A 72,089-nucleotide genomic window follows, 5' to 3' on the forward strand; every position below is an offset into this window, starting at 1 on the left:
AAGTCTAATATAGTAATGTATGGTACAATATAGTCGGCTATAAGATGTGTAACATAATATGGTATTGCATAATATAATAGTAACAAGTATGAAACTACTACTACTATAAATAATAATAACAATGATGATGATAATAATTTTAAAAAAGTCATTCTTAATATAATCTCTTCTGTCACACAATAATGAACCATGAAAGAAATCTGGGGTTTGCTAATAATAAGACGTTGTACTGTATTGTGAGAAATTGTGTTGTATTGTAACCGTACTTCCACTGGGGGGCGGCAGAGTGCCTTTGACATAAGTGCTATGCCGTTAATGACGACGACAAAGAAGAACGTAAACAGGAAGCTACAAAAGACGAACAGCTCTTTCAGTTGTTGTCGGTAAATTCTGTCATTTTTTACCTAAATAATCTTTCAGATCACAACCAAAACTCAAAATGGGGAAGCGACAGCATCAGAAAGACAAAATGTGAGTATCAGATTTATCCCGAAAAACTCACCGCAACGTATTGCGTGTTGTTTTTAGCTTAGCATGCTTGCTCCAGAGCTAGCTAAGCTAACCTACTGTAGCTTATTTCTAGCATTACTTTAGGTTTAACTTTTTTAAAGGTTGGATCGTTGTTTTTCTTATTGTTTTGTTATTATTTAACGTTATGTGTGTGTGTATTTTATCCTCGTCACAGGTACATCACATGTACAGAGTACACACACTTTTATGGAGGGAAGCGAGCAGGTAAGTTGTACATTTCTTTACTTGGTCAAAACAAACGTTAACAGTGTGAAGCTAAGAAGAACCCGTATAAGAGATTAAATGATCAGTCAATTAATCGTTTATTCGATCGACAGAAAATAAATCGGCCACTATTTTGATAATCAGTTAATCGTTTAAGTAATGTTTCAAGCACAGATGCACAAATGGTGATATTTCCATGTTTTCAAATAAGAGATTTTCTTGCTTTCCTTGGTCTGACATTAATTTATAGTAAATTTAATAATTTGGGGATTAGAAATGTTGATTGGATTATATGAAACCACTTTAGGCTCCAGGGTGTTGTAACAGGCTCAGTGTTTTCTAATTTTTTGTAGATTAATCAAGAAAATAATCGACATAAAACCCCTGCTGTCAAATTTTATATAATTGAAAGTACAAAATATTAACATGGAAATATACTTAAAATACCAAAAATAAAAGTAGTCATTGTGCAGGATGGCTCGTTTCAGAGTATCATATATTATATTTTTGGATTGTAATTACTGATGCATTAATGTGTTCATCACTTTAGTATTGCAGCTGGTAAACATTGGGCTAATTCTAAATATTTGTATATTGTTGCATAGCTTCATACATGACCATATATCATAATTTATTATTTTATATGTTGTTTTTATAATCTGAATTTACAAATTAAATTAATATAGTGCAGTGAAAAATACAATATTTAGTGAAATTGAAGTGAATCAGAAAATAAAAATCCTCAGGTAAAGCACCTCAAACTTACACTTAAGAACAGTACTCTGGTAAATGTATTTTGTCACTTTCCACAACTGGTTGACAGTTTATTAGGTAGCTACACCCAGCTGAAGCTAATCCAGTCATCAGCCCTACAAAAAGTCCTACTGTCATGAAGGTTACGATGTTTAGTTTGTGTTGAAGCTATTTTACAGATGCATTGATTCAACTTTGATGCAGATTTTTGTGTCTGGTGGTGCTGCTGAATTTTGTTGTGTTAACTAATATTGTTTTATATGAATAAAGACCAATATTTAACAGCACTACAAACGAGAAGCCTTCAAAATCACCATAGCAGTGAGTCAGCACCTGCACACGAGGTAGAATTTATTGCAGGATTGTTGATTTGGGGCTCCCAATGTTTTGGCTTGTGAGCCCTTAAAACAAAGTAATATCTACTCTTGACTCCTCATCAGCACCTGCATATGTTTGCCATTTGTGGCCAGTTCAAGAGAGGAATTATTTCCCTTTTCTAGTTACCCAAAGAGGTAAAATTATCTAGAAATGAATGATCAAAATTAGATGAAAGACTGAAAAGTCCGACATGGTTTTGTGTGGCCAAAGTGTTTTATTATTTTTTCTCTTCTGCTTTTCTGTACGTTAATAATCTACTCTGCTACAGTAGATGGACCTAATGCACTGGCACCTTGGTGAATATGACAACACTGAATTTAATAAAAGCTAGTTAAGCTACTTTAAAATCTATGAGTCCACCTGTCATTGTCTTGAAATTATTGTGTGCTTGTGAAAATGGACAATCCAACAGATGTATGGAGATGAAGACCATCTGATGTTTTTACTTTTCAGAAATCCCACAGGCAAACTTCAGACGGCTCCCGTTTGACCACTGCAGGTAAGAAGATACTTGTTAACCATCCCCAGCAGAGGTACAGTAGAGCCGCCTAGGCTGCATTCTGCTCACAATAAGTTTGTTATTAGACCAGCAATAAATCCTGGCCATGCTTCTCCACCAGTAATGGAGGATACGTGACAGCAGTATATTGCACAGATGGGAAAAATCTGTGTAATAAAATCTGTGGAAATCTGTCTGGTTGTGGATTTTTGCTGCGTATTTGTGAATTATAACCCATCTGTCTCGTTCTGACTTAATTGTTTTCTCTGAAACATTTCAGCTTGTCCCTTCAGCCGTTTGAGTATCCTGTGTGTACTGAGGAGGGAGTCGTCTTTGACCTGCTGTAAGTAGATAAAAAAGACAAAACTAGGTCTTATTGCTTGTTTTGGTCTGGTAGTAGAGGGATGTTAAGGATGACTTTAATGGTCCATCTGTTGTATTATTTGTACTGTCACCTCAACTCTAGTTCAATTTAAGATTTCTCTGCGACTGTCTGTGAGTGGAGTTCTTGATAATCCTACTTCAAGCCTTGTGTCTTTAGTGTTGGTGTCATATTTCACACAACAGGAAAGCAAACTGTTAGATAAGATGAATTAGATGAGGATGAGGGATGTTTGTGGTATTGTAGATAGTATATATCGTGATATCTGGTTGATTACGTCGTTTCTACTCTGTGTTTCAGGAGCATTGTCCCATGGATCAAGAAGTACGGCACAAATCCGATCTCTGGAGAGGTAAGCAAACAACAGACATCATACAGCATGTTTAACTACTGCCATCCTGATAAGGCAGTTGCTGTGTGGCTAACATGTTAACCTGTATAATTTTAGTTTAGTGACCATGTAAAAAACAACACATTAATCTCATACGGAGAGACGTGATGCCTCACACTGTACCACATTTAGCTGTTAGCTACTTTTTATCTGTAGTTCTTCGGCAAATTGACACAAACCCTTGTACTACTAGTGTAAGTGATAGAAACACAAGTTAAAAATGCAACAAATACTATATCCAATCATGGATCCGTACAGTACATACAAATTTCCGTCGTCATTTCACCCCTGTGCAAGGTAAAATGCTTATTCCCAGTCAGACCCCCTCCTACTTAATGTTACCCGGGTGAAGTGCTGAAACAATTATCGTCTGTTGAAAAGAAAAATAATCATCGACAGTTTGTTAATTGATGAAGTAAATTATCAAGAAAAAAATGTAAAACATTTACTGATTCCAGCTTCTCAAATGTGACGATTTTGTGGCTGCCTCGATTCTACATCGTTGTAAATTGATTATCGTTGGATTATCGATTGGATTTTGGCCAAGACATATGCAGACGTCACTCTTTCTACTTTTAGCAGCAGAGTCAGGGATGAGCAAGGATTATATGCTCTGATTGTGTCATTTATTTTTGTTATTTATTGACAAATATATGCAAAACTTCTACGGTAAGAAATATGGCCTGTGAACCACCCTTAAATTTTTACATTTTTCAACATAAGTGAAAAAATGTAGACAAAATTACTTACGATGTTCAAGAAGCTTGTTACAGTAGTTTAATTATGTTGCCTGAGAAGAGGGCAAATGCCAAGCTGACTAAAAACAACAGACGCTGAACTGAAATGACCTCGTAACCTTTTTTTCTTGAGTAGTTGTGGTTGTAAAATCAATTTATAAATGTCATATATAAGAGTAAAGACCACATTCATTTTTACTATAGTTGCAGTATAGCACAGTTTTGGACCCGGCTCTTCACTCTCTTGACTGTTCATTTTTTAAACTGCCCTGAACTCATGTCCCTCCTTACATTACTTTTGTAATTGATTCTAGGAGGAGATTTTCCCTGTATCCTCACGCTGACATCGACTGGAAATCCACATTTTAAAGCTGATCTTTAAAGATTCCTTTCCTAGGGTGCATGCCCCTCGACCACACCGGAGAGTTTACATTATTTAACCCTGTTTCCACTGAGCAGTCTAGTTCAGTTCAGGACACTTTTTTTCCGTTTCCATTGTGACAAGTTGTGGGTAATACTAACAGAACCGTCCCTTACCGTCCCCATTTTTTTGTCCCCCCTCTGTTGGGGTACCCAGCACACAGATCTGGTACTGAAAAGCAGAACTGTGAACACTGCAGTCTGTTGATTGGTCAGTAGAGAACGGTCACTTTTGTTCAGGGCTGAGTTGTGGCTGGTTTTTAAGGTCGTATAACCACTTCATACTGTGGCATGCTTTACAAACATTAGTAAACTATAATTATAAAATGAAGGGATGTTTGGTGCCTTTAGCAGCAGCTGTAGTCTGAGAATTAAATGACCGTATTACCACTTTTTTACCACAAGTATTTGTTATGAATTGTTCAGCTGAAGAACTTTTAGTTGTCTGTACAGTTAAGTTCAGCTTGAAATCCATTAGCTCTGGTTCACAGTTTAAACAATTCAAAAGAAGATGATCTCTCCGAGTTTTGTACAATGTCTTTGCCATTCTGTTTTTGTAAAAACATTTTTGTGACGACACACTAACATTTCAGTTTTCCTTCTTTGTCACAGAAACTAGAAGCCAAGTCCCTCATCAAACTTAACTTTGCCAAGAACAACGATGGTAAATATGCGTGTGTTCAACTTTAACTTTAAAGGGTTCATGTAGAAAGCTGATATTGTCATTACAGCTTAATTTCCCTGATTCTAATCACCAGAATCAGTCAGTAGTTTGGAATAAAAAGGTCAAAGCTGCTCTTATCTTACTGCCCTGCTGTGTCTGAGTGCATATTGGAAAAGAAAATTAGACTTAAAGAGTGTTAAAGGGTCATTTTTTGGGGGTGGATAAGAGCAAATTAAAGCAAGTGGAGGAGGAAGATGTGGGAGAGGTGATATAAATCAGTAGGAGCACAGTATATGAGGTACTTCTTCTTCTTCTTCTTCTGGAGGAGATGAGTTTTCAGGCCGTGGCAGCAGACTGAGAGCGACTCTGCCGCCCTGCTTGCTTCTGATTCTCTTTTTCTTATTTTGTTCCAGGAAAGTATCACTGCCCCGTTCTGTACAATGTCTTCACAAATAATTCTCACTTCGTTGCCAACAAGGTCACTGGCAACGTGTTCTCTTATGAGGTGGGTGAACTCACAGACTTTCTTTGCATTGATCCTCATAAAAATACTTTTGTAACACAGATCGATGGCTAAAATTACACACACACACAAACACACATACACAGATGTTATTGATTTTGATTTCAGTGGGATAAAGTGCAGATGCTCAGCCCACATGGTCTCACAAGATGCTGCCTTACATCACATCGAATTAGCTCTGTACAATAAATGTTCCAAACAAATTGAGGATTTCACACTGTGCAGGACAAGCTTTGGTTTTAAAGATGAATTTGACAAAGTGGGCCAGTAGTTAGCATTGTTGCCTCACAGCAAGAGGGGCTTGCATGTTCTCCCTGTGTCAGTGTGGGTTTTCTCCAGGTGCTCCAGCTTCCTCCCACAGTCCAAAGACATGCAGGTTAACTGGTGACTCTAAATTGACCATGAATGTGAAATTGAATGTGAGTGTGAATGGTTGTCTGTCTCTATGTGTCAGCCCTGTGATAGTCTGGTGACCCCCCCGCGACCCCTAACAGGATAAGCGGTTACAGAAAATGAATGATTGAATTTGACATAGTAGAATCTGCCTTTTTTTTATCTCCCCCTGGCAATCAAGCTTTCGGTAATGTGTGTGAGTGTGCGTTAGGGCTGTCACTAACGATTATTTTCATTGTCGACTAATCTGTCGATTATTTCTTCGATTAGTCGACTAATCATTTCATCGAAAAAATGTGTTAAAATGTTGAAAAATGTCGGCCTGTCTCGCCCAAACCCCAAAATTATGTCATCTAATGTCTTGTTTCGTACTCACGCCAAAGGGTTTTAGTTCACTGTCAGGGGAGAGTGTGTAAAGCTGCCAATATCTGAATGTAAGAAGTTGCAATAAGAGTATTTTGGGGTACTTTTATAGTACTTTTCTATGAAAAATGACTCAAACCGATTAGTCGATTACTAAAATAGTCACCGATTATTTTAATAGTCGATTAGTCATCAATTAGTCGACTAATCGTGGCAGACCTAGTGTGCGTGTGTGCGTCTATTTGTCAGCAGCTAATCTCGCAAACTACTGGACCAATCAGCGTAATGTTATTGTGCACATATATGACTGTATGCTCAAGAACCAATTTTTGTAAAAACTGTTTTACTGACTGTGTTATACACACTGCTGACTCCTCACTCCTCTTAACCAGCCATTGGGGGTCACAAGTCCTCGACAAATTCTCATAGCAAAAAGGTGTTTCTGACAGTCTGCTCGGCTATTGCTAGATTATATTTTTTTGTGTGCATGTTTGACTGAAAGCTCAAGCGCCTCTGGTGGTTGCGGTGAGGCACAATTGTTATAAAACCTGTATTGTTTACCGCTGACTCCTCTTAACTGGCCATTGGGGGTCGCAAGTCCTCGACAACATCTCATAGCAACAAGCCTTGCTGTCTGTTGCAGGCCTAATATTTTTGTGTACATGTTTGACTGAAAACTCAAGGACCTCTCGTGGGTACGGTGAGGCACTCCTTACTCCTCTTAACAGGCTGATAGGAGCCACAAGTGATCAACAAAATCAAGTAGCAAGCAAAAGGCTCTTCTGGCAGTCAGCCCGGCTAAAAACAAGCCTTACCGTCTGTTGCACGCCACATTTTAGCCTTCATTGTGGCTCTAACATCCAGTGTTGGAAATTAGCACCAGCCAGCAGCCAAATGCTGGTAAAATATGCTAGTGGCTGCAAGATTTGCTTCACTCACCAGCCAAAAAAAAACAATCTACTGAGTGGCTGGTCGATTTTGGAATCCACCAGCCGAAGTGGCAGCTAGACAAAAATAGTTAATTTCCACCCCTGCTAACATTTAGAGAAAAGTTTGGTCTCATTTTGAACAAGAGCCTCTGCAGATGAATTCCATTGCCAAATTAGTATGAACCACTAAATTTAGGCACATTATGAGATGAATAAATCCCCATGTTTTTTGTTATCTTCTGTAAGGGAGCCAGGAGGGACAATTGAGTGAGATTTAACTCATCTGTGTTCCACTACTGTCATGCATACATGCTGAACACACAGCCTGTCATATTGCTTTTGAACAACAAATAAATAAACTTGAGTTTCCCTTTCACCTAATTTAGCGATCTTGTTGTGTGCCAGGAGAGGCTTTTTGTTTTCTTAAATATATTTCTGTGTCCACTCAGGCTGTTGAGCAACTCAACATTAAGACCAAAAGTTTCAAAGATCTGCTGACCGACGAACCCTTCACCAGACGGGATATTATAACACTTCAGGTGGGTGGTTGCTTTGTTGTGGTTTTAAAAAGCATTTAACCCTAGGAAAAAAGTAACCTTTAATCTGATGATGAGTATTGTGTTTTGTTGTGTTTTGTAGGACCCCACAAACTTGGATAAATTTAATGTGTCCAACTTCTTCCATGTGAAGAACAACATGAAGGTGTTGGATCCAGGTGAGATATCGATCTTAAAGAAGGTTAAACTTAATTTAGTGTTGAGTTTTAGTTGAATATGAGAGTACTTTGGTTAAACTGTTTCCTTCCTCTTGCTCTTCTTTCTCCTGGCGCGGACCAGACGAGGAAAAGGCCAAGCTGGACCCGGCGTACCACCTGAAGACCACCAATTTGGAGACCAGGGAGACTTTAGCTGAGCTGTACAAAGACTACAAGGGGGATCAGCTCCTGGCTTCCACCATGAAGGAACCAGAGGCCAAGAAGACGGACAAATTAAACGCTGTAAGCAAAATCACTATGTTGCTGAAGTTACTGAAAACAAGACAAGGAAAGAGGAAATGGAAAGAGAAAGTTAAGCGGTGAAAATATCTACTGAAAACCACTTAAGACCATAAAGAAACTAGGCTTTAGTATCTTAAAAAACCTCCTGGTAATAGAGGTTGTGACATATCTGGATAAACAAAACCTAACAAGGTAATGGGAGCTTATCGTTCAACAGCCCCTGAAATTTAGCTGTTTATCGACTTGGATACAAAGCATTTAAATGAATGTGTAATTCATCCATGTCTGGCAGGAGATAGGAGCTTCCAGGCATGCTACAGTAAAGTCTTTATCAATCTGTCTCCTCGTAGCTTTAATCCCATGATTACTCCAAAAAACATCAGTTCTCTTTGACTGGAAGTTAAGTCGATGATGAATTAGGCTGAACTCTGACCTCATGGATAACAGCAATGAAAGGGAAATTTTCTAGATTATAATCATCTTTATTTTTGACAGAATAATCTCAACTTGAGGTGGCTTTTCCTGGAGCCTTCAGCCATGTCACATTGTCTGTTGTCCATTCAGGTGTCATGGAGATGAGTCTGTTGACATGACAATTTAGTAGCAGTTATGATTTAATCCATCATTTTTTTAGGACCAAAAGTTTAGCATCAAAGATCTTTTTTTTTTTGAAGATTTGTTTTATTGAAATATGCTGAATTTACAGTGTGAAAAAGGAATAGGAAAAATATACACAAGTGCACAGATACACGCAAATGTCCATGTTGAAACAAAGGTTAAAACATTATAATGATACATCAGTGTAAATGAATATACATGTAAAATAGTGATGATAACAAATATAACATTATTCATAATGAACCTGACCTATAATAGCAGAGAATATATGCATACACACAGCTGTGTCTCACGAGGTAAAACAGTCTTCCAGTAATCAGAATGACAGTGGTTTGATCCCTGACCTCTGCAGTCGATATGTCAAGGTGTCCTTGGGCAAGATACTGAACCTCCGCGTGTGTGATTTATCACTCCTGATGAGTAGGTGGCACCTTGCCTCAAGTGTATGAATGTGTGTGTGAATGTGTAAATGCTGACTTGTGTTGTAAAAAGCCTTGAGTGGTTTCTAAGATTAGAAAAACACTATGAAAAATGCAGTCAATTTACCATTTATGCACGTTCATACCAAGCATAGATTGTATGTAAGAGGTACGACGAGTCTCCACTTACCCCACTGTACAAAAATGAAGCCAAAATACGCTGGATATGGCTGCTGCAGTCTTGCGCTGGTGATGTCATTTGGAGCCAGAGTTTTCACAGTAGCAATCTCAGCGGTGTGGAGTTCCAGCTTATACACCTGTCAGACCAATCATGAGCGGCACCATTGATCGCCAACATACTGATTGACACAAGTAGCTGTTAATCAGTATGTCAGACCCCCAGAAAAACGCACACTTGAACATACATCAGTGTGACAAGAACTACCTAAAATGGATTATTTAATGTGTACTATGAGTTTTTAGTTTGGCCCATGTCCCATCTGCTAACATGGAGGGAGCTAGGTTAATGATCTATACTGCAGCCAGCCTCCATCGGGCGATTGTTTTAGGGAGCTGTCATGTCGTCCATCTTTATAAACAGTCTGTGAGACCAAGCGGCAACCTCTGGGGCAGAAAAGTGAAGCCAACACAGAAGTGCCAAAAACTGCAGTTCTTTGAATGTCCACTTGAGGCTGGCTCTAAAAGTGTCTCAACAACTAATTTCAACATTCGTGACAATTGTGCGTGCAGTGGTGTATTTTTATATAACTCACCTGTTTACATTTTATTAAGGCTTAAAGTTACGCATAATTAAGTGTGTAGCTGCTTTGAGTGACAGGCTGTCTGCTGATGGTGTCCTTGGCTTCTCAGTCAGATCCACCCCTCCTTTCTTCACAACGCCAGCCTCTTGCTCAAATATGGTCACTTCTGGCTCCAAAAAAAATCAAGATGGTGTCTCCCGAAATGCCAAACTTGAGGCTTCAAACGGCAATCCACAAACCAATGGCTGGTGTCACGGAAGCTGCAACCATTATTTTCACAGTCTTTGGGACTTAAAAGAATTGAATAGAATAAAGATTAAATGTCAAAGATTTTCCTGACATCGGAAATAATCATTTGAAGGTCCACGATTTCCCACAAAGTAGAACTGAAGATACTAGAAAAAATTACCGAGATAACTTTTCTGATTCTACAAAGTCCAGATGAGTTTTACCGAAATGTAGATGTAGGCTCTTTTCTTTTTTTATGCAAATATAATTCTTCTGTTGTGCTGCTGCAGCATTTCAAGAGAACGTTCATTTGGTGAGATGCAATTTCTACTGTGTGCACAGGAGGGAGCCAAACACACAGTAATACATTGACATTAATGTAGGCAACAAGATAAACAACTGCATCCAGAAACAGAACAAAGAACGATTACAGTGCTGTGAAGAACATAAATAATGTTTTACATTACAGGAATTTAAGTAAATATAAAGAAAGATTTAGGCAAAAAGACCATGTCAGTGTCTGAAATATTAGCCTGAGGGAGAAATCGAATAAACAAAGGTGTCTGTAGTTATGCAGCAGGTTTACATTCTGTATTTTTATATATCTTCTGGATACTTAACCTTCCTACATGTCTGCTCTCAGTTATTATTGTCGGGGTTAACTGCAGGGGAAACAAACACACACAGATGTCTAACAATAAAGGTCAGCCGCGGTCATGTTAACACCACAACCGTGTCCTTGAATAACCGGGGAGAATGAAGTCAATTTAAACAGCATCAGCATCTCTTTTCTTATCAGCTCTCTGCGCCGTGTCTCCTTTTTTTTTTTTTTTTTTTATTTAAACGCCAGAGCTTTTCCTTGGTTGCTCTCCGTCTCGAGTTCACAGTCGAGGTGACGCTCTGACAGCATCTGAGAGAACAGGGAATATAGGTCAGACGGAGCACACAAGGTAAAGTCTGGGCTTTCATGCGCCTTCACCAGAACTAGAGCAGAAGAATGCTAAACCAGGACCGGAGAGTAGACTTGAGCTTTTGAAATCCATTTTCACGTCTCCGCTTTCATCTCCCTTCATTTGTTATTCTATTGACTTCAATAACTCCTCCAGTCTCACTGCATTGTTTGTGGTATTTTTGGATGCTGTATATTACTACTCAGCCGTTCTACTATGATTTAAGCTCAAAGAACCTTAAAGCATCTCCAATGCCCCTTAATTATAAGATGTTAGAAATCTATCCAAGCTGCAGAGGCTGAGGTTCTTAATCATACAGAGGCTGCAGAGGCTGTCATTAAGCTAGTTTGCACTTGATGCACCACTTAGCACAAACGGAGGAACCAGCCAAGTATGTGTCGGCCCTGTTGAAGTTCCTCTCAGTGCTCAGTGCGTTAAGCTGATCCTGATTTCCAGAGGAATATTTCACGTCATACAAATGAGTGCTGCAATTAATGTTTATTTTTATTAGTTATTATTTTTATTTAGAAATCTATCTATGGTATAGTCTATAAAATGTTAGAGAACAGTGAAACAAACCAATCACATTTTACCAGAGTTCAGGAATGTAGTTAAAAATATCAAATATATTATTTTACAGTGATATAAAGCAAAGAACAGCAGCAAATCCACACATTAGACTTTTTTTGCTTGACCTAAACAATTAAATCACAGATTCATTTTCTTTTCTTTGACTAATCTGTTAAACCAGTGGTTCCCAACTGGTGGGCCGCGGTCCAAAAAGTGTGGGCCCATTCTGAATGGACCATAAGGGACTCACAAACTTGCCAAGTTTGTAGGTGCAGTAAATTTCCAGCACAGAACTTTTATTTTGTTGTGCCATTTTCTGCTGTAGAGTGAGTGACTACAACAACTACGACAGCTGCTTGACAGAGACAGCAAACTAGTTCAACGACATGGCCAAATGCATGTATGACGCTCAATTATGTTGACCTTGAACTAATGACTAAGGACAAATCTGGACCCCGTGGCTGGACCAGTTGGGAACCACTGCCTTAAACAGCTCACTGCTATTTCAGACACATTATTACACCTAAAGAAGTGTTTCACTGCTGGGTTCATGGTCTTTTTGTTAAACTAGGCTGTCCATGCCGTTGAAAGAGGCAAATACTTTAGAAATCGGTGCCACATAGAGAGAAAAGGGGCTGTGACATTTGCCTTTGCTCAAGAGGTAGAAAAGCTGCAACTACCAGAATGCTCTGTGCCGCATCAAACCAACCAACAGTCCCACTGGTGGGAGTTGCCCATCTAAAAACAATATGGTGGCCGACTGGTAACAAGCAATCTCATATTACAGTTGGACAGTAAGCTAAAATATGTTTCTGAAAACATTTGAGACAAGAAATAGGCAACGCAGTAACAGAATCTTGGTAAGCACTGTATAGTTTGACCGTTTGATTGGAGTTTGGAGAGATCGGAGAGTCTCTCTCTTGATCCACTTCTGTACCCTTTTACCCCTTTTCCACCAAGTTAGCTTCTTATCTGGTTCAGGACTCTTGGAACCCTGGTGCTAGCTAGCAAACCAGTTTGTGTTTCCGCCAGTTTTGATCAGAACCATTGAAACGAAGGATGTGTCATCAACTGAGGGCGTCGCACAATGCACAGCAGAAGTAAACAGTAGTAGCAACATGATGGAATGCACTGATTACCTGCCACATTTGTTCTGTAATCATGGATATTGTATTTGTTTTTATCCACAAAAAAAACAAGCAGGGACCAATTACTAATGAGACCACTGCATGCTCTTTTTGATGATTTCTCACTTGGCTCCTCTGTTGTTGCCTTCTCCATCTTCTCTCTCCAACCTGACATTTACACGGATGTCGTCACCATCTTTTTTGGTTCCAGTTGGGATCCAACTTTTCGAGTACCGAAACCAGTTTATTTTTGGCCAAAATGCTCTGAACAGTTCAAATTAAGGTGCTGGAACCAGAACAAAATTGAAAAAGGGGTATGAGTGTCCATGGTGGTTGGCATACCAATATGTGGAAGTGCAATCTGTAGTTCAAACAACAGCCCCAGAGCCAGCATAAATCTGCTGGGTGATGTGAAACGGGGGCGCTTGGCTGGCGAATAATAGGAAGATCTGGCCACTGGTAAGGTGGAGGGAAGTTTACCACAGTTCATTTACACATACTACCCAGATTGTTACGATACAAAGCTGGTTGAAAATGGATAAAGTATCTATTTAAAAGAGCATCAAATAACTGCAACAGAACAAAGACAGAAAATATTAACACAAGGTTCGCTTGCTTGCTTTTTTGAGAGCTTTCAGGCACATCTCATCCAATAGTTTGTATCTCAACCTATATACAGCCCCTGTTTTCAGTGGTGGCCCATAATACACAGGTAGCGTGATGATAACGGGGACAGCTGTGGCTCAGGAGCTGGTAGCTTGTCATCCACTGAATTGTGAAATGCTTTGGATAAAAGCACTATATGAATTAAATTCATTTACCATGACAACCACTGATTAGATGCAGTTGAAAGCTCTGGAAAACGCTAGACATTGGACCTTAAATTGGGATTATTTCATTTTTATTTTGGTCCAGCAGCATTAAATTAAATTCCTTGATAACAGTTGATCAGTTGCTCTGACTGTACTGGTGCCAATTGTTTTCTGTCTTTTCCCAGAAGAGAAAAAGAAAAACTAAAATGTGCTTTGGAAGACAGTTGTATCTGTCAGTTCACCAACATTATAAACATATACATTAACAGAAGTAGAGTTTTAAAAAGTTGAGTTTAAAAAACACGAAATAAAAGATTTCATTTTTTATTTTTGTCTCTTTTTCCCCAGGCCCACTACTCCACAGGCAGAGTTTCCGCCTCCTTCACATCCACAGCCATGACTCCTGCAACAACACACGAAGCAGGCAAGTGAACATCTCACACAAAAAAACCCTCTGCAGATTCCCAGCAGACAGAGACATTCACCTCGTCTTTCTTTAGTCGCTTTAATCGTTATCTATCCAGGGGAGACAGGCTAGTCACGCCTGGTCTTTTTGCAACAAAGTGCAGCTTCTCGCTCACACAGCTGAACGTGGCTGCAACTGGGAGCTGCTCAGTTCGACTGTGTTTTCTCCTCCTGTCAGCCTCTGAGCTGTTCCATGGGAGAGATTTGCTGTTATGCAACTGTATAGTAGGTTCAGTACACTTCAGAAGAGGAGGACAATGTTTGGATTTAGTGACCCAGTTCAGTTTTCTGAAAAAGGCATGCCATATATATTTATGGATGTGTGCCTCAGTCTAAGTACCACAGAATACCAAGACATGTTGTCTTTATAGTGTAAATATATTTTGAAATGTGGGTTGTAATGTGTTTGATTTACATATACACATTTTTTTCCTCATTTTTTTGTTGAATGTTTCAGGGCATAAATGTATCAGTAGTTTGGTGTCTCAGTGCCCATTTGTAGAGAAGTAAATATCCATACTTGTAGGTAAATACCTCTATACATGGAGATATAGTGATAATAAAAAATAAAGGTCCAGTGTGTCAGATTTAGGAGGATATATTGGCAGAAACAGAATATAATAGGTATGCTTTCTTTAGTGCATAATCACCTGAAAATAAGAATCATATTTTCTTCACTTTTAGCATGGGAAAAAAACACTGATTTTTAACGTGAAACTGCTTTATTCTGTGTTTTTACCAGCTTAAATCATCTGGTTTGTTTGTTTTGGAGAGAAATAGACCTCTGTGGTTTATTCAGCTCCCAGTAAAAACTTCCTGAACAATGAACATTAAAGGAATTCAAAGTGGGAGATATTTCAGCAGGTTGCAATTTGCAGTCCTCACCACTAGGTGTTACTAAATCCTCCTAAATCTTACACAGTGTTCCTTTATGTAAAAAAAAGACTTAATTAAAATACTAATGGCATGTGCATTTTTTAATCCATAATGTCATTGGGTGTTGTATTCTTTTATGATTCTAATTTTTTAATTGTTTGATTTTGTAGACCTCAGTGCAACCTTCGTGGTAGTTAGTTGCCAACTTTGCCCATCTATTTCATTTGTGGTATTTATGTTTATTGTCAAGTTTCATGCTCCTTTGTATTTCTTGGAATTCCCTGATTTAATTTGCCTAAATCCTGCATTGTTTTAAATCCGGGATCAACCATGTAAAGCCCTTCTGTATTATTATTATTATTATTATTATTATTATTATTGTTTTTATTTTTTTTTTAAGAAGAAAAATGTAAATGAATTAATAAAAAATGATAAAGAATAAAGAAAATAAATAAATAAAAATAAAAAAGAAAGCTGTAATAATGACACAAAAAAATCAAAGAGAGAATTGATTAAAAAATAAAAAATATAGTAAAATAAAAATACACTTCATATTAAAATAACAGCAAATCATCAAAGGATTTATATTTTCCTACCCAGGGTGTCCGCGGGGTCTTAAAAAGTATTAAAAGTTGATAAATCAAATGTCAGAAAATTAAGGCCCTTAAAAAGTATTAAAAAGTCTTAATCGCTATTTTATGAAGTATTACATTTTCTTGGCATTCAAGCTTTAACAAAAAGTATCCATGAATATATAATTTATTTTCCTCCTCGCGACTATTTGAAACAACAATGTGTAGGTAGGCACACTCGGACTGCCACTCGGGGCCATGCACGTGTGCTGTGCGACATCACGCGACGCGTACGTCCAGGCGCCAAACAGAGAAGCAAAAGACAATAAAAAATCCTTCTCATCTTATCTGAGTTCTGTTGTATGTTTGTGCTCCATAGATTTACTTGCAAACTACAACTGTTTAGTAAGTTAAAGATGTGTTGCTGCTAACGACAGCTTGAAGTGGCGATGAGGTCTTAAGTTTTTTTTTGGAAGGTCTTAAAAAAGTCTTAAAAAGGTATTGAAATTAACCTCAGGATTCCTGCATATACCCTGCTACCCATGTTTAATTGTTGTCAGATTTATTTCTTTATCAGACACCTTTTGCAAGACCTTTCTAAGAGTAACATTGTCTTGCACTGAGGCAAAACGGTAATTTTAAAAAGCTATTTGGATTTAAAGACTGTTCACAGGAGAATAATGCTCGCAAGAATCTAAATAACAACCTGCACTGCTCTGAGCGGATTTTAAAGGTCAGAGATCTTACCTGCAACGACGTCAAGCTGAGACTCATAATAATCAATAAACTCTTAAGATTGCTTTTTCTATATAAATAACAGTCCATGCCTGGTGTAATCTCAGATGTTGACATCTATAAAGACGAATTAAAGTAGCTAAATGTGTGTTTTTATTTTACAGATGCCATCGCAGACGACACTGTGCGTTACCAGTATGTGAAGAAGAAAGGCTACGTCCGTCTGCACACAAACAAGGGAGACCTGAACCTTGAGTTGCACTGTGATAAGGTAATGACATGCATATTAACACATACAACACAACCATGAAATCACCGACCAAGTAATGAGAAGAAATGATTGTTGTCAGGGGAAGATGGTTCCAGTTTCTACTTCTGAACTTGAGACAAGATAGAAATCTCAACTGTCCTTGTTACTGAACTGACTGAGCCTGCAGGTTATTTTCAATTTCTACATGATCACTCAAGGACAGAATTACAAGTAAAAAGGAATTTTGAGGTTCATCTGAAATCATACCTCAGGTCTTTGCAGCCCTTGGCAGGTAGCTTTGGAAGGTTGTTGAAGAGATAAAAAGTCTAAAAAGCAGTATTTCTTCAAGCCTTTAGGAGCTGTTTTCAATGTAACTGTATAAGTAAATGTTTGATGTTGGCAACGCTGACCAGTTTAATCTAAAGTTTTATAAATGAAGCCTGGTGTTTTTGTCACTGAGGCTTTGATTCATGCTTGGCTGATTTAATTCACTGGTATAAGGTTCTGAAATAATGTTGTCGCAGTGTAGGTTTGGCCCGAGCAGGTGGTTAAATCGTATTTAGGGGGACACATCCAAAACACTGAAATCAGTCTCTTGCAGAGTCTGTGCCCCAGGTTGCCAAGTTTACATCTTGGCAAAAATGTGTTTCTTGTGTGCCTCCGTTTTTTAAAGTCAGGTGTCAGAGGCTCCAGAGAGACAGCGTGAGTTCCAGGAATGCATTTCTGCCCTGGTAACCAGGCGCTTCGTGCGCTTGGTTTTCATTGGCTTCTGAGCTGTCGAATCAGAATAATGAGGGGAAAGTTGCAGCAGTTAGACAACCTGCCCTCTGCGCCCTCCCCATCCTCCTCCCCAGTGGTTTCCACACAAGATTGCAGCTCTATTCGTGGCCTGCTGTTTATGAATTAATGAGTGCCGCTTCACTGTCACATACACTCTCAGTCACACAGACCCAGAGCCCACCTCCCTGTAAAGTGCCCATTTGCTCACCCAGTTTTGGATGTTTCCGTCGCCTCTGCCCTCGTTGTCCCCGGCTCGGGTGAAGTGTGAGGGGGCAGATGTTGGAGATTGGTTGACGTGGCCTGGGCTTTAGTCACACATAATACCTAGGAAGGTGGAGTATATTCAAAAGCACCGTGGATAAAGTAGATAGGGTTCACCTGAGTGGGAAAGAACAGGATGACTGTATTTGAATTTACATTTTAATCATCTAAAACTATTTTTAAAATCCAAATTTACCATTTTTGATTAGTTTGAGATTATAATCAAATACAGATAGCAGTGTACATTAAAGCTGGGGTAAGCAGAAATTTGGAAAATGCAAAAAGAAAAAAAAAACAACAGAATTTGAAAATACACATTGATTTATTTAATCTTATATCATTCAAGAGTTGCACACAGCTCATTCAATCAGCCCCTCCTAGCCCTACGCTCTCTGTTTATCAGACCACAAATGAGACAAGAATTAGCCAGCTAGCCACCCCACGGTCTCTCCACCTCACTCCTTGAAGCTGTGGAGTGCTTCTCTGGGAGGAGAGTGGGCAGCAGCTCGGAAACAGACTGCTGATCAGTGGCTGTAGGGACTCGAATTTGGCAAATGCAAACCCTCAGCACTGGGTGTCACAGTGGGCTGTGGGCCAGCAGCAGCAAAAGTATGTTTACTAATCCGCTGGTGAGTCGGGAGCTGAGGTTTGTGCCGGCTGCAGCTGCTGATTGGGGTTCCGTCTCCGGAGTTGCTGCCCACTTTCCCCCTGGCGAGGTGGTCTGTAGTGGCGGGCAGTGAGGCAGAGCACATAACGTGATTCGAGGCTCTAGCTAATGTTAGCTTAATAAGCATGAACATGATGCCACAGTTGTGAACCTTTGGCTCCGGTTAGCAGAAGGCTAAACTGTTAGCAACATTTTCTCTCCATCTCTGAAATGCTTTGTCAATACTGACACAGCCTACATTTTCTGAAGCCAAGAGGACGTGTGGAAGCCTAGTTTTCTCTCAGACCACTTGAATTACAATATGCTCAAAGTTTATCATGGGATTTTGCCCAATGACACCAAGATTAAACTGCCTACCTCAGCTTTAACGTGTAGGGAGAGGGAGAATGTCCAAAAGGACTATGTAAGGGTATAAAACTAAAAAAGTGTACTCAGTAAAGAGCAGATTTTTCCAAGTGTGTCTGGGGGCATGTGGGTAGGGAACAGGGAGTACAGCGCAGACTGTGTGTTATGATAGAATAGGTTCCATCTTTCAGTATTCTGCAGATGCTCCAGTGTGAACGGAAATTGAACTTACTTTTCTCTGTATTGGTTTACATGTATTACTTTGGGGTTTTTCTATGTTTATTTTAATTGTAGACTCCTGACTGTTTTTTTTATTTGCTTATTTTGTGTGCTCCTTTCTGTCATTTTTTGTTTTTTGTTTTTTTTTCTAAAGTATGAGTAGTTTTTCATTTGTTTATTTTAACTTTTTTATTTTTGTTTGTTTTTCTCCTTAAGTTGAGGAGAGGTGCACTGTATACGCCTGTAGCATCTTGAACTTTCTTGACACATTGTTATTTTTCGTTATCTGGAATTTATGCAGTCTTGTGTCTGTGCGTGAATACAATCAATTAAATAAATAAATTACACACAATAAAATAGGATAAATCTCAAAGGCTGTTTGGAGGCGCATGTAATGCATATAATTCTGGTAGAAAAATTGTTGAAGTAAATTAGAAATATCAGTTTTATTCTTTAGATTATTGGGATTATTTTAATGGGTTTTGTGTCCCTCAGGGCCTTGTGTTTCAGGTTGAGCGCCTGGGGAAATAGAGGAGCCTGCAAGCATTTGTGAATAGGGACATTTTTTACATTTTTTTTCCTGTCTGCATCAGCAAACATTGTTTCCATGCTGACATAACTGATTGCTGACAATTTTAGGCCCCGTTTTAGGCATGTTTCTAAATTGGATTGCATTTTAAACATTCTCAGGCTCAAACTCGCACACAGAAACACAAAAGCATGCATGCAGACACACTGAATTAACCACCATTGCAGGGTAGCAGCAGATAGAGATCTCTGACGTGAAAGATTCTGGTTAGTGGCAAAACCACAAAAGGGAAAGCCTTGTGTAAATTTGTGCTCGTTAAACATTTTATTCACACATTTACTATTCATCTGATTAGATAACTATTTTTAGGTGTTCTTTTCCATGCTAAAGATCCATTTTAAGGCTTAAACGGTTAAAGTCAATCCATTTTTTGTCCAGTGGTTTAAAACAATAAGCCTCTTTGTACCAGATTGCTTTGAAAGTCTGGGATTTATAATAGAGGGGAAAAGAGGCAGAGCGTTGAACCCCAACAGGAAGATTGAGACGTAACGGGGAAATAAGACCAGTAGAGCTTAGACGAACCTGTCACACAGCAAAAGGCCAATGAATAAATATAGTTTTCAATGAAAGCATCTGGTGATTCTTGGAAACCACCAGCTATTGTTGCCAAGGGGGAAAAAGTTAGTTCTTCATGCAAACACACACACAAATGTTCCTCAAGGCTGTTGATGTTAATAACAGTAGACCTGACCAACGTCATGGGCAAAACCACACCTCCTGCTTTGGGGGCAAATGCAGGCTTATTTCATAGAGTGCCAGTCAGTCAAAATGAGCTCCTGTCAGTGTTTGTTTTAGTAATGATTTACAAGAAAGTTTTTATGACCCCGGATGTACCTTCAGCAAATCCAGATGTCTGTTTTTTTACAGCAACAAACAGAGCTTTGTAGCAGACTGCTGAGCCTGACTTCTAGCTGTATAGATTCGTGACGCCGCCTCAGGCAACAGTTGAACTCTACTTCGTTGCAGACTTGTGCGTAAAACACACTTTCTAACAGGTCAGACAGAGTTATAAATGTGGGACTCTGTTTGTTTATGTGAATGCAAAGCTGTCAGCTCTTCCTGGAAGTTAAAATATAAGCTGCCTCTCTGTAGCTGTCCAGAGTCTTCTGAGACTCCCGTCACTAAAGGAGGCTGTGAACAAAGACGTTGGCGTCAAATGGCTGTGTCATCCCTCCTCTGTTGTTTAGCCCCTTAACATTAGAGTCACAGTTTACCTCCCAGTCAGCACTGGACTGTTGTTAGTCAGTCTTTACATACATATTACGATATTTCTGTATATTTTCAGTGTTTATACGCAGTAGTTTCCTGTATATATTTACAAAGATTGTCGACTGTAATGAGGTATGAAGGGATGTCATGATTTTAACACCTGTGGCTATCATGTGGCCTTGTTTATACAGCATTTATTAATCTGTGGTAGATTAAATCCACCAGAAAGACAAATAATGTTTAAAATTATCAGGCACATAAACTCTGATGGCTTGCTATGTAAGTTCTGACCATATTCTGTGCAAACATGTTGGGCTAAAAAGATGAGAAATCAAGTTTTTAACCTTGTCACCATATGGTGTTTTTTAATATGCTACAGGATATATCATGAGTGAATTTCCGCCTTGGAACTGCAGTGTACCAATGACAGTCTCAAAAACTCAGATTCAGACAGCCAGGGTTTGTTACCTCACAAACCATCCCGTCATCTTGTAGGATGGGGCTTTCTGTTTCATTAGCGTAACGCTATGTTGAAACGAGGGGTATAAGAAATGCCAGGTGCAGCTACATATCAATATTTTGCAGGCTAAGTTTAATTTCAGTTTGTCAGAGGTGGTTTTTATCTAACATTAATTTACTTGATCTACAGAACCCTTATTAGCAGTTTGGTAAGAAAGTCAAGTCTGTTGCCATGGCGTTTCTAATGTTGTAAATAGATGAAGCGAGCGGCTGTGGGGAGAGTTGATATAGAGGCGGGACTAATTTGCTTATTCTTCGATGATAAATGGAGCGCATTTAAAGCACTTGTCTATCTAAGTGACCAATTAAAGTGATTTAAAAGCCCAAGCACCATTCACCCATTCACACACACACATTCATACAAGGTGCCACCTGCTTATCTTAGCATTCACACTTACTGGCACACTTAGCAATTTGGACACATACTGTAGACTGCCAGGGCCAGGGACAGATTGGTAGGCGACCACTCTACATCTTTGCCCCATACTAAATGAGGCAGAGGTGTGGGGTTACATTTAAGCCATTTATAAGGCATGAAAAAACACTTTATTGCCCCTCGGGGACAAATAAAGTGTTTTGAATTGAATTGAATTGAATTGAATTGAAGTTTTTAGGCGTTTAATCAACGGCAGGAGAGGAAACCTAAGATTGCTGTAGAGCCTTATTTGCTTATTGAATAACCACTGAACAAAGACCCATTTGGTTTTTTGACATAAAGTCAAATGTGTTTTATTTGAGCATGTTGACATGTAACCGCATAAATGAGCAAGTACTGTATCTAAATACACATACATGCAGTTCGATCGTAATATGCTCTTTTTCCTTTTTTTCTAAACATACACTGGACAGTAACAACTGAGAAAACATGTATACAAATGCATACATATGCACAGAACATACATGCATACATACACACATACTATAAAATGAACATAAAAATACAATTAAAATAATAATAGTAATAATTCTAATAATAAAAAACACCCCACCAGCCCTACCCTTCCGTCACAATGGTGATTTTAGGTCACAGAAGTAAGGTAATGAATAAGTGGTGACCAAACCGTATCAAAAATTTGGTGCAGTTTCTTTGCAATAATGAGACTATAAGATAGGAAACATTGCTGTGTGTTGCTTAATTTTCTGTCATCATCAGACATTCCTGGAATAATAATGAGTGGTTCTGGTTCTCGCTGAATTTTAAGTATTTTAGATATTAGTTTGATGATCCAGTAGGTCTTCACTTTGGGACATAGAGCGAAACTTTGGAGTCGTGAGTCTTGCTTTTTGACTTAAAGCAGCTGTGCGGAACTTTCCGTTTTCGTTGATTATAGCACCCCTTTTGGTCGAAGCAGTCTGACACCTACAGCCTGGTGTTGAAAAATTCCGACTGCAGCCTTCGGCTTCATTCGTAAAATCTCGACTGCAACCGGCAATTACCGCATGCATTTGTTTTGGAGAGCGAGAGGAAAATCATAAATGCTCTGGTGTAGCTCTGAATTTCTTATAAACTGAGGACAACTGCCTGCTGTGTATTTGTGTTCATGGTCACAGTCACAGATAATTTTGTGGCGTTTGTTGTAACATTACTAGACAAAAGCGGTTCACATCAGCTCACATTACATTTAGCTTGCTTATAACTTCCATGTGGTCATATATTGAAGTGAAACAACGTCTAACAAATTGCGGTATATTCTCTAAATAAAAACAAAAATTACATACCTGTCGATTAGGAAAAGGGCCAACTCGGGATCAGTTTTAAAACCTTTCAAATCTCTCAGCTCTCTCCACTTGGTGAATGCCCGACCGAGGTTTACATGGATTTGGGCTCGAGCCCTATCACTGTCCCGTTTAGCCTTCTTCTGTTCTTTTTCTTTTAGATGGTGCTCCTTCTTTATCCGCCATGACATCGAAAGTACAACCAAGTCCTTATAGATACATCTGGTAAAACTGTTATGTGTTCAGCAATGCCCACTGTGTACCGCTTACTCGAAGGACACTCTCTGTAAACACGGCTCTTCTTCTTCTTCTCTCAATTTATGGGCGGATCGCAAACAACTTCCAGGTGCATACCACCACCTACTGTACAAGAGACTACTCCCTACTAGATGTCATTTAGCCTGTTTCTTAAATCCTATTCGTAAACACAGCTCCTTCTTCTTCTATGGTTTAATGGCTGCGGGCCGCTGCGGGCATGCAGACTTACTTCCGCCTCGGGTGCCATATTCTGGTTTGCTGACTTCCGCTGTGTCCGACCCGACCGAGGCTACGCTAAATAGCCATATAGAGAAAGGCTTTTTTGTCGCTGTTGGGTTCAAATAAATATGCGGATCTTCAAGGGGGGGTGATACGAACTAGGGACAGTTTTATAAATGGAAACACCCATTTGTTGTGATCTGTGGCTGTGTTGCAAACATGCCCCATTCTAAAAGAAATGCTTTATCTATGTATATTATGTATACCATCAGATGATATCAGGCGAGTCTGTTTTAAAGTGAAGAGGCATCAGACGGGTATTCACATTCCCCATCCACTCTATCTAAACGTAACAAGGTTGAGTGTGTGATTGTTGATGTATTTTTGGCAAACAACACATCACTTTCAGAAGACTCGGCAGTGATGTCTGACAACAATCTGCGTCTGTGCTTTTGTTTTGGCTGTGTTCACAACGCTACTTACTAATTTTACAACTCAGCACAGATTCCAGTAGGCTTATAGAGCAGCTGATATTATTGGCGGTGGAGAGCCCATTCAGTATGTTAAAACTGGAATTGTGTGAATAAATAGCTGAGAATAGTTAGGAAAATATATCTTATTTACTTAGTTTAACTGTGGGTGTTTTTTCTAAAAAAAAACAAAAAAAAACTCTGATCTCTTTCCTCCAGGTTCCCAAAGCTGGAGAGAATTTCATCCGTCTGTGTAAGAAAGGCTACTATGATGGGACCGTCTTTCACAGATCCATCCGGAATTTTATGGTAAGGGTTTTGACCAGATGATAAAATGCTCTTCTGCGGGTTTGCTTACCTCCACCACAGCCACCAGTGTACTTTTAAATGGCTTTGGCACACTCTCATTTCCACGATGGCAGGTTTAGAGCCAAAATAAAATGCCACCTTTGGCTTTGATTGTTGGTTTGGACAGATTATACTGGGTTAAACAGGAATGAGTGGGATGTTGTAACAGGTTCTTTGCACATAAAAAAAGATCTAATCTCAGCAATTTTGTGATTAGGTTGTAATTTTTTTTGTGTCGATAGGGACTGTCCCTTTACTGAAAATGTCACTGGTTAAATTCTGGAAACGGCCCTCTATGTTATCAAAGCGCTAACGTGTTGTCACATAAAGGTGGGTGAATTAGGACTCCTAGTCAGTGATTATCCTGAAGTTAACATTCACCATCGCAAAAGAATAACTGAGCTCAGATGCTCCTTAAACTCCTCTGTGTCACTGCAGCAGCGCCCAGAGCTCCCCGCCTGTCCGCCAGCATACACCAACCAGTGGGAACTCAAATTCTCCTGGAGTATTTTGGTAAAAGGAAACTCAATAAAATAGCTTACAGCGGCTTAGGCTATACAACAACTTACCTCAGCCAGACTGCCAGACGCCGCTCTGGATCAACAGGATCCTGGTAGTTGGTCTTTTGCCTCCTCAGATGAGGCGCTAGCATCCCCAGAAGGACCTCAAACTGTCCCACCAAAATCCAGAAATATGTGTGGAACCGGCTGTGGTAAAGCTTCAGCTCCCATATGAGGTGATGAAAGTCTTTTTCTCTGCATTGTAAAATGGAATGAACCAAAAATCTCCTCTTGTTTTGTCAAGTGAGGAAGAGGATTAGGTTATCATCACTGGATAATGTTAAATCCATCTGGGGGGGGGGGGGTTCTGAGAAATGAGCTGGTGCCAATCTGGCCCAGACACACCAAACCAACATCAAAGAACTAGTGGTGACAAAGACCGACTGTTGCATCACCTCACTTCGCTTGTGTCTTGACTAAAAATCAGAACTTGAATACTACATGGCTACCGCAATGACTACAGCCAACGGCCAACTAGCACGTACATTCTGAGCTGCCATGAGAGGATATAATTCTTTGTCCGAACAGGTAGCGGTACTTTGTGTTCATCATTCAAAAAAGGGAAACCGATATGCCGAAAGGGACGGATTCATGACATTGGTTAGCCAGTTAGCACATTAACAACTCAACCCTATGTTGAAAGAACAAAAGATATTTACCATGCGCTAGCAAACAATAACAAAAAGATTACAAAATATTTCTGCAGAAGAGCTCAATGGCTAAAAAAATTGTTTGTTTCAATCTCACGCCCTGTGAACTTAAGTTGTTTGCTCTCCTCACTTTCATGTCTCTTCGTGTGCACTGAGCTGAACTGCCAATTAGAAGCCCCTTTTACACTGCCTGTTCAAGGCAGGAATATCGCACTGTTATTCTGTACGATCACGGAATGGAGGTACAGAGTTGTCTTGCCTCTGAGCCAGGAAAGGAGGCAATAATGGTGCAGAAACGATCCCTCAATAAACAGGACAGTTGGCAGGATAAGATCATGGGCAGCACAGTTGTGACATTTTGATGATGTGTTATGCGACCCATTGCAGGAGATTTAAAAAGTAGCTGTTAGCAGTTAGCGGCTAACTCAAAGAGGAAGAACAGTGGCCAAAATTGTCCACAAATTAGGAAAACAATGATGTCTGGAAGCTCCTCACCCTCCAAGCAGAGGTCGAGATCAGCTGCCATGTAACAGGGACAGTAAAGGCCGATGCTGATGGGTAACATGTCATGCCCGTCACACCTCTTTTGGTTCTGTGATGCTGGCACACTATCTACAATTACACATGAGAATGGAGTGATGTCGCTGCTGTTTGGTTGTGTGTAAAAATGCAAAGGCTATACAAAGAGGGGACTTCATAGCGTCCCTATAGTGTGATCTCTGTATAAAAAGGGTTGGAGGGATTTAACTCTCCACCGGAAGCCGCCAGGTGCGACGCCAGTTCAACATGCTGAGTTGTCCAAAAAGCTGTGGACAAAGGCTGACTAGTGCCAATAGTATGGGACATACCACAAAAACTAAGGCAACAAACATTAGCCCTTTTTAAACAGGAATTGTGCAAATTTGCAGGAAAGCCCAATCAGTCTTCTTTCAGCATTGGCAGTATGAAAACAAAATCGGGGAGTGCAGCAAAATGCCGCCTACCTACTTCTGTTTATGCGCCTTTTTTGGGGCAATAGGGGGCGTGAGCAAGTAACAAAACGTGTAGCTCAGCGTGTGACGTAAACAGTGATGCAGGAGGGAAGCCGCGGCTGGTCAGTCCTTTGGCGATTCTCTTGTAAGTCGGCCCGTCCTTCACCACCCCCGTCATCTGACGGTTAATGGCCTCTTCGTTTGCGAGGGCAAGGAGGGCGCACAATTCCTTGTCTCCCCAGTTGCTCATCTTTACAGTGTCTGTCAGGTTTGCGCTTCCCTCTTGCTACTAGCTGCTTGCTAATTCCCGCTATCAGCTGTTTCCTGTTTATCCACCGCCAGTGGGTCGCACGTGCAGTGTCATCAACTCCTCCCACAAGTCTTCAACAGCCCCTCCCGTTGCGGAAGACCGCCTTGGTCTTTTTAAACTAAAAGGGTTCCGCCAATATGACTACCCCTATGAGGCGGGCACCTCGGATCAACTCGCCAATTGGCTCGGTGTGTCTAAACGCTCGCAGCTTGCCGGCAAAACGGCCCAACATTTGTGGAAAATCTGGCAGTGTAAAAGGGGCTATTAACCGACAGCCAGTTGGTCTGGTGTGTCAGGACCCATACCTTTTTATTGAACAAGTGTAGCAGCTGTCCCATTTTGCATTGCTGCTGCTATGAATAGTATTGATGCAAATATTTGTGAACTATTTGCCCTTTACTATGACATTTTATATGAATCTAAGTGATTAAAGTTTGTGTCATGAAAAATCAGGCTAAACTAGATTTAGGTGGGTTTCTCTTTCACCACATCCCTGTCTTAAACTGTATGCCACTTCCTGACTGAGTAGCTTTAATCCGAAATATTAATGAAAACCCAACCATGCTGTGATTTAGTGTCATTATCTCATATTTTGTTGAACTAATAATGTTTTAGTGTTTGCTGTTTCAGAGATGAGCAAACACAGCCTTTTCCTCCAACTGAATCGTCTTAACCAAGACTGAGAATTTGAAATACAGGTCTCTGATCAGCCACTCGTCTGTGTATTTCAGAGCTGCAGCTCCCATAATTAAAGTGGCTCTGAGTGGACATCTGGTCTCGAGGGGACCCTTACCTTTTTTTATTCGGTCCCATGGTTTTCATACACTGAGGCAAGCTGTGAATTGTTTATCCGTAATTACTGTGCCACTTACGCCTTCGACTTACCCTCCGCAGCTGAAAGGGACAGGAGGGTGGCCTCAGAGAGAATAATTTCATAGCAACAAACACTTTTAAAGTGGTGTGTTAATGGGAACAGAGTCGTGGCCCTCACTTCCCCTTTTAAAGCAGTTTGTCAGGACCCTGCGAGTGAACCGAACATCCTGAGATGACACTTCCAAAAAATTTGACAGTTTTACTTTGAGCCTGAGGGGTAGCAGTCTTGATGGGCCTCTCATCTTTCAAACACTGAGAGGGATTGTTCACGCCGATATGATGCAACGGTTATCCACGTGAGTTTGCTCAAGTACCACATGATAGTGCAGTCTTGCAGTTTCTTTAAACCTGCTGTCTCTATTGCGTTCGTCGGCTTTGATTCACGTCTGCTGAAACAAACTAAAAATATCACCTAAAGCACATTTTTTTTCAGGTGATGTAGTTTGACATGGAAGTGAAAGAACTAGACTGCTTTTTGTTTTTAAAGTATTTGAATTAGAACTGGGCAGTATATTGTTATTATATAGATATTGAGATATGAGACTAGATATCGCCATTGATTTTGGATATGCTAGTTTTAAAGGCTGTGTTACAATAAAGTGATGTAATTAACATACATACATTAATTATAAAAGATCTCATTGTGTAAATATTTTGTGAAAGCACCAGTAGTGAGCCCCACAGTATCGATGGATGCAATATCAATATCGAGGTAACTGCTCAAAAATATTGTGATTTTTTTTTTTTTTTTTTTTTCTATATCGCCCAGGACTTACTTTAAATTGCTACTTGAGCATTTTTCAAAATCCACTTTACAAAGTGCTTCACAATGGCAGGAAAGTAAAACAGTCAAGTCATGAATTAATCAGGTTTTAGGAATGCTCTACAGGGGGCACGGACCTCCTGTTGAAGACCCAGGCTTTAAAATGGTAGACTATAGTAGATACTCAAAATAAGCTGTTGTGGCTGTTTGTGCTATGAGGGAGTAAATTAAGACTTCCAATAAAAAAAGTGCTGCCATAAATGTCAGACTTGTCCCAGATGAAGATATTGTTCTTTGTGTTTTTGCTTTTTCCATTTGTTGTTGTATGAGGCCGGCGACACACTTTCAAACCAAAACGCAGAAAATAATCTTTGCACAAAGTAGTATTTTGCCAGCCCTTTGCACACTGTGTCCATGTGTGTTGTTGCTTAGTAACACTACAGGGACCCACTCCTCAAAACGTCGCTCAACAGCAGCACGAGTGGTCAAAAGCCCCAGTATGTCTTTAAACAAGACGTCCAAAGAAATGCACAGAGCAGTTCTCCACTATATAAACAAGAATAGGAAAGTTGAGCCTTAACAGTGAACAATAGAGGCCTGTATCCTTTGTCAGTGACTCCTAGTGCTTACAAGAACAAGGTTGGATGTGTGACAAATGGAAATACTGTAAGGTTAAATTAAAGACTTATTAGAGCACTTTACAGGAATGAGACATTTTCCTGTTATAAGTAACAGGAGCAGCTCTTCTAGTGTGCAGCAGCTAACGTCACCCAAACCTAACAGAGTTTCTTTTTGTTTTCCAGATTCAAGGAGGGGACCCCACTGGCACCGGCACAGGTAAGATGAGGACTGCACTTAAACCACATTTGGAATTACATAACACGTCTTTGTTGAATTATTAATAGCTCCTTTTTGGAAGCTTTGCGTAAATACTGCTTGCAACTCAAGATGCAAGTCAAGAGTGTTACTAAATATACTTTGTGAAGGCACATGGGAGCACTGACGACATTGCTGCACACACACACATAAAAAAAGACAGAGAGATGGTGTAGATGGAAGAAGGCTGAGTGTAAAGTACAAAATAGGGGTGTGGTGAACAACCAATCAAGCAGCATTTGGTATAATTTTCCTGCTTTAAAAGCCAGTTTAAAAGGCAGCGGAGTGTAATTGAGAGGGAGGCTTGCTCATACAGTTAATTCCCTGCCTTCATGTCATCTGTGCTGCTCCGAGGGTTCGCAGTACAAAGTGTGCTTTGTGTCTGTGGGCGTCTCTGAACATGATGCAAAATGCGTCCACCATGACAGATTTATGAAGGTGCAGAATTCCTGGCCAGTGGGTAAAAATTCTCCTCATCACTTGGACTGAACAACATGTGCACACAACTCATGAACAGACCTTTAACTGGATTTTAAAGGTGGATTTCTCCTCAGTGTTTAACAGTCCTGTATAGGGTTGCAAAGCTTCGGTAAACTTTTTAGGGAATTTTCCAAGGAAGGTTAAGCTGAGGGATTTTTTTTTTCACAACTTCAATGTGAAAATGTTTTTTATAGTGAACTTATTTTAGAGGAACATATACATAGAAGCACTCGGTCTATGGTAGGGGCGGTATTGAAGATAACCGTCATATTTTAAAAAATGATGATATCGTGTAAATAATCCAGTGCTTCTTAAATTATTTCCATTTCTTTCTGCTCTTGCTTTGTCTCCCTCTCCACTTCCCCACACTCATATTTTGAGTTTAATTAATTTGCCAAAAAAGAGACAAAACACACAATAAACAAAGTTAAAGATGAATTTGACTGATAGCTTTTTAAATATTTTTTTCCACATTTTCTGGGGGGTATCCCAGCTGACATTGGGCAAGAGCTACAGATCGCCAGATTATCACAGGGCTGACATGTAGAGATAGACAACTATCCACGCTCACATTCACACCTACAGCCAATTTAGAGTCACCAATTAACCTGCATGTCTTTGGGCTGTGGGAGGAAGCTGGAGCACCTGGAGGAAACATGCTGACTCCACACAGAAGGTTCCCCCACCTCGGGTTTGAATCAGGAACCCTCTTGCTGTGAGGCGACAATGCTAATCACTGTATCACCGTGCCGCCGTAAACATGTAGTGAAAATAATATATCATACCAGCCCTAGTCTATGGCATGTTTTGGTTAATAAAAGTATGCCCAGGGTCGCAAAGGTTTGGGAAATTTCTGTAAATTTTCCAAGAGAAGTTAAAGTGTATCAGATTTAGGGGGATTTAGTGGCACCTAGTGGTGAGGATGGAAGATTGCAACCAGCTGAAACTTCTCCCAGTTAGGATTCTTTTGTTGTTCATTGTTTAGGACGTTTTTACCAAGAGTTGAACTATCCCCTCTTGTTCTCTCCAAACCACACAGACTAGTTTATTTAAACCAGTAAAAACACTGAACGAAGCAGTTTCACGTTTTTACCAGAAACTGAATTACCTGCAGGTCTCTTCCTCTCCACTGAATAAAGCAGTTTCACATTAAAGAAAATAAGTGTTTTTCTGACAGTGCTCATCATGGAGGGCAGCTAATTTCGTTGTCCAACGTGGAAACACAAAGGGCCCTATCTTGAGCCAGTCTCTGCTTTGTCTGTTGTGGGCTACTGTAGAAACATGGCAGTGTAACATGGCAGACTCCCTGGACGAGGACACAGTGCCTCTGTAGAAACAAACAATTTATTCTAAGGTAGTGAAAACATAGGTGAATGTACCCTGAAGAAAACATACTATTATATTATATTCCATTTCTGCCTGTATATCCCCCTCATTTCTACACGCTGGACCTTTTAAGCTTGGGAATTTTTCAGAGAAAAAAAGAAGAGTTTCAATATAAAAATCGTACCTTTTAAATAGTGAACTTATTTGGAGGGGAGTCATGGGGAATATAGTAGATGCAGTAGTTGTCTAGTTACTCCATGTAATCTTGTGTAATATTAAGAACAAAGCAGGCAGCTGCCATGAAGCTTTGGACTAATGTCACTCATTTTCTTGTTTACCTTCTGTCTGTTTGAAAAATCTCGTGTGCAGCTGAGGTGACACATTTCATCTTTTGTTTGATATTCTGCTTTTTGAAGAGGTAATATGTCTGTTCACACGCAGAGATAAAGATTAAAGACAAGCTGCAGGAGCATTTGAGGAAAAAAATAGCGTTTAATTTAGAGACAATCAAACATTTGTGTGTTTTTATGCAGGGAATTGAGATAGCAAAAAAAAAAAAAAAAGATATTGAACCATGATGTAATACTCTCCTGACACTTGAATCTTTGAGATTTAAGTGTCAAGAAAATCCCACGAAAATTGCCCACACATTTTGAGTGAATCCCTCTCACACACATCCATCCAGCAGACTGCTCACTGTAGCGTTAACACTTTCCACGAGTTCAGAAGAGCCTCATTTATCTAAAACCCCTTCACAACCAGACGCTTTGGAGAGAGAAATGTTTTAAACATTGACTTGTAAATGAAATCCCAGAGACGCGTTCAAAATATGAAACGAGGAGCACACGCTCACATATTTTAAAATGCCCAAATAATGCGTTCATTAGCAGAGATGCTTCTCAGCTGTCAGACAGCAGAGGATATTTTAATACACGTGCTTTCTTTCCAGTTAACCCTGGTCAAAGTGTGTGCTTCTAGTGTTTGTGTAATTCAAGTGGATTTTCAAATGAACATCAGAGAGAATGCAGTTTGATTTATTGCTTAACTCTTTGGTGAGAATTAATTTCCCTCCTCATCCTCCTCTCTCGCCCATTCATTTATGATCCAGTCTAAAATGTCAGAGAGTTGATAAATTATGCAGAAATGTCACAAGGGGAAGTTGATGGCTGCAGAAAACCTCTAAAGAGTTGATTGGTCGGTAGCATGCATCCACACCACAGCATAAACACACACATACTGTACCTATACGTGCGCACACTGTTTCCTGCACGTACACCAGCTGGCAGGACAGTGAAACACACCTCAGGGCGACAAATCCTCTTTCCCCTGTCGGGAGCCAATAAGCTCCTGCAGTGTGTATTCCTGTATACTCATCATGATGATTCTTAATGATGAAGTCAGTCTGAATTAATGATTCACAGCTGAAGGCTCTCAACATGGCTCCGTGTTCAAGGGCAAACAGGCATCATGAAAATACATGGTGCCTTATTTCTGTTTCTCTAACGGTGCAGTCATTTGAATAGATGCTATGGGTAGAGCCAGCTCTTTGTGTCGTTCTCTTACAAACTGCATACATTTAAACAGGTTTGCTTCTATTTTTCAATATAAAGATGTAATGTTGTGCATTGGAGCTGAAAATTAAAGACTATATGAACTCCATCTTAGCTGTTTACCCCCCAGAGTGCACTCATTTTTGTTTACATACATTAAATCCCAGATGGAGCAATTAAATGACGGATTAACACTGTGAACTGTCGGCAAACTTCTGCCCGAAAATGCTGTTAAAATGATTTTCTCAAAAGAAAAACAGCCCTGCCCTGCCGGCAACATAAATCTCTGAAGATGCTGGAATTGATTTTTATGGACAAGAAGTGAGAAGTGTTTGTCCAACTGTGTTTAAAGTTCCCCGCCCTCTTCACAAGGATGTTTTTGTTCATACATTAAAGGTGCCCTGTGGAGTGTTCTTGTAAACAAACTCAGGTTATTTTTACATTCTGCGTTTCTCACCCAAATGCATTGTGTGCATCCTTTAGGCCATTTTAAATACATTTCCTTCCTTGTTGAACATTTGTAAAGGTGCATTGTTTACAGTCACGTTTGTATGTCAGCTAGCAGTCTCCTTTCCACCATGTTGTGCTGATGTTTTGCTGCATTTATTGGCTGTTAACTGGTCATCAGTGGGAGAGCAGGAACCTCCACCTTCATTTGATAGACATAAGCCATTCATACACCGAGATCCCGGAATAGGCTATGACCCTTCATTTCATTGGCTTTGCTTTTTTATACTGAACCAAACAAGGTGGGATTAATGCTGTCCCAGTGTGTGATTTTAGACAGTATGCCAGCGTTCTGGAAGCAAAAGAGACATGGCAGCCTTGACATGTTATACAGCAGTGTCAGCCTTTATGTCAGGCAGCACTTTCTAAACAAAAACATGGCATAACATGTCAATACAGTCATTTACCGACCCCGTTATACGGCAGTTGATCTTGTCTCTACTCAGATAGCAAGGAGCTCCCAGACCTCATTGTCTCCCCAATTTGTGTATGTAAGTAGTGGTTAGCTGACAAGTTTGGTGAATTTTATTTAGAGTCAGAAGTTCTGGAGTAAGATTATTGATATTTGAACTCATTATCCAATCTAAAGGGGGTGATCGCACAGAAATGAGACACTAGAAAGGCGGATGCTTCAAAGACACTTCAAACGCTGGAAGCGCTTATTCAATGCGCGCTAGACACACACAAAAAAAAAAAAACAGCAAGGAGCACCTGTGGAGTGGGGATGCGTGCGTAACACACACACACACACACACACACACACACACACCTCCTATCATCTCCCTATGTCTCCCCTTGAATATAGTGTTTCCCTCAAAGACAGTAGAGACAGTTCTAGCTTACAAATCCAACTTTTGTATATAGCACTTTTCATACATAAAAATGCAGCACAAAAACTGTGAACTACGAAATAAGGTCACCAGCCCTCTCACATATCCCACTGTCTGAAAGATAACTAGCTGCTACGATGATAATATGCTAGCTAGCTAGCATATTATCGTCATCAATTACATTGTACTCACCAGACAAATTCGTTGCACTGCTCGCACAGCTCCATGCATGTCTCCTCCTGTGTTTGTTCGAGTACTGAGGTGTGCGTGTGTTGTATTATTCTTCAAAATCAAATATTTCTCGTCTTCAGATTGCTTTGTGTTGTCTGTCGCTCTTAACTGCCATAAACTGCCGTAAACTGCCGTAACTGACCAAACTGCCGTAACTGCCACAACAAAACAGGAAGGTAGATTTGATTGACTGCCTGGGCCAATGACGACAATGATGAATGGTGCTACTGGCGTCTGACGCTCAAAATTTTTAAAATATTTTAACTTTTCAGCGTCTACACGCGTCTAAAAAGAAGCCTCTACAAAAACGTCGGAAAAACGCCCATCTAAAAAGACGCTTGAACGCTGGACAGACGCGCCGTATCATAGGAAAACAATGGTTTTACTGGCGTCGCGTTTCTAGCATCTCATTTCTGTGTGATCGCCCCCTAACACACCACCAGTTTAAAGTCCTTCTTGCTCCCACAAACGCCCCAATATTCACAGCAGATATTTTCATAACATCATTTAAAACATTATGATGGCTCTGTTCCATTTAAGTACCCTAATAAACAAAGCAAGTAAACCTGCACATGAAAATGGAACACAACCATCATGAGTGTTATTAATTACGCCTGTGCTTTTCCTGCATATCACATGTCAAAATGTCTTCTGTGCAGGAGGTTTTTAAACTGAACAAATATTCAAGCCTCATTTACAGGAACTCATTATGTCTTAAACCGCAAATCTTCAACTGCAGTAATCACTTTCCAGAAAAGATGATGCTGAAATTGTCTCGCGAAACGATTTACTGTCTGTCTCTCTCACTGTCTCTTTGTGTCCTTCCTTCCTCTGTCACCTGCTTCCTTCCTTCCCAGGAGGGGAGTCCTTCTGGGGAAAACCTTTCAAGGATGAGTTTCGGCCCAACCTGTCTCATACCGGCCGCGGGGTTCTCAGCATGGCAAACTCTGGTCCAAACACCAACAAATCTCAGTTGTAAGAATTTTTTATTATTTTTTTTTTTAAAAAAGCCTCTGTGCTAGAAAGTCAGTCAGGAGAGAATTATGTTTTGTTTTTTACTGTCTCTTCCTTCCTTTGATTTCTTTGCAGAGGCCCCTCAGGTGACTAAGACAACAGAAATTCAACACTGCGAGAATAACACAGTATTTACTGTACTGTATTTTCTTATTTTCTGTGCTCAGGGGTCTCATTTATAAAACAACGCATAGGATCCATACTAAAAATGTACACAGAGACAAAAGCCAAAAATGGTGGCCAAAACAAATATGACAGTTTCTACAATCAGGCTTCCACCTCACCATATCCCCACAGCGCTCAGACCATAAGCAGCAGGGGTGCAACAATACATCCATCTGGTTCATTATATTGATTAAATGATCAATGATCCAATACCATTGATGTAAAGTGAAAGTGAAAACATCGATAAATATCCTCATCTCTAAGATTCCATGGCACATTTGGTCAACATTTCCATCCGCACACCTCCTTTCTAAACATTCAAACAGTGCAGGCGGCGTAGCGCCAGGCAGATAATGTAACCAGCCATGAAAAGACAACGAGGATCATAACTAATACCGTTCCATATTGGTCACAGGTCCCATATCGTATCGTGAGCGCAGCACCGAATTAATGCCAATATAGCGAGGCAAAGCACTTAACTTAACGCTTTCACTTTCGCTTGGGAGTGTGTTGACGAACATTAACCTACAATCCTGCATAATATATCTTAAAACAATTCTTCTTCTTGAAGTATAAGTGTCGTAAACCTAACACATACCTTGTTTTTGATTGTATTTCTAATACTACACATATGTAGTATTAAATTGAAACTGTCATTAGAGATTTTTAATGTGCTTCTAAAGCTAATTTTGCTCTTGGTAACAAGTTATTTTATCCCCCACTATTTAGCATTTCTAACTGTTAATTGATGTAGTTGTCATAGGATAGGATAAACTAGTTGAAAATACTGTAATAAATAGTAAGCATCCTCATAAATGCTTATAATCATATTGCAATGTGGTAAAATGTCCATGTACTGCTTGTAAATGATAAAGGAGGTGAGGGGAGCTTAAGAAAAGTGTTGCCTATTGCTCGATGGACTTTTAGTGAGGAAAAACCCATAAATGTGTTGTTTATCTTTTGTTTTTGAAGGTTGTTCTGTTCTGTGTACTTAATAAAACTAAAGTAGTCATGTAAACACACTGAACTGTAAAGGCAAAGCTCCCTTTTAGACTTCTTGTTTGTTTCCATTACTTTTCACTGATTGATTCACTAAACCTCAAAATTTTTGAATGTTTTACAGATGCAATGTTTTTGTTCTGTTTTCTTTCAGCTTCATCACGTTCCGGTCATGCACCTACCTCGACAGGAAGCACACAGTGTTTGGAAGGTAAAGTGTGTGTGTGTTAGTCATTTTTTAAATTGACTCCACTGCGGCTTAGCAACAGTGTTTTGTGTAATTTAGCAGCCGTGGCAGATGGCTTTGAAAGGTGACAATCCTGACAGACACTCACTTAATGCTCAGTGCCATTTACACAAACAGTTGGGTCAGTGCCACATGTTCTCTTCAGCTCTTCTTTATCTTTCCTTGTCCTCTTCGTCTCCTCCTCACTCACTGTCTCTATTTCTCACCCTCTCGCATTATTCTTTAATACATATTTGGTTCCTCTGGAGCTCCAGACAGTGCAAACAGTATTGTGACTTCCAGTCTGACTCCTGGCCAAGAGCAGTGAAAAATTTAGTAGATGCTGAATCTAAACTGAAAGGTTCTCTCTCTGTGCTGAGCTGAGCATGATCTTAAATGGTTGTCTTTTTTAGGAGAAAGCCAAGGCTGTTGTCTAAAAATATTCAGGCTGCTTTCATCTGACTGATTCTTAACATGGTCAACACACTTAAAAAGCTTCTGCTTTAACCCCGCATCCAGCTTTTAATCTTTTCCAGACAGTGGTCTTTGCACATTTAATGGGACTGGTGATGTCAGTCCACTTAACCTGATCTATACACAGAGGTTTTTCTGACATGCAAATCAGACTGGACTCTTTGTCTTTTTTTGTCTGGTTGATAAGGTTTTGCCACAGACAGGTAGTTCAGCTGCAGTCCTATAAGTGAGGATCCTCTGTTGGCATTTTTAAGGCTCAAAAGGTGTATTTAAACCAAACGTGTAGCAAATTCTAGCCTTGTGTTACTCATGGAAACACTGCAGCTGTACTGTTTGTTCTGAATATTTCACATCTTGTGAATATTTGCCCTTAAAGGTTCTGTATGCAACATTCAGAGCTTTCATATAGCAGCAAACTGCTGTTTGTTATGTAAGGACATAGTGGAGTAATGGTGTCCTGACCTGAGCAGAGACTGAAGTCATGCTGCCTCAGTGTGTGTTGTAATCCGAGCTTCGCTGTGGTTTGTTGTGGTAGGCTGGTCCAGCCACATGTGCATGTTAGCACGTGTGTATATCACTTACAAGCTCATCACCGCTGCTTTGCACTGTGCTCATACGGCTGTTACAGCTGATATCAGGACAGCATTGTTGCAGAAGTATAGCGCCCACCCCCTGGTTCCCTCATAGCTAGCACTGTTAGCTTTGTCAGCATTGTTGATGTTGTTTAGCGCTGTTTATGGAGGTAGCACGGTTAGCTGCCAGCTCAGCCAATGTCTTGTTTCATACAACAAACAGTCTAAAACCTTGATATTCATTTATGATATAAACCAAGGAAAAGCAGCAAATTCTGTCATTTCAGAGACTGGAACCAACAAATATTTGCTCAATTAAGCAGTGGATTTACTACCCTCTTAATCATTTGTTTTTGTAGTTTATTTCTACCTTTGATAATCAATATTGCCCCTACTGTAGTCTGCCTGTCTACAGAATCTGTTTTAGTATTTCTTGTATTAGTGAATTGGCAGTCGAGCGATGACAGGAAATGAGAGAAGAGAAAGAGAGAGACTGTATAAACAACCAGAAATACTCTTAGGCCCCTTTTCACACGTGGAACCTGCAACATTTCAGGTTTCAAATATCTGATTTTTGGTGTTCAGACAGACGTCTCCTGGAAAATTCCATGTCCGTCCTCTTCCTACATAACTTGACCTTTCACTGACCCAAAATTTTCTTTTTTCATCTCAAGTGACAGCACTGCTGGAGCACAGGGATGACTCGAAAAATGAAGAAACCACGTATACAGAGTGGTCTTAATTCTCACACAGGGTGTCTTAATGATGATGATTTTTGTATGTATTATTAACGAGATGTGATGCTTTGTGTTTGCCAACTGACTTTTACCTTTAATTTTAGAAGAGCATAATGGGTTATCCTTTGTCTGTGTGGTGGTGGGCAATATGATGATTACTGTGAGAGAATATAGAGAGCAACGAGTCGGGCTGCTTTATGGCAATATTGGATTTTTATATCATTTTTGCATCGTCTCGGGGGAGTACTTTGATTTGTTTGTTTATTTATTTTTCCCGTGCCATCAACAAGGTGTTGTCTGTCTGCCGTCCTTCCTAATCCACGTGAATGCAGCATAATCATGTTGTATGAATATATAACCAAATATATTTGTCTGACATTGCGAGGTCAGTGAGTCATCGCGTGTGGGAGCTCCTCTGTTCATCCGAACATGTGGAAGCACAGCACATGTGGCCTGAGAAGCCCCCCCCCCCCACGCTACAGTAGCTATTGGGTGTACTGATTGTGTGTCTCCTCACTCCACACATGGTAACAGGGGGCCCCCACAGGAGCAGCTGGATAAAGACTTTGCAGTTTAAAGAGCAAAGTGAGAGCAACTTCTTCTAAAGTGCTCTGCAGCAGGGGAGTCGCTAACAGATTCGCCTCTTGGCCCTCAGCTTTTTGACAGACTCTATATCTTCAGAGGTTGTTTTCTCTGCTGTGTTTACACCATGAGGCCACTGTGCTGATAACAAAGCCTATCAACATTTGCTTTTTCACAGCAACTCGTGTTCACTGTTGTCTGAGGAATATAATGAGGTCTGCACAAACCCCCCCTTCAGCCCCTGAAGGATAAACTTATAATATAAACACTTAAACATTACAGGTTGAGATGGTAGTACGCAGGTTTCTTTAATTCTCGTTTCTTTTAGCACACGTTACTCGAGTGGTAGTAAATAGTGTATTTGTTGTGGACTATTTTCAGCTGCGGATTAATCCACATTTGGGGAGTATTATGGGCAGTAGGACGGTGAGGCCAAATAAACTATTGCGTGTGTGTTCACTGTAATGAAGAAACATATCACCCAGTGCAACAGTGTGACTCATCGATGTGTTTTTAATAGCTTTATAGACAACAGTGGAGTTACAAGGCGCAGAGGGAGGAGGTATGGGTGTAAGGAATTAAATCCCCATTTTCCCCTCCACCAAACCTCAGAGTCAACTGCAGTTCAGCTGCCGTTTATACGAGAGTGATGTGGCGTCTGGCTCAAGGGCACTTCAGCAGGATGGATGGTTTCGCAGGGAGTTGAACTCAGTGTCACCTTTATCTTCGACACCACCCTGAAGCCCTCATGTCATTAATGAAGACATCAGTATTTATGTAGGAAATGATATTTCGAATTGTAAAAATGGCTGAATTAACAATGAATTTATTCCACAACTCTCTAGTGGTTACATTTTTATTATATATTTTGTTTTGCTGCCTTTGTTTTATCTTCCCAGTCGAAGATCAAAGTGATCTGGGGCCTGTGCGGGGAGCCCAGGTCTCTCCTGCACTTACACAGATGTATAAAGGACTTGTCATGAAGTAGGTTTTGTGTGTTTCTCTTCTGCAGGATTGTCGGTGGATTTGAGGCACTCACAGCTATGGAGAACGTGGAGAGTGATCCCAAAACAGACAAACCAAAGGTAAGAACTAGTGGTGCTGTAAGGCTGTAGTTTGGCGTAAACAGAATTTCAATTTGCTTAGAAATGTATGAGTGTAGAACAGAGTGTCTGCAGGTCCATAAAAAGTCTTAAAGGTGAAGTGTGTAAGATTTAAGAAGATTTGGTGGCATCTAGCAGTGAAATGCAGATAACATCAGCTGAGTCTTCTCCCGGCAAGAATTCCTTCAGTGTTCATTGTTCAGGAGGTTTTATTGGGAGCTGAATTATCCACAGAGATCTATTCTTCTTAAAAACAAATGGACCAGGCGTTAAAAACCACCAAAAACTCTGAATAAGGCAGTTTCACATTAGAAATCAGTGCATCTTCAGTGCTGTCCGGCATCTCGGAGGCATGCTTTCGTGTGCTCACCCCTTTTCTGATCCAAACGTTCAAGAGGTTTTTGCCTTGAGACAAATTATCTGCAGAGGCCTCATCCTCTATGGTGATTTAAACTGCTAAAACACAGAATAACGCATTGTCACGTTGCAAATCTGTGTATTTCTGACACAGTTTAGCACGTGGCTGTGGGTGGCTAGTCCAATACATGCTAATGTGTGGTCACCTTTTTACTCCTATAACATAAGGTCTAGATATTCAGGAGGTTTTCAACAGAAGCCAAATTATCCAAAAAGGTCTCTTCTTCTCCTAATCAAATGGACGAGGGGATTTAAACCAGTAAAAACACTGAATAAAGCCGTTTCATGTTATAAATCAGTGCAACTCCAGTGCTGCTCATTGCAGCTGAGCTTCAAACTTTGGTGGCCGACGCGAAAACGTGTATGTCCCTATCTAGAGCCATTGTTTGGTTTGTCCGTTTTGAGCTACTGTAGAAACATGGCAGTGCAACATGGTGATCTCCCCCCCAGAAAAGACCTGCTCGCTATGTAGAGATAAACAGCTCATTCTAAGGTAACGAAAACACAACAGTTCCTATTTTCAGGCCGTTATACACTAAAGAAAGCATACTTACTATGTTATATTCCATTTCTGCCAATACATCCCCCTAAATCCTACACACTGGACCTTTAAATATCTTGAATTTAATTTTATATCCCTTTTAAGAGTCATTAAATAGTCTTAAATTTGAATTTGTGAGGTCTTGCTACAAACATTTTTCCATCTTTTAATTTATTCTTGTCAAAATGAGTCAAGATCTCTCCTGTGTGAAAGTCACATTTCTGATGTTACAGATCTTTAAACCTACCACTGAACCTTATAATATCTATTTCCTTAATAACTGCACTTACCTGCTGGCAAAATGTATTAATAATGTAATGATTATAACTCACTCTAATAACCATATTCCTACATAACACCTCCCTCTGCACAGGGCCATATATATATATATATATATATATATATATATATATATATATATATTACTTACATTTTTACTCACCTGCAATGCCTGAATAAGAAAAAAAATGACTTGTCCAAATATCAGTCTTAAATTTGGTTTAGAATAATCTTGAAAAGGTCTTTAAAAGTATTCAATTTAAGTGTCTGATACCTGTAGACCCCCTTTAGAAATGTCCCTCCACAGGTTTTTGTTGAAATGTAGCTGATACCCCTGTCTAGAGTAAATTACAGAGTGCAACTGTAGAATCAGTTTAAGTAGATGACTAACATTAAAAGCAGCTGAGGAGAGCAGGAGCTATGGCAGCATTTTCACCCTTACACTGATTGTCTAAAGGTCTGGTGGTAAGACAAGAAATGAAGCAGTGGCAAGTGAGAGATGAGTTTGAGATGCCAATGAGGAGCTAAATTCAGACTTTGCAAAGTGTCATTGTACTTTTTTAAATTACAAATACACTTTAAAAACATAACAAATGCAGCTACAAGTTTAAACTGATATCAGTATCTCATTTTCCTGCAGTTCTCAATAAGTTTGTCAAGCAAAACTGCAAAACCAATATTCTATTTCTACATGTTTTATATGGTAGATATTTCAGAGGCTGGCTGGAATTCGATAGTATATGATAGTAGAACTTAATATTTGAGATATTTTATTATTTACAGATCATGTAAAGGCAACTAGCATAAGAGCACATTACTTTTTGGATACTATTTTTTCCTGTTTTTCTGTTTTACAGTCGGAGATCAAGATCATAAGCGCAACTGTGTTCGTGGACCCGTACGAAGAGGCTGACGCTCAGGTTTGTATCTGTCGACATGAATAATACTGACTGTGTGATATAACAATTTCCTCCACACAAAAAGGCGCTACCTGCTGACTGTTTGATTTCCACAAAGAATGAGTGTGTGTACTTACAGAGCAGAGCTTGGAGTATTTGGACAGTGACACACTTTCTATTGTTGTCGTTCTGCACAGCGGCACGTCTGAATTGAGACGGTGTGAAATTCTGTCAAACTCTGCACAGTGAAGGTCAAACATCCAAGAACATAATAAGGAAAAGACATTTCTGCCTTAGATAACTTAAATCTAGTAACTGTTAAATCAAACCAGCTGTATCACACTGATGCAAAAATAAAAAAAATATAAAAGCCAAGAATTGACTGTAAAGAAGTTGTTGACCAATTTTCCAACATAATCCACGATGCCATTATATAGCATGAGATATTATAGCGATACATGGCTACCTGGGTAGAAATTGAATAGTCACAACTCTGCTGATTAATAAATTATCATCATGTCACCAAACCATACTGATCAGTGTTGGAACCGTGGCTCTTTCTATATACAGTCCCTCCTGTTTTTAACAGCGCAGCAGGACAGTCGAGGGCCACATTGGACCCTTTGCTAAGTCTCATACCTCGAACACAGACTGGCCATTCTTAGCGATGCATCAACCAGCTCCGACAAGGGTCAGACAACATCATGGCTGTTCTTCATAGATTGTCATTCAATTGTTGAAGATTTTCTTTATTTTCAGGCTGGTTTTGTAAATTTCAAGCTAAACTTTGTGCCTGGGGCACGTGTAATAATGATACTCATTATCCCAAGTGGTAGGAAGGAGATATACGTTTCTTCTCCGTTCCAAAAGTACAATCAAACCCTGAAAAGTGTAGGGTTAGCTAGCTCGCTAGCTAGCTACATAAGGTACTTAAGCTCACTGAATTTGAACACGTGCTACTTTTGCGTTTTAGTGATTGTAACAGTGAAAAAAAGGCCGACCCTGCTGTACAGAAACCAGTGAAGGGAAGCAGGGAAACTTTGCTGATATTCAACCAGCTGTGTGTCATCACATTGGGCCTCATTCACAAACAGTGTGTACGCACAAATCTGTGCTTAAACTGTGCGTACGATCGTTTGACGCACAAATCCGGGATTCATCAATATTTTCTTACCCGAATTTGTTCTTACTCTGCGAACAAATTTAGAACTGCCTCAGACCATGCATACGCACAAATGAGGATGGCCGAACTGACTTAGAAAATGCAAACATACCTTTTAAGTACATGCAGAGTCTATAAAACCACATTCATGAAAAAGAGATTTAATTAACATTTTTTAAAATAATTAATTTACTAATATATTGGCCAAATGGATTAAATAACCATGAAATTGACACACGTTCACCCTCATCACTGTGACAATTAAAATATTAACAATAACATTATCAGAAAAACTATCACTCCATCAGTGTGCAGATGATCTGTAATGCCGACTGCCATATCCTTAAGGCTGTGGCCCGCTGGCCAGGAGGCACCCACGACTCATTTATTTTGCAAAACAGTACAGTGGGAATGTGTTTGGAGGCAGGGGCTGTGAGAAGTGGATGGCTTGTTGGTGAGCATCTTTTGTTCTAGTCTTTTATTTCAATTGTTTTAAGTTAGTATTTTCAGTAAGTCTCTATTCCGTTAATGTTAAAATGTTATATTGTTTGGGTGACCGGGCATATGGCCTTAAAACCCTGAAACCCCTCAAGAGGTGCGCTATAATAACATACATGCCTACAAACGCGCCGTAGAGCGCACTTTTGGCGTGCTTAAGGGCCGTTGGATGTGTTTGGATCAGATACGGCCGGTGGCAAACTACTTTATACCCCTGAGAAGGTGTGCAAGATCATCCTGGCATGCTGTGTCCTCCACAATCTTACAATGACCCATGGTATTCCTGTAAGACCTGGTGCCATTGCTTCTAACAAACTGTGAAATTTACTACTTCTCTCCTCGCGTAACCGCTTCCTTCATTCATGAATCAACTCTAGGCAAGCGGTTTCCTTATATGGAGAAATGAGGGCGTGGTAGTATGCTGATTGCAGATCGTGGACACGCGCCTGTCAATTTAGAATGGTTCTGATTTACTAACATACGCACGGTGGTGAGAACAAAATTGGCCGGTACGCACGTGTCATGAATCTGACGGTGATTTTGTGCAAGTACTTATTTTTTGCGGAGAGTAAGAACATTTCTGTGCAGATATTGGTGAATGAGGCCCATTGTGAGCAGATTTTTTTTTTTTTTTTTTTTTTACTTCACCTGGAGGAGGAGGTCACTGCCCGTCCTGCAGCAGAGGTCCAGGTGCTGGCAGTGGCACTGGGCTGAAGCCAAACACTGTTCATCTGCACACACTGTGATGCCACACAGCTGGTTCAATATCAGCAAAGTTTCCCTTTATATTCATTGTCTTGTGTGGCGATCAGCAGTGATGTGGTGGTTCACTTTTACACTGTGATCTGTAGCCTATAGTTCGGCTTTAGCTTCTAACTATCTTTGTCTTTTTAACCTGTTGTTGCTGCTGAGTCAGTTTGACATCCTGGATATATCCTTCAAACACAGACTGTAGACCCCTCTGTCTGCTTCTCTCTGGAATCACTTTTATGTTTTTACAAAAAATTGATAGTATTTCTCCTGTCAGTGTAAAACCTTTTTTTTTTTGTCTAGTGCCCTACGTAGACAATCCTCCTGGAGCTTGTTGTCTCTCCTGCATTTGAAACACTCATTGCACAGAGCAAGTGTCACCGTGGAAGTAACAATTACTGAGCATTAAGTCCTGCGGTGCGAGCGTCGCCTCTGTATCCTCTGATCTGGTGTGCAGTTGTTGGGATTTATATGATTTGCTTTGATTTCAGATCGCAGCAGAGCGAGAAAAGGAGCTGCAGAAGGAGGAGGAGGAGAGACAGCAGACCAGCATCGCCCAGAAGAAAGCCAAGGAAGAGCAGGCGCCAAAAACCTTCAAGGCAGGTGTGGGGAAATACATCAACCCTGCCACAACGTAAGGACACACGCGCACACACACACACACACACACACACACATACTAATTTATTATTCACCATACTACACTGTGCTTCTGCTGTGGTGGGTATCACTGTGACGTGTGTAAAATGCATAAGACGAGACAGAAGGAGAATATTTATTCCACCTTCCAGGCAGAAGTTGGATTACAAAGTTAACCCCGCCCCCACACAACCATCAAGTTTTTTCTCACAGGCTGATGTAATGTCCTCAGAAACAGGATGGTAATGAATGGATGATAAAACATGAGAATTACACGGCGACACAGAACGAGCAGAAACATAATGTGCAGAATTGCCAATTATATAGAAGATTACCTATTTTCCCCGTGGGGATGATTCGGGTTTATTGTCCAGACCATATTTTAGCTGAGTTCAGGTATATTGTGTTGTTTTTCTGTTATATTACAACATATTTCATTTTAGTTTTCTGTATTTTTTTTAAGTTGATGTCTAACAACACTTGTTTTTGCCGTGTTGACACAACATTTGGAACAACTTGCACTTGTGCGTAAAGTTTACTTTTCAAAATAATGTCAGTCAAACATGAAATATGAGACCTAGGAACTTTAGATTCTCGTCTCTTTGCTTTATTAAGTTTTTTTATTTTGGTTTTGTTTTTCTTTTTGTGGCGTTACAACTCAACACTTTACATAATAACCATGTAGTATTTGTGGGAATATTAAAATTACTGTCATTATGCAAATGAAGGTGCATTAACTGAACTGAAAGTGTTGCACTTTGGCTGAAGTGTGCATTAAGAGATAAGTAGGCTCATGAGTTTTCTCTCTTTGATGGTGTTTTATCTCCAGAATTTACCCACCTGATCCTTCTCCTGTCATTATGTTCACATATTTTGGTTTATACAGAGCACATTGGTATTAATGTTCCCGAATAACAGTCAGTTCATTCCCCAGACAATTAAATGTAAAAATGGCACACTGGGTGTTTCAGCAGTCACTAATGGTTGGTTTAAGGGTTTTTTCAGAGAGAGTGCATGTTCATTTGTGCATTTAAGGTAAGGTAAACCTTTACTCATCCCAAGGGAAGTTGTAGTGTATTTGTTGCAGTACAGAGCAGGAAGAGTGCAAATATAAAATGATAAAAAGATTATCGATAAAACGTAAACCAAATATATACAATGCCAGAAATACAAACAGGTTAGCAGTGAGGATTTTGAAGCCTGTTTACATCAGATATTAATATGTGTTTCAGTGGACAGCCAAGATATATCGCTGTTCACACCTGTGTCTACATGCCTCTCCAGCTTTTGTTACTGCCTATGTCAGTTACGGCCAAAATACATTGGACACTCTCACGGCTTGACACGTCTGCTGCAGCATGCCCACAGCAGAGCGCGTTCATTATAGTAAGCTGAAGCTGCTACACTGACCACGGAAGCCACGCTTGCCTGTGTGGGAGCCGCACTGCTCAACGTTTTTTACGCAGCTGGTCAATTTTTTGTCCCGTGTGGGGCTCCACCGCCCTCCAACAGGTGAAAAACTACATAGAATTGTGTAAAAAACAAGTCTGTTTAAATCTGATTGAAATAAATACCTCATTGTACCAGAGGCAATGCGATGCAGCAGAGCAATCTTGTGAGTGTGTTTACATTTCATATTAAAAAAAATCAAACCATTGTGATTAGGGCTGGGCGGTATGGCCTAAAATCAATATCACAGTATTATTTTGGGTGGATGCGGTGACGGTATGATATCGTGGTATCGTCTTCTCTCTTTTTTTTTTTTACACCTTAAATAAAACAATTTAAAAAGCCATACAAGTCTAGCGTGGAAACTATTTATCGTCAGAAGTAAAATGGTTGCTAATCCATCTATTATTGTGTATAAAACGTTATATAGTATGTATAAACGTTAGAGGGAGGAGGGAGGGCCGGCGGCTCCCGGGCCCCCTTCTCCCGCGGGCCTGGGTTTGGTGCGGTCGGCCAGGCCAACTCCATCATGTAGCAAGGGAGGTGCGTGAGGCAGGCAGGCAGGCCGCCGGGCCCCGTTCTGCCGCCGTAGCCGGAGTAATGCGGTATAAAGGTAACCACAAAAGCAGTCCCGCGGCTCATGTTTACTGTGGTAAGATACCGTCACTGCGAATACTGCCCAGCCCTAATTGTGATTAGATAATTAATTCAGTAACAGTTAATATAGCCTATGCCAGTGGTTCCCAACTGGTCCAGCCACAGGGTCCAGATTTCAAGGTCCACACAGTTTAATACATTCAGCGTCATACTTGCATTTTGACTTGTCGTCAAGCGAGTTTGCTGCCTCTGTCAAGTAGCTGTCCTTCAGTCACTCACTCTACAGCAGGTAATGGCACTTCAAAATAAAAGCTCACCATACTTGAAAATGAAGTGTGTTTTGTACAAACTTGACACATTTGCAAGTCACTTGCGGTCTATTCAGAATGGGACCGCGCCCCACCAGTTGGGAACCACCAGCCTACGCTTCCAAACCCTGCAAAACCAACTGCATTATCTTGTGACAAAACTCAATACACACACAGTGGAGTTGGCAGCAACCACACGCTACAAGTTTGTGTAGCAGGTAAAAAACTTTCTCTGCCTATGTGACATGTCACGTCAGAGCCTCATGTATTTCGGCTGTTACACCAGAAGGTCAAAGGGCCCTGCACACAGTTATTGCATCCACACTCTTGCTAGCTGCTCGCAAGTTACATCAGCTGTTGTGTGAATGCAGCTGGAGATATCACTGTCAGCAAATTTCAACACGTCTCCTTCCATAGGGCAAAAATGATGGATGGTCACGCAGCACTTCATCCATCCACTGTCATCAAAACAACCATCGCGTCCTGTATTGATGACGTAATCCTTGTCAGGGATCCATCAGGACGCATTAGTGTTTATAGTACAAAAGATATGTGGTCACCTCGGCAAGTGGATTTAGTGGTCGGATCTTGGTGGTTGTTTGCACTTGTATTTAGAGCTGTCCGCTTGTGATTAGAACGACCAAGGCGCATTTTAATACCAAGTGGAAACAGGCTCATAGATGTGTATGAGAAGTGTCATGTCGCTTGTATTTATGTATCTCCAGTGTTATTCTCATCTGGAAAATGATTGTAACAACACACCTAATTAATGATTAGCAGATGAATCAATAATCAATCATGTGTTTATGTCTGATTTGAAGGGAAAATCTGTTCATTGTTGCACAGCTGGTTTTGAAAAGCGTCTTTCTCTGAGGAAGAATTCTGAAAGGCCTGTGTGCTACAGTATACAAAGGCACAAAGAGAAAAGAGTCATGAGGAGTTAAAAGGAGGTAAAGAGCTCAGGCAAAAGGAAGACCAGATCAGAGGAACACATAATCTGCAAGAAACAAGACGCACACATCTGTGGAGTAAAACAGCTGATTGTGATATTATATTTGCTTTCCTTTAGAAAACGTATGGCTGCTGACGATGAAAGCGGACCGTCCACCAGCGGAGTGGCGCCCAAGAAGTCCAAAGGCAAGACCAGCTTTGGGGACTTCAGCTCCTGGTAGCACCGACACACTCGACATTCACCAGTCTGTATTTTGAGTGGTCGTGTTGAGCCTGATCAAAATTAATTTCATTCATACTTGTTGTCTATCGTCTCTCAGTAGTGTTGGCGTGTTGTGGAACAAATAAAGTTACTTTTTTACAAAGAAACCGTCCTAATCTCATTTTATACGTCTTTCTTCAAAGACACGGTGTGACCATTGATTTAAAGACAAAGTATTAATGTGGTTTTGATGCAATGAAGCAGCAGTGTAAAGATATCAGCACTTACTAAGAGGAAACTCAGAGTGTGCCGTAATTAATCTTATCTTCATCACCCAAGACAGTCCAATCAATATTTGGGCTAAAACCATGTGATCGATATCTTTTTGTGCTGGACCGTTTAATCAATGTTTGGTCCAGGATGGTCTAATCAGTATTTGTGAACATGATTAACTCCCAACACCACACTGTGTTCATTTTCTGGTGAAGAATGACGACATGCAACCACTTCAGCTGTTAGCCGTTTCTACTTTGGCTCGACTCCCGAGTGTTTTAATGGATTTGCTTGTCACGTTTCCATAATCATTTAGCACAGCGCTCCACAGAAAGAGTTATGGTTATTGCATCAGGTGGCCCGCACGTAAAAAAAAAAAAAAAAAAGAATCTGGAGCTCAGCCACTGTGTTATGTCCACACTGGGGGTCTGATTATTTTAGGACATACTCTGATTCTTCTCACCAAATATAAACAGTTTGATTTTTCATTTTAACCACTGCGCTGTCACAAAACCCTTTTGTAAGTCTAAATTGACAAAAAAAAGTTGAATGTTTGTGTTCCTAACTGTCAAAAAGTGAGCTGAAAATGCTTTCAATTTTTCATTTTCAACGATCAACAATGAAGGAAATAACACCATTGTTGTTAGTTGACTGTGGCGTGCAGTTATGGGAATAATTGTTGCATTGGATTGGTCTTTTTGCAACAGCATTTTTATTTAGCTTTGTAGTCATGTCTGTATTGAATTGGCATCATGGTGTGTTTTTTAAAAATCTACTGTGATCCTCTGTGATGGCAGTTTTTGTTCCTGTCAACCCCTTTTGTTTTGCCAGAAGATAATTTTCAAGTTGTTGTATTGTCGTTTTTGCAACATAGACAGCAAAAGTTTTTGATCCGTTTAACTTGCAGGCATTTATACTACGCCATCATCCAGAGAACACTCACTGAGTAAAAGAAAGACAGTAGAAAAACATGACTTTTTTTGGGATGCATTTTTTTAATCCTTCATCATAACGCACAGAAACCTTGCACACTGGTGCGTTTTATTGTCCTATTCATTGTGAGAATTCACAATAAATGACAGAATGAAAAGGCACATTTCCTCCTTTGCCTCTCCCCACTGGAGTTATCTATCTGACTGTCACACTGCAAATTACCAACCAAACTTCCCTAAACACAGAGGTCATGTGATTATAGTCCCGTGGCAATCGGCATCCCTGTGATTTTGGGTCGTATCTAGTTTTGTTTGTTTGTTTCTTTTCTCCATTTCTCTTTTCTTCCTCTTTCCTGATTGAGAAATATGTGATAGACCGTTTCTGCAAACCACAGTTATGTTACATTTGTACATCATTACACAGTGGATACCTTGAATCTGTTTATGTGTGGGCACAAAAAACACTTGCTTATGATTAAGAAAAGATCATTTTTTGGCTTGAAATACACTGGCCTTTAGTGGCATGAAATACAGACTTGAGGAGTTTTTTCCAAATTACCAAAGGTCCCCAGCTGATACTAGTCCCATGCGAATACGGCTGTTGCTGGAGAAGCTGAGAACTGCACAGGTTCTTCCCGATGTTGTCAAAAGTAAGTCAGTAAGTAAGTAAGAAATAAAGGTAAAAGTAAAAAATTACGCACTTCTTCAGAGAGCTTGCATTCAAACATATGCGGCGACTTGTTTACTTCTGGTGCTTCCCCGGATGAATCTATTTAAATGTCAACATTTATTGACTTGAAAATTATATTTTGTCTTTGCATACAGTACAGCAAAATAGCAGTCATGTTTTCAGTATGTCCGTAAAGGCATGAAAATGTCTGCTAAACCCTTACCTACATTAGAAATGTGTCCACTGGCATGACAGACATGTGATGCAGGTCTGTCTGGGATTAGACATCTCTCAATCGAGGCAAACATTTCTTTTCCCCAATTGCCATGTAGAGTTGGTCTCCACTGTTGAAGCCTAATGGGAGGTGGTGTGCTTGCCGAGAGCTCTCCAAAAAAAAGGAGGTGTTCATGTTTTCCTAGCAACTACAGCAGTTAATCTATTTCATCTGGTCAGTGTTTTTTTGTTTCCCATTGGATAACCAACACATCTATTGGCAGTGCACGCTGAACTGTATGTGTTACCATGAGCTTTACGATCCCTGAGTATCATAAAACATCTAAAATGGCCACCATGGACATGATGTACATTTTCAAACAGCCTATCGTTCCTTAAAAACACTTCACTTTCTATTCACTAGCAACGTTTGCCTAGAACCACCTAAAATAGCAGCAAATGTAAAATCTGTCTTGGTCTGAGACAGGCGTGTAATTGCATGAAGCTGTGTGGGATCATTCCTTTTAGGATCCGTGTTGCGCGGCTGAAACGGCGGTATTGGTGATAGCACCCTTGTGTCGCATAACACATAATTTATTGCGTGCTTGGTTATCGCCCTAATGCTGCTCCACTCGAGCCTCATTATTTAGCTGTGCTCTTGGCAGCAGTTGCCAAGCTCTGGGCTTTTACCTGAATGAATACACCCTTGAGCGTCCTCAGTGCTTCACCCCATGCCTGAGCGTGTCAAAGCTTTGTAAATACGAGAGGTGGGAAATGAAGTTGGTGCCCTCCAAAACTGGAGTTCCAGACCTACACGATTATCCTTTTCACACATGGAGTGCTAAAAGTGAGCCGCAGTGTGATGGGGAAGTTGTTCTCAGTCCGTCTCCCAACTGTCCAGTCAGCACAGAGGCATGAAATGAATTCCAGTGGGCTGTAAAGTCACTAATTTAATGAATAATTGAGGTCTGTGGTTCTTGCAAGCATTAGATTGGTGACTTGAGACCGGGGAGTGACAAGCAGTCAGTAACCTTAGACAGTAAGTTGCACACATAACACTCACATGGACAGTTTATTAGCTACACCTGTAATGTAGAGTCAGATGAAACCCGATACAACAGCTTCACATATACTATGGTGCTTGTAATGTTTAGGTTTTATTGACAGTTGGTTTTCTAGAGGTTTTGTGGTAATTTGCAAGTTTATATTGGACTGCATTATAAATAGATGGCAGCGGTAGTGGGTCAACTCATAGATACATCAAGAGAACTGGATACAGAACTGGAGGGAAAATTGCCCATTGTTCCAACGGCCCAAAATTCTGTATTCTCGTTACTCTGAAAAATGTCCCACTGGACCGACAGCCTGTTATCCCAGTAACAAACGCCCATTGCTCAGAAGTCCCATTTCTCCTAAAATACACACTCCCTGCAGTTTGACAACCCAATGGCCAGTAAAAATGTTTGCATTGTACATTTACATAAACCACGGGAACGTTACATCTGTCAACAACGCTATGTTGAATGTGTGGTTCAGTTAAGGCACAGAAGACACTTGGTTATTGTTTGGAAAAGACCATGTTATGGCTTATAACACCCGTATTTGGTGGCAGAGAAAGTTGCTGGAAAAGCAGGGTAAGATCAGTGAAAAACACCCCGGTGTGGAGGCTTAAACACCTCTGAGAAATACAACAAAGCTTCGGTAAAAGCACGAAATCAGTGGCTCAAATGCTGCTTGGAAACACCACAAAGGGTTGGTAACTGCAGGAAGTATTTTTGGAGAGATGTGATGTGGGAGCAGTGGGTGTTTGTTTTTTGGATGACACCCTCTCAGAGAAATAAGATTTCAGTACAATGGGACATTTTGGTAGAATTGCGGCTTTGAAATTTTGGGCTGTTGGAACAGTGACATGGTGCCATTCATTCTTAGGAAAGTTGCTCAGTGGCGCATGAGGCCAAAAACATTTGATTTCCTGGGTATAGAATTTCCTGGATCTTCCACTGGAGACTTCACTGGCCAAGCAGCTAACTTTTGGTTTAGCGTTCCACTAACATGAATGAGGAAAAAAATGATTTAATTGTGCGGTTCGTCTTAACTTAAGAAATGTTAGCAATTTCTATTTCTATTTCTACAATGTCCCCAAAGTAAAACGAGTCATTTCTCAGGGGTTGTGACACTCAAAAAAATATATCCACTGATTTCCAGACATCTCTGTCACAACACAAGTGTTTTTGAAAAAGTCTTCTCTTGCCCGATGGCATCAGGTGACGGACCCAGAAGGTGTAGTTACACAGTTTGGCCACTATGTCAAATAAGCTTCAAAGTCTGGTGCACGTCCCAGAGGCCTGGATCAGCCACTCCAAGGTGAGATTCATTACAGTAAATTTCTTGTTTATATACATTGTGAGTGTAAATGTTAATTCTTGACTTTGGAAAAATAGCTTTTTCCAAAGCTTTCTACCGCATCTCAGTCTTTCTCCACAAATGGAATTTGCTCAACTGGTCCGTGTAACACTTTCATCTCCTCCAATCAGAGATGAGTTTGTGACTCAGCTTCCTTGCAGTCTGTTTGGACACCTACAGGAAGCCACACTGGCACATGTCTGATTTTTCTGCTAAGTTTCTTCATTATGATCTTGTATTGTGTGTTTAGATCGCTGCTTGATGTTTAAATTTGATCACTGCCAACTGACTGTGTCCAGGTGGTGCCAGAGACGTTATGATCCGACATTTGGCGTTTTATCTCACCTGACACGATAAGGAGTTCTACAGCATGGTGAGTCCTCTACAGGTAAAACCTCATATTACTGAGCTGTAAGCAAATGCAGTGTTCAGAAATGTACCTTGCCATATACAGTTTATAAAATTATGAGCTTATAACATGTTTCACCCAGTTATACTTTAGCTAACAAGCTTCCAGGCTTCCTTAATATATTCTGGGAAAAATCCTGAGAGAACAAGGGTGGCCACATATAATTTATGCTCTGCACAAATTCACTGCTCAGGCCTAAATTGTAGTTTATCACAGAACAAGCATGCAGCATGTGACAGCTAAATGACGGCTAAACAGTACTCAGCAAATGAATGAATGTGGGTTTGAGGGAAGCTAAATATTTCCAGTTTTACAGCTCACCCCACACAGAGTCAGTTGGAGAGTTGCACCAAATTTAAGGGAAATAAAATACTAATTTAACCAATTTAATATTGATGCTGTAATGCTTCTATAAATAGATGTATAGAAAAAAACGTATGGAGCGCTAATTGAAAAAAAAAAAAAAAAGCTTAAATGTAATGAGATGAATTTCACACACAAATAAGGTTGGATTCAAAGGCATGCTTTGTTTTTGTTGAGACGTGTTTATATTAAACCAAATGCCAGATGATTGCTAATTATTACATTAATCGATTCAAGATCTAGTTTTGTAACTGGTTATGTCAACAAAACTGCAGTCCGATCTGGCGATGGGATCACTCCAGCCGCGACAGCAACAGGCCCAGACACACCAAACAGACATTGAAGAACTAGCAGCGACAAAGGCTGACTGTTGACTCACATCGCCTGTGACTTGAACAAAGTATGTTTACTGTGCGCTAGTGAACAATAACACAGTTACGAAACCTTTGTGCTAAAGAGCTCAGTGGCTAAAGGAATAACCCCGATAGTGTCTTGACTTTAGTTAGTTTGATTTCCTTACTTCTGTTTCTCTTTTCGTGCACTGAATTGAGCTGCCAATCACAGTGGCTTCATTTTCCAAGGGCTCCACCATTTCAGATGCTGATTCAGCATGCCAAATCAGCCCAAAAAATGCCAACAAAGGCTGACCAGTGCCAACAGTGTGGGATACACCACAGAAACTAAGGCGTCAGACGCTCACTGGCGGCCTGACATCGACCAACAGCCGACCATTGGCTTGTTGTGTCAGGCCCCTTCCTTACTTCCTACCCCTGTACTTCAAGTGCCCTTGCTCAGACCCACACCCAACTTCAAATTCTGCCTTCATTGTGATCTCAACCACACACCTGTAAAGTTTGGTGTCCACATCTTGCACGGCTTTTACATTATCACATTGACAAAATCCATCCCCAGACAGACAGACACTTGTCAAACACCTGGCATAGTACTTAAATCGGTTTCCATGGTAGTTCCCACTACAGTACTGTAGGTGTCAGCAGGACCAGATTTGCCACGATGACACACACACACAGACTAACACGCTGAAAACAATACCAGCTGTCCTGACGTTGTCATGGCTGGTAATTAAGGTGATTATCGCACAACATGTAAGCAGCCTTTTGTTCTTTCGGTCCTGTTCTGTTCAGATTCATGGCTGTAATTTAAAGTCTGGGCTCTATTGTCATCTTAAACACAGGAAGCAGTGCTGTTTGGTTGTTTACCATTTGAATCCCCAGATTTTACTGCATTTCCACAGATAGATGTGGTTGTTGTCTTTGTGCTAAGCTAAGCTAACCAGCTACTGGTTGTAGCCTTATATTTAACAGTTAGATATCAGAGAGGTATCAGTCTTCTCATCTTATTTTCTGGCAGAAAGCGAAGAACATATTTCCTAAAATGTCAAGCTGCTTCTACGTTGAGGGACGTCCTGTGTTTTTTTAATGTAACAGGAAGACAAGAAATTGTTTTGCCCTCCAGGCAACTTCTAGTTTCAATTAAGATAAGCTAACTTTAACAGGCAGGAACAGCTGTTTACAATAAACACACTTACTAGGTATCATGTACACAGTTTTTATTCAGGATCTTTAAAATCATTGGTTCTGTTTGGATCCAGTTTTATCTCGTATATAAAAGGCCAAGTAGAGGACACAGTCTTTATAAAGTAAAGTCATCACCCCACCTCTTCAGTACTGTAATAAAAATTGACCAGAATCTCTTAGTGTACGTGCTTAAAATTGTAATGCAAGTCTGTGCACATCATCATCATCTCTTCCCTCTCATTCTCACTTTTTATTTCCAGGCCTCCTTTTGAAGTCGACCATTGAGAATAGACATCAGCAGAAATACTGTAGGGGGAGAGAGAGAGGGAGAGTGGGTGAATGTTGTGTGGAGTTACTCACTCAGCAGTCAGTTTGTTATCGAGTTCAGCATCCTCCTCCAGATTCTGAGACAGTCCAGGATTATTATCACGTTTTAAAATCTCAGTCATGACAGTGTCATTTGAAGTTCTGCTATGCACTCATTCTCAGTTCTCTGGCCCTGATGTAGGACTGTATGTATACAGTGTTTAAGGGCTGTAACTATACAACATGAATTTAATGTCCGTCAGTCCACCACTTTGATCCAGACTGGAATATCTTAACTATTGAATGGCTTGCCAGAAGTTGAATCCTGCTGATTGTGGTGATCCCCTAACTTTTCATCAAGCACCATCATCAAAACTTTAATTTGTCTAATTGGTTTGTAACCAATTTCTTGCAAAACCTATCATATTCTTTGTGTTTAATGCTTGTTAGCATGCTAACACGCTGCCAACTAGAGGACAAACAGTACAATTATACACCAGGTCATACTGTGTCCACAGGAAGGTTGAGGCAGAGAGGTAGCACCCATGGGGTAAAGATCATGTGTGGTCAGGGAAGGTCCAACGGAGACATATGTGACTCATATCACATACTTCCGTGAGTACACTTCTGTGTAGTATACTATGTGCACTATGTACTTGTTGGCGTAGTGTGCGAATTTCAACAGTGTTGTCTCAAACCAAACACGGCCGTTGTGCACTCACCGGAAATGACGACCGCAAATTAGCTAGTTAGCAAACTAGCATTAGCATTCTCATTATCGTTCGCAGTAACAAATCATTACAGACTGCTAAATTAACCCAATAAATATACTGCTGGCTTATACCTGACAACAATATAGTGGTGCTTAGTGCAAAAAACACAGTCCACGGTTCATGGTCACACAGTCCTCGGCTGCTATTTCCAGTTTAAAAGTGGTCCCTCCCCTTTTGCTACGTAGCCAAGATGGCGACCATAGAGGGTGAGAAGTGTCCATAGTTCCACACTCAACTTTTTGACCGTTTTGAGTGCACCATCTGGGTAGGGGAGACCGGGGATGGTTGTAACATGGATTAGTTGTAACACTTTCAATTTATCCAATCAGGAACAAGTTACAAATCATCTGATTCACTCTGCACATGCTCAGTTTAGTCCTTACTCCACATCTGAGGAAGTAGCACCTTGTGGCAAACACAGCTAATTTTAGAGGGAAAAACTATTTTTTTTTTCCACTTCATTTCTTTTTGTAATAGCATTGCCTCCTTTGTACATAAACTCATCAAACTTAAATCATGTTAATTATGTGTTTGTGTAGATATTTTCCATGCAAGTTGTTAGTGTTAATGTTTTAGTTGTTGGCTGTAAGGCAAGTGAGTTCATGGCTACAACAGTCTGGGTTAGTTGTAACAACATCAGTATGGGTTAGTTGTAACGTGAGAAAATGTTACAATCTACCCCAAAGAAAAATGTAAGTTAATTTATATGAAAGGTTCAAAGAAAGGTCTGGACAAGAAACAAGACAAATCAACTAGCATAAACCAAGAACGACCCAGGCTGTCAAAGAAAACATCAGGAAAGAAAAAACTGAAGATGCATAACATTATGCCACAGGACATAGATTCCTCAGATGATGATGACACTTTTTGCATTGTGTGCATGGAAGACTTCAAAAACTCAAAACCAAAAGAAGTTTGGGTTCGGTGTACAGCCTGTAGTCTGTGGGCCCACGAAGCCTGCATTCCAGGAGGGCCATACATTTGTCACCACTGTGACTCACACACACACACACACACACACACAATAATGTTCACTTGTTGATTCTGTTGCATATTTGTGCAATTTGTTCAGTTTTATAGCTGTGTATAAACGAGAGACAGATGTTCATGTTTTGAAGCTGGAGCACATTTGTAGAATTTGTTTAGTTTTAACATCACACTAATATTCAACTGTTAAATCTGGTGCATATTTGCACATTTTGTTCAGTTTTATACAGTAGCTGTGTATAAATGCTAGTGTAAGACACAGAGAGACATGTTCAAGTTTTGAAGCTGGAGCACATATGCAGAATTTGTTTAGTTTTAATAGTATGTTCAAATATTCATGTAACACACACACACACACACACACACACACACCAATTATGTAAGTGTTCAAAAGTTTTCAGTATCTTAAATTCTTGTCATACCCTTTTTTCATAATGTTACATTTCACCCCATGGTCCGTTACAACTAACCCAGACTATGGGGTAAATTGTAATATTTCACTCCTTGTGTTTGAGACTGGATTTTCTGTTTGTGTTGCAGAGACAACAATTACACCATTTAATAATGGAACATGAAACTAGTTTGTATCACATTTTGAATGCACTGGCTTAAAAGAGCCCCGAGTTACAGACAGAAATGTCAAAAATGTTACAACCATCCCCGGTCTCCCCCTACTCATAGTGCACTGCATTTTTCCATACTTCTCAGTGTGAACGCACTTGTGCACTCAAAATATTAAGTGTAAGTACAGAAGTACGTGATTTGAGACACAGCATATTGCTGTCTTGGCAGGTCGAAGCACAGTGTACAGTCCAATGCAAGGAAGTAGTCCGATGTAATTCCTCATCCTTTTCATATGTCCAATAAAGGGTCCCCAGATTTTAGAAAACTTGATGAGGGAGTTTTATTATTTCAAAGCAGTCTCTGCAACATGTAAATAATAAGAAAAGTGTCAGACTGATAGCAAATAAGCAGACACAAAGCAGAAGGCAGTGTCCTGTCTTTTTTCTTCCTCAATCTGGTCTATTGCAAAATAAGTTCACAAGAACAACCATCATTCACTTTGGTAGAATCTTTCATTAAGAGGGGGAGGATGGGGTTTAAATAGATTTTATTATTTGAAAGCCATCTGTGGGGCATGTAAATAATAAGCAAAATGTACCATACATCATTATTGTAATTATTTGGTAATAATGATCTACGGGATTATTTGAAAATTCTGTCTTATTTTAATTTCCTCAAAACTCCTTTTTGCTCCTTCAAATAACTTAGCCTAAATAAAACTAAAATTAACAGTTATATGAGAAACTATCTGAATAAAAAGAAAGTAAGCAAGACTGATCATTTTAGTATCAATATTTAGTTGTTTTTAATGCTGACTAACTATGCTGCATTTGCTTGCAGCGTTGTATTGGACAGCAGTTTCAAACCGCCTCTGATTAGACAACAAATTTCCACAATTTTCATTTGGGTTTTACCACCAGCTTTAAACAGTGGCTTCAACAATGAATAATATAATTTCTCTCAGCTGTGTCTGGCCAGAAAACGCTTGGCTTTCATAGAGATGTTTCCCTCCAGAGCCCAAACAAACATCCAACCTTCAGTCTTACAGGCCCCTGGGGGACCTAGCTGTCAACACCAGCGTTCAGACCTTTTTATATCTCTCCCATTCAAAATTATAACCATGAGCTGTCTGTCTGCTTTCATTTCGCAGGGCAGCCCTCCATTTTACATGCAGCAACCATTTCATCGGAACTGTTTTCAAAGCAATAGAGGTCACTTGTTACTTTTTAAGACAAGGAAATGAATCACCCATCCTGGAAAAGGAGGTAATCTGTGACTCTCAACACTCCCTTCCCCTGCACCACAGCAGAGGGCAAAGGGTTTGTTTGAGCTACATCCCAGCCGTAGCTTTTTAATCTAAAACATTTATGATGTTACACAGTCCAGGGAGAGATGTTGAAGTGAGCAACAGAAACTCTCCACTGTCAGAAAAGCTCCTATACAGACACTTCTGTGCTCAAGGTGCTCATGTCAGATCTCTACGTGGTCATTTGAGCAGTTAAATTTAGAGCTTTTAACAGATCATCATTTGGTGATACATGACAGGATGTGACATCTGAATTAATCTGCTGATATACAGTTTTATATCAAGTGATAAAAATGTTTAAATGTGCTTTTCAGAGAAGACATTAAAGTATAGCATCACAAGCTGTAACATAACGTCCAAAAATAGCAGTTTTAGGAGGCCAGATGATTAAATGTACCTGCCAATACTCTTGCTAAAACTGTATTTACTAGTCCATACCATTGAGTGCACAGTTGCCCATGTACAGTTTCACATGGTGTGTGTTTGGGATACAGGTCATAGGAAATTGCAGATTAAATAGTCAAGTGAACCCATTAAGAAGAGCAATGTATTCAGACAGAGTTTTTGTGAATGTGATAGTACGATTGCTTTATTGAAAGTGCAGTAGATTGACCACGTCAGTGAGTAGAAAAACGTGGGACAGACAGAATGACACACTTACAGTTTCCGTGATTATGTACAGCATACCATGACTTAGTCATACCAAACATTAGAAAAAAAACAACAACAGTGGTCCACAGGGGGAGCCACAGCGATTGGTCGCATTTTAGCCATTTTGAAGCATTTTTCTGTTGTTATAGCGCCACCCAGTTGCCAATTAGAGTTAAATTTCTCCAGTCACCTTGAGGCGTCCTGTTCTACATATCTACCAAGTTTAGTAAAAATCCATATGGCGGTTAGGCCTAGATAAGAAATTAGCTCTCTAGCACCCCCATTTTGTTTGATGGGGTCAATAATGGAGGGGTCCCCTCAGATTAACCGTGGTCATATGCCTACAAAGTTGCGTGGTGATCGGTGAAACCCTTGAGATGTTATACACCTTTATGTGATGAGCCCAACTGCGCCGGAAGTAGGGGGGGCAGGGGGCCAGAGAAAGATACAGCCTCCAGCAGGCACTCAATTGTGCGCACCTGTTACTGCCTCACCAGCCCGGTAAAGCCTCGAGCATCCTCGGCAGGCTCTGGGTAGACTCTCAGCCATCTGGCTCTATCCAACAGCACCTAGCAGTAATCCCCACTAACCCTGGCACCATATTGTAAGAACTCCCCAGTTATAAAAAAAAAATAGAAATAAATCAAAAAGCGAGCCAAATTGTAGGCCTATCTGGTTCGTAATCAAACATTTCTAGCGCTGGTGTGTTTGTTTTTTTTCTCAATGCCCCTCCGCGGCTCCGTAGTACACAAACATAAAACAAAAAATAAAGAATCTGAATTTAAACTCAATTTGTCTGACTTACATTTATCTCTTTCATATCATGAATGCATAGATCTATGCTTTTGATGTGATATGCAGCCTACCTGACTACATAGGCTACAGAGGCCCTGGACCTGCTGCGCACAGAGGTGGAGCGGTGTTTTGATCAGGAGGGACTCCGCGTAGCTGCAGGGCGAGAGCAGGCACTTCTTGAGGCGGCTCAGGGGAAACGAGAGTGGCTAATAGAGCTTAGATCGGGCCCAAAAAATCCAGCCCGACCCGGCCCGAGCCCGTGCACCTTATGTCTGGGACAGGATTTAAATTATGATGGGATTTTAATTATGATTTAAACCCGTCATTTTTCAATAGGTTGGCTGTTATAATTAAGAGTATTAAACCACAATTCTTGTTATGTGAATGACAGAAATAAAGGATCTTAATGAATGGCGCAACACGGAAGCATGATTATGTAATAAAACAGGTGTTTATTTTAGGATCCAGGTGGTGAAGGGCTGTGTGAGCACAATGTTCCAACAGGGGACAGCCCTCTATTCCAAAACACCACCGTTCCGAACCAGCCCCACTCCGAAATTGATTTTCAATCAAGTTTGAGAATTGTACTGAGGAGTTTTGCACAGCAGCGACCGGATCTTTGCTCTCAAACCACAAAAAGATGTGATGGCACAGCAGTCTCCTTCAGTACATTATTCTATGCTTCCTTTTGATTTTCACATTGGCTAGTCATCCTATTTAATTTGTCTTCTGATTAAATCAGAACTGTTGAAACACGTTGTAGGAAGCCTCTGCAAGTAATTGGTTGCTGGCAGACACTCTGTGCTGAAATAAAATGGTTAATCAGCAGTGCCGTGCACTGTAGAGCCGATGCGCTGCTGGTTCTGCCGGCCTGAGTAGAATATAATGTCTATAGCCTTACTGTTGTGTACAGCCTTTATAGACTGAGCTGAGTAGTGATGCGCGGGTCGACCCGTAACCCGCGGGACCTGCAAATGGACCTGCGGGTTGGGCAGCAGTGATCGTCTGTTAAATCGGTCTGGAAATGATAGTTTGACATTATTATTATTTATTATTATTATTATTATTATTATCATTATTATTATTATTATAATCATTAGGCTATTACTGTCACGGCATCCGAAGGTACTGATGCGTTGAGCAGGTGACAGTCCACGGTCGTTTTCAAAACACACTTGTGTCACGCACTAATTTATTGTACAAAACGGGGAAACAAACGTTGACAAAAACGGTTCCATAATTCATATTAAATTCAAAAGATAACGAAAAAACAGCTATATAAAAATATGTTAAAAAAAAAAAAAAAAAAAAAAGAATATCGAATACCAAATTTTCATAAGGAATACCTACCCATAGAAACGAATATTCAAATATCCAAATATTTGGGTACAGCCCTATCCATAAAGGGTTCAAAGTGTTCAGGTTTCATGCAAACACTGTTAAGAAATAAACTGTTTGCTTTTTTTTTCCCAAGATAAAGTTCGTGATTAAATACATTATCTGACTCTGTCTTTCTTCACCATCTTTTTAATGAGAGAGGACGAGCTGTAACTTGCTGCAAGATACTGCTGCTTTCACTAAAACACACTGTTGCCGCTGTTGCGCAAGCTCGCACTCAGCTCAGGCTGTACTTCAATCCCTGATCACTACGCACCTTTAACTAGTACAAGTCAGTGAGGAGAAAAACGTGGAACACACACACACACACACACACACACACACACAGAGTTTTCGTCATTGTATTGTAAGATACATGCATGCATGCATGCATGGCGAAATGTGTGTTTCAGAGTTTTATTCATACAATTTAGAGTGGGTGAGAAATTTTATTACACTGTCATTATTACAACTACCTGGTGTTATTAGTAAGCTAATTTAGCTCAGGGTTAGGCTCTTTGGCCCCTCTCCAGAGGCTCCGTGTGGCTTTGACAGGAAATTATATGGAAATGAATAACCATAATATTTTTTTGTAATTTTATACATTTTAATTTTCATTTATTGTTGTAGGCCTAAAGTGAATTTTGCATTCTTCAGTTGTAAAATGTGTAGCCTATATACTGATTTAAAAGGATGTTTTAACATTTTGTCAACTAAAACTTCACCTGTGGGCTCCCATACAGTGAGGCTGATGTATAGACCTGATAATTAACGATGAAATAGAATATGTCTTCATATGAGACAAATACTGTACATTGAAAATCATTTAAAAGTGTCTGTATATCTGCTTACAACAACATTATATTGTGCCATAATGTTGTTTGCGTTTGCAAAGAGCTGGTGCAAGTCATTGTAAACTTGAACATCAGTAATGAGGCTTTTCAGGGTGTCTCTGAATCATTTTTATGCTTTTGAGCTGCAGTTAAAAAAAAAAAAAAAAAGCATGTCTCCTCGTTTCACATCACATTTTACCGGTGGAACAAGGTGTTTGAGAGATGGCACTGAATCATAAGCAGCCTCACACGGCGACTCGACTCCTAAATGAACTGTAACTGCAGCCTGAATTTGTGTTTAGGTTCTTGTTTGTTCCAGAGCGCTTTCTTGTGAATTCCACTTTACTTTTACTAGAAAGCAGAAATGGCAAACAAACTGTGCTGATGCTTCTTCATGTGTTGCTGAGCAACGAAGGCAGCTGCTGGCTTTGTGTGTGAAAGGGACGATCCAGGTAATTTGATGCCTTTTAAGGGACAACATGAAAGGGTTTGAAATCTACAATGCTGCTGTTCCAAAATATGATGTTTTACTGGCTTTTCTTTGTGAAAGGGGGGGCTGCAGGGAATTCATCAAAATGGCCTCTTAATGCTTCCAACATAATTCACCAGACCTTTCCACACATCAGACACAAGGAGATCAAACAAAATGATTGTGTTTACTGCGGGAAAATTGGGCAGCTGCAGCACTAAACAGTAATAGAAAATAAAAAAGGTTAGAAACAAGAAAGCAGTGGATGGACGTTTTTTTTAAAAGGTTTCCTTCACCTAAATCCCAAAGCACCTTTCCTCTGTCGCTACATAGTCACCATCAACGTGCCTGATTTTTATTGTTTAAATTATTTAAATTATGACCAAAAAAAGGTGTTTTCAGAGTGAAACCAAACTGGGAGTCACTGGCCACTTTGACTAAATCAAGACATGTATCAACCTGCATTTAACTTATTTTTTGGCCGGTTGAAAGCATTGGAAATAAGCTGTTAACATAATATTCTCACCTTTTTAATGATGTGTTAGCAAAGCAGTGGCTCATTTGCACACCCAGCAGATACTGAGCAATGTCAGCATTCATTTAGAGATGTAATTCTGTTCATCTGATGAATTTTTTTTTAATTAACAACTTTTTATGTTGGGGCTGCAGCACACTTGGATCACTATGGATGAGCAGTATGGAGATACTTTGTGGTTTCAATTTTGTGTTCTTGGACGTTAGTCTGGGGCGCCGTCAGCCATTAGGTGTGCTAGCCGTTCCCCCCCGCCAATCTCCGCAAGGGATGTGAGGACTCTAAAACTTCACCAGGGCCTCCATCGGCATATGGGTGAGTAGATAATAACTGAATTTTCATTTTTGGGTGCACTATCCCTTTAAAGTGCTGGTTCACATCAAGGTGCTAGTACACATAAAGGTGCTAATACACCATACACAAAAAATAGTACACATTAAGGTGCTAATACACCGTATACAATACACAATACCTCCTTACATTTGCTCATTAATGAGCTTGACTGACAACGGGACAAAGGAATGTTTGTACCGGTTGTGTTTACATAAGGGAACCCTGTGCCTTCTCCCTGAGTGCATTAGTGAGTGTTTGTTGAACAAAACATGAGAACTGTCATTTAGAATGTTTTTTGCCTGAGTGTTGACGGCCTGATTGAACAGTTCCTGAAGGTTAAAGGGGGGGTGACCCATAATCTTACCCTCTACTCTGACCAGGTTGAGAATCTGAGTTTTTGATTTGACATTTAGGTTCCCAAACCAGCTGGTGATACCGTACCATAAAATGGACTCTATTGTTGCTCTGTAGAAAATTAGCATTATGTTTTTGCAGACACCGAACAACCGAAGTCTACGCAGAAAGTGGAGGCACTGATGAATTCTGGTACAGACAGTGGCTACCTGTGTCTGCCAGCTCAGGTCACTATCAATATGAATGCCTAGGTACTTGAAAGAAGTCACCTGATTAATGTTATTACCATGTATGGTCACAGGGCTTCAATCACCAGTTGATTTGGGGTCAAACAGCATTGGTTTGGTCTCAACCTTCTCTTTGCAAAGAACATTTGGCTCATTAGCTGCTATATGCTCCACTATGTTCACCAGCTAGTCACTAAAATCATCTGCCATTTGCTGCTAGATTGGTGTAAGGGTCAAGTCACACCAAAGCAACATCAAAGAAGTAGTGGCGACAAAGGCCAACTGTTGCATCGCCTCATGTTATTTGTATTGGCCAAAAATTTGCACTTGAACACATCACATAGGCCAGCAGCCAACTAGTACTATGTTCTGCCCCTGCATGAAATTTAGTAACTCTCCATACCAGCATTGAGTGTATTTATCACTCAGAAAGGGAAACTGGAAGACCGACAGGATGGATTCAAGAGGCTAGTTAGCCACTGAGCACATTAACAACACAACCAGATGCTTAAAGAACAAATTATATTTAGGCTACCGTGCACTAGTGAACAATTACACAAACAATTACAAACTGTTTCTGCTAAAGAGCTCAATGGCTACAAAAAAAACATCTTGCGTAATATAACATGCAGGTTCAAACTCATGCCCTCTTGACTCTTGCTGTTTGTTTGCTTTCTTCATTGTGGTTTCTCTTCTCGTGTGTTGAGCTGAATTGGCACTCTGAATTGTAGCTTTGATGCCAATTCAACATGCTGAAACAGCCAAAAAACAGCCGACAAGGGCGGACGAGCGCAAACGACACACATTGCAAAAAACTAGAGTGACAGACGCTCACAGACTGCCTAAAACTGACCGATGGCCGACCGTCGGCTTGGTGTGTCAGGCCCCTTAGAGTAGTAATTCAAGTAGGCCTACATGGCGGTTGGCACACCCCGAGTTTGGAGGAGCAGGCTAGAGTATTGACACTGAAGCTCTACTGCTATGAACAGGGGTTATCAGCAAAACATGTTTTAGCAATCTAAAACAATCAATATCAGTTTAAATGTACACTACATTGAGAACATTTTCACATCTTTACCTTGCTGTCAGACAGACCCGCTCCTCTGGCACTACATATTTTCAACCATAGAACTTCTGTAAGTGCAGCTATTCCATGCACTGTATTATAACGCAGATCAGCTGTTTGGATCAGACTTTAACTGGTTTATGAAAGAGACAACAAATACAAGAAAATTAAAAATGAGTCATTATGACAGGGATGATGAAATGACGTTCACCGTGAAGACGAGGATAACTTTATGAACCAGAGAATTCAGATCAAGGAGGACTTAATGGGCCAAAAGAGAGAAATGTGTAAGAATATGGATTTCTGTGGTTTAGGTTTAGGTTTATTTATTTTTAGCACACATTAACATCAATGGTGCAACAAGGGAACGAAGTCCGATGAGCTTGTACAAGAGTTCCACCCCTTCCTGGTTGAGGGAAAGGCTGTGTGATGGAGAGGTACAGCTTTTTTAGGGGGCTAAATATGTTTTACTGCTGCCCCCTCCACAGCAGTACATTGCTTAGCTTCTACGTCAGTACTCCAGCGTGTTTCTCCAAACTGGGAGCAGGCCTGACCGACATCTACTGTATGTAACACATTAAGAACCTCATGCAACCCAACTTCAAAAAATCTGAACTATCCCTTTATGTTTATGTCCTTTTCTGGGGGTCGGGGTGTAGGCTTTATTTTTGCATTGATAAAAATAACACCTCACAGATCCTGTACAGTATTACCAAGTTTTACATTGTTTTCTATTGTGAGTGATTTTGTCATCAAATGTAGTTCTGTGCAGGCTGATCGGGGCCTGCTCTCTGTCCATGCCCTGTACTGTTTTGAGCCAGTTTCCGGCCCTGTGCCAGACCCCACCTAGAAATGCTCCCCATTGTGACGAGACGAGGGTTAATTGGTTATATTGGTTCCATAAAAAGGACTTGCAGCAGCTCCAGACAGCAGTAAAACATCTGACGCCCGCCCTCACCTGTTTCTCTCAAAGAGATAACTGCTAATGTGACAGCCTCTCTTGTTAAGTTGGTGCGTCAGCAGAAGATCTCTGACACTGCTGTTTGGATACACATCTCTGCCTCAGTCCCATCCTTCCAATGACATCACTCATCTGTTCTCCCATTGGACGAAGCGCCAGTCACTCTGACACGCTGACCAACAGGTTCAGCTGGGGGGAGTGTGGCAGATGCAGTGCTGTAGCCATGGCGACAGTGGATGCTGAGCACTGCCACGACTTTGTGTAGGCAGAGTCTGAATGGAGATGACATCACTCAGGGAGACAGGAGAAAAACAACATCTCCTTCAGTTCCTGTGTCTGTTTTTCTGCCCGTGACGATAACACCAAATGCTAGTTGGAGACAAAGATGCTGGTTTCTTTGGATAGAAATAGCTGGAAATGAAATCTGATTCTTTCAAAAGCATAAATAAACTGTTTATGTCGTTACCATGCAGTGTGTAAAACGATTTAACCAGTGATACTTTATGAAAGGCAGTGCTGTTAGTTATTTGTTTGTGTACTGTGGTCATCAAAGAATAACATTAATGCCAATTTCTTCCAAATTACACAAGTTTTCAGGCTTTCCCAGAATTAAATTCCTGGAAAAGCTTTTTGTTTAAATGTAGAATTACTCACCATGAAATATGAAAAATGCTAGAATAAAAAATCCCAAATATAGAAAAAATTATTTTGAAAAAAAAAAAAGTCATAAAAACATTATTTAAAATTTAGAAAATCCAAAATATACCAAATATTGTTTTTAAATGTTAAAAAAATTGAGAAAAAAGTTATAGATTTATAGAGTGAAAAATACCAGAAGAAATTTAAACATATACAATCACAAATATACATTTTAATGTAAATAATAATAAATTGAATTTTAAAAAATCACATATATACAAAACAATATTTTTAAGTGACAGAAACAATAATTAAGAACACAAAAAAATCACAAATATGCCAATTATTATTTAAAAATGTCACAAATCACAAATTGATAGGTTGAAAAAGCTTATGTTATTTAAATGTTGAATTAATATACCAAAAATATCAGAAAAGTTTTTTTTTAAACATATCCAATACCAAATACACAATTTTATTTAATGTGGAAATAAAACATGAAAATATAAACCATCCCAAATATACTAAACAGTACAAAAATCAAAACATAAAAAATCCAAAATATACCCAAAGTATTTTTAAAAATTCAGAAACAACTTAAATGCATTGTTTTAAAACAAGTTAGACATTTATTTTGTTTACTTTTTTAACCTTTATTTTACTAGGAATATTTCCACTGAGCATCAAATACTCTTTTACAAATGACTCTTGGAGAAGACAGCAGCAAAAAAAATTCACGTTGAAGATTTTTTTGTTTTTTAAACATCATGACAAACGATTGCCAAACATTTAGATTAATAAATAAAACATGAAAGATAAAAACACTTCAATGCGGCTTAACCGACTGTTGCATGTAACTGTGGTCAAGGAGGAACCTCAATCAACAAAACCGACTGAAAGGCCAGTATCAGCCCAGTTACACCAGTATGTCGTTGCTGGTTGTCACTTGTTACTGTTTTCCTCAGCTTGTACACTTTTCGGCTGTTTCCCAGGTGACAACATGGGGACAAACAGTGTACCTCCACTGTTGTTTGGATGCTGTATACCTCTTCCTCACTGAATCTCCTCTCCTCCCCCTCCCTCCCTCTCTCTGGCTCTGACTCACCGCTCCGGGGATGAGGGCCCGGCCCCTCCTTCACATGACATCAGAGGGCTTGAAATAGCAGCAGCATTAAAGCTTCCAGTCATGGGAGCCTGCTGCGAGGCCTGCAACCCAGGGCAACCACTTACAGCTGAAGGGGTGGGGGGGAGTGAGTGCGGGAGGGACGGATGGATGGACGGGGGTGAAAAAAACAAAGTGACAGAGGAGATAATGAAGTGGCGGGAGCAACAAGTCAAAGGGGGTCATTGGCGCGACATCCTCTGAGAGCTAATATCACACGCAGATGGGGTGCAAAACGCAAGAGACGCAATTATTTTCTGTCAAATTAAATACTTGTGCTTGAATACTTTTTCACTAGTTGATCTTCTTTGTCTCTCATGTTTCCTTATTGTGTAGTTAAAACATAAAATATACATGATGATAGATGCTTCTCAGGAAGTGCTGAAAGAAGCATTCAGATCCTTTTCTTTAGTAAAAGTACCAGCAATACACCATAAAATCACTTTTAGAAGTAAATTCCTTCCTTTGAAATTCTGCTTACATAAAAGTACAGAAGTATTTTTAGCCAGTGTCAATGATCAAATGTTCTTTCTCTCAAAAGTGCACTTTCTTCCAAAGTCAGTTAAAGCTGATAGCGATGATAATAAGACCCACAAAGCTCAGCCTTCAGGTTTAAGGCCAACCCATTCACTCAACCCGGTCTCATTCCAAAGTCGTCGAAATCTCTGGCACTTAGGCAGTGACTTGCGGCAACAGACACTGACAAAAAAGCCATCCTTTAACGATGGCATGATAGTTTATTGTGGCATAAAGTGGCATCAGGAGAAAATGCAGCAGGACAAGAATGAAAGTGAAGGTGGCGAAGGTCTGACTAGGGCGGGAGGGAGTGGTGGATGGATCCAACAAACACTGACTTTCACCCAGGAGAGCAGTGCTCACGTCCCGTAAGATTCTAAAGCCAAACCCTGTTCTTTTTTCCTAAACCTAACCATGTGCGTTAGCTGTTGGAGAAAAGAAAAAAAAGTTAATTTGCAGTGTTGTACTGACATAGTGCATTTATTCTGAGGTAAAATTCCTCTGAAAACGGAAGTGTATTTTGAAACAGACTGCATGTAACAGGCAGAACTTGACACGGCGTCCCAGAGCATCAACAACCAACCTAGGGCACCCAAGGTACCTTTCACGTCGTACCTAGACGTGGAAGGTCCATGATCAAACGTAGATACAGTACAGGCCAAAAGTTTGGACACACCTTCTCATTCAATGCGTTTTCTTTATTTTCATGACTATTTACATTGTAGAGTATCACTGAAGGCATCAAAACTATGAATGAACACATGGGGAGTTATGTACTTAACAAAAAAAGGTGAAATAACTGAAAACATGTTTTATATTCTAGTTTCTTCAAAATAGCCACCCTTTGCTCTGATTACTGCTTTGCACACTCTTGGCATTCTCTCCATGAGCTTCAAGAGGTAGTCACCTGAAATGGTTTTCCAACAGTCTTGAAGGAGTTCCCAGAGGTGTTTAGCACTTGTTGGCCCCTTTGCCTTCACTCTGTGGTCCAGCTCACCCCAAACCATCTGGATTGGGTTCAGGTCCGGTGACTGTGGAGGCCAGGTCATCTGCCGCAGCACTCCATCACTCTCCTTCTTGGTCAAATAGCCCTTACACAGCCTGGAGGTGTGTTTGGGGTCACTGTCCTGTTGAAAAATAAATGATCGTCCAACTAAACGCAAACCGGATGGGATGGCATGTCGCTGCAGGATGCTGTGGTAGCCATGCTGGTTCAGTGTGCCTTCAATTTTGAATAAATCCCCAACAGTGTCACCAGCAAAACACCCCCACACCATCACACCTCCTCCTCCATGCTTCACAGTGGGAACCAGGCATGTGGAATCCATCCGTTCACCTTTTCTGCGTCTCACAAAGACACGGCGGTTAGAACCAAAGATTTCAAATTTGGACTCATCAGACCAAAGCACAGATTTCCACTGGTCTAATGTCCATTTCTTGTGTTTCTTGGCCCAAACAAATCTCTTCTGCTTGTTGCCTCTCCTTAGCAGTGGTTTCCTAGCAGCTATTTGACCATGAAGGCCTGATTGGCGCAGTCTCCTCTTAACAGTTGTTCTAGAGATGGGTCTGCTGCTAGAACTCTGTGTGGCATTCATCTGGTCTCTGATCTGAGCTGCTGTTAACTTGCCATTTCTGAGGCTGGTGACTCGGATGAACTTATCCTCAGAAGCAGAGGTGACTCTTGGTCTTCCTTTCCTGGGTCGATCCTCATGTGTGCCAGTTTCGTTGTAGCGCTTGATGGTTTTTGCGACTCCACTTGGGGACACATTTAAAGTTTTTGCAATTTTCCGGACTGACTGACCTTCATTTCTTAAAGTAATGATGGCCACTCGTTTTTCTTCAGTTAGCTGATTGGTTCTTGCCATAATATGAATTTTAACAGTTGTCCAATAGGGCTGTCGGCTGTGTATTAACCTGACTTCTGCACAACACAACTGATGGTCCCAACCCCACTGATAAAGCAAGAAATTCCACTAATTAACCCTGATAAGGCACACCTGTGAAGTGGAAACCATTTCAGGTGACTACCTCTTGAAGCTCATGGAGAGAATGCCAAGAGTGTGCAAAGCAGTAATCAGAGCAAAGGGTGGCTATTTTGAAGAAACTAGAATATAAAACATGTTTTCAGTTATTTCACCTTTTTTTGTTAAGTACATAACTCCACATGTGTTCATTCATAGTTTTGATGCCTTCAGTGAGAATCTACAATGTAAATAGTCATGAAAATAAAGAAAACGCATTGAATGAGAAGGTGTGTCCAAACTTTTGGCCTGTACTGTATGTGATGAGGTCGGAGCGGTGCAACACCAGATAAAAAGGTTAGCACTGTACATTTCTGCAAACCACAGACGTTTGCTCGGAAAGACCCACTTTTGGTGGCTAAAAAGCCTCTGGAAAAACAGCGATGGGTCGTTAAAAGACAACCAGTTACTGCCCCAAGCAAGGGAGTTCAAGTATCTCTGAGATAGACTGGCAGTTTGGCGCAGTGTCTGCAATGATTCGGGCTCTGAGCCGGACCATCGTGGTGAAGAGGGAGCTGAGCTGGAAGGCAAAGCTTTCCATTTACTGGTCCATCTACGTCCCAACCCTCACCTATGGTCACAAGCTCTGGGTAGTGACTGACAGAATGAAGTCGTGGATACAAGCAGCTGAAATGAGTTTCCTCAGACGGGTGGCTGGGCTCATTCTTAGAGATGAGTGAGGAGCTCGGAGTAGAGCCGCTGCTCCTTCATGTCGAAAAGGGGTCAGTCGAGGTGGTTCAGGCATCTGATCAGGATCCTCCTGGGTGCCCCCCATTAG

The 72,089-nt window shown here is 40.3% G+C and overlaps 1 protein-coding gene across 1 annotated transcript; it reads left to right on the plus strand.

The window, feature by feature from the left end:
- Positions 1–317: 317 nt before the first annotated feature.
- Positions 318–48,805, plus strand: ppil2 (peptidylprolyl isomerase (cyclophilin)-like 2). The gene is made up of 20 exons (XM_033620503.2): positions 318–471; positions 686–735; positions 2,320–2,365; positions 2,646–2,708; positions 3,048–3,099; positions 4,908–4,959; positions 5,373–5,464; positions 7,617–7,706; positions 7,807–7,882; positions 8,004–8,164; positions 13,998–14,073; positions 16,462–16,568; positions 24,019–24,108; positions 29,078–29,111; positions 34,932–35,049; positions 36,407–36,463; positions 39,856–39,928; positions 42,041–42,103; positions 44,984–45,126; positions 48,555–48,805. The coding sequence occupies exons 1-20, from the start codon at positions 440–442 to the stop codon at positions 48,655–48,657; spliced, it is 1,578 nt and encodes a 525-aa protein (XP_033476394.2). The 5' UTR covers positions 318–439; the 3' UTR covers positions 48,658–48,805.
- The last annotated feature ends 23,284 nt before the right edge of the window (positions 48,806–72,089 follow it).

This window comes from Epinephelus lanceolatus, chromosome 9 (assembly GCF_041903045.1).
Source record: "Epinephelus lanceolatus isolate andai-2023 chromosome 9, ASM4190304v1, whole genome shotgun sequence".
NCBI classification, from domain to species: Eukaryota; Metazoa; Chordata; class Actinopteri; order Perciformes; family Serranidae; genus Epinephelus; species Epinephelus lanceolatus.

Bases quoted from the DNA above. Each gene is read 5' to 3' on its own strand.
- ppil2 (XM_033620503.2), top strand. From the start codon at position 440: ATGGGGAAGCGACAGCATCAGAAAGACAAAAT. The intron at 472-685 runs GTGAGTATCAGA...TCCTCGTCACAG, and splicing joins CAGCATCAGAAAGACAAAAT to GTACATCACATGTACAGAGT. The intron at 2,709-3,047 runs GTAAGTAGATAA...TCTGTGTTTCAG, and splicing joins GGAGTCGTCTTTGACCTGCT to GAGCATTGTCCCATGGATCA.